This window comes from Humulus lupulus, chromosome 6, assembly GCF_963169125.1.
Source record: "Humulus lupulus chromosome 6, drHumLupu1.1, whole genome shotgun sequence".
In the NCBI taxonomy this organism is placed as follows: Eukaryota; Viridiplantae; Streptophyta; class Magnoliopsida; order Rosales; family Cannabaceae; genus Humulus; species Humulus lupulus.
In genome coordinates, this window is record NC_084798.1 from 211,380,616 (window position 1) to 211,452,704 (window position 72,089).

A 72,089-nucleotide genomic window follows, 5' to 3' on the forward strand; every position below is an offset into this window, starting at 1 on the left:
GAAAAAAAAAAACATTACAAATGAAATAAAAAATTTGATAAATTAATAAAGAAGAAGAAGAAGAGGAGGAGGAATGGAAAAATGGAAAGAAAAAAAAAAAGATAAAGAAAAAAATTGGTAGAAAAATAAATAAATAAGTAAGGAAAAAAGAAGAAAAAAAATAACTGAAAAAATAATTAAAAAAATTGAAAAAAATAAAAAAATAAAATTACTTTCAAAATCAAAGAAAATATAACTATGATAAAAAAAAAGTGACATTTCCATATTTTAGTTAGCTACTAATTGTGTTTCCCATATTTTAATTTTGTTTTTAATAAATTTTCCCATACAAATTAAGAAAAGTATAATTCCCATATTTTTGCACATTGATGGTATAAAAGCCATATTTTTGAAAAATCCCCTAATAAAAACGGTAATATGTTTGGATTAATTTTGTTATTAATTAATTAGGATGTACATTTTTAATTATTTTTGAGGATGCAGACAAATAAAAACACGATTATTCAGAATTTCTTATTACCTTGTACACAAGAATTATTCAACTATGATTGCATCATCTTTAAAATATTATTTCTGCTTACAAAATTTATTTTAAATAATAAAGTGAAAGTAGACTTACTGAGGGAGTTTTTTTTTTCAAGGAGGAAGATACTAAGTGAAAAAAAAAAACGACACAAGCCACACATAATAGAATCCAACATAATAATAAAATGAGTGTTGTTATATGAAACTTAAAGTGCCCAACACTACCTAATATAACAAATTTGGATTGATGCTATTTGATAGAGTCATACATATTCAAATTTAAATCGAATTATATAACACCAAATATTAAATTATACCAATTATAATTTGTGTTCTATGTTAGGGCACCATATGGCACCCCATACTAATATTCTAAAAAAACACTGTTGAATATTTTCTTTTTAGAATTATTTTATATATATATATATTTTTTAGGGTAGGTAACCATTTGGTATCTTATATTTTTGTAAATTGTTATTTTGGTACCCTGTGTTTACAATAATGTTTATTTGATATTCTATATTTTAAAATCGTACGTAAATAGTATCATATATTTTGAAATCGTACATATTTGTTAATATAAACTCAAATTTAATTAATAAAATTTTACCAATTTAATCAAACTGCTTTAATTATATGAGTTCCAAATTCAAATTTAATTACTTAATTACATATAACTTATGATAGTTTGATCATATTGATAAAATTTTATTTATGAATTCTGAATCTAGGGTATCAAATATGGATGAAATTAAAATACAAGGTGCTTTAGAAGTATTATTGAAAAAAGAAAATAAAAAAACAATACTTTGCAAAAATACAAAATGAGTAAATTCCCTTCTTTTTAAAAAATATGACTTGTGTTTCAAAAATGCTGTGAACTAAATATACCTCAAATTTACCTAATATACATTCAACATCTATTACACATATATTCTACAACATATACCCCATATACCAACTATTGGGGCTATAACAATGGTCAAGGAGTTTTGTAACAAGGGCCCAAAGCCTAGCCTAAATGCCAAAACTAGACCAAAGGCCCAAAGCCCAGTTCCGAAGCCCAAAAGATGTTGGTCGATGAGTTTGAAAGCAAGCCCAATTCAAGATAGGGCATGAAGGGTTAAATATTTATAAGAGATATAGAGGAAACTAATAGACGCTACCACGAACTCGACCTATGTATGCCTCAACACCACTTGAATAATGATAAAAGAACACATTTTACCTCTATAAATACAACAATTCAAGACTATTAATGGTTAGAAACTCTAGGTTGTATTCGAGAGTATTTACTTATTGTAAGAATCACATAATTAATATACTGACCAAAGTGGACAAACGTCATTAGTGGCCGAACCATTATAATTTATTCCTATCCTTTACATTTATTAAAAAAAATATTATCTCTAAGGTTTATGTAAAAAAATACAAACCTTCTAACTAATTAAGTTGTCCAAAAATTGAGTCAACATGTTTGGCTCGACCTAACATAAAGTAAACAACAATGCAATGCATATATGCTCTATTTATTAGAAAATAAAGACTACTAGTCCATGACATCAAGCATGTTATTCACAAATTCACTATGTCAAATTAATTTTTTTTAGCAAAATCCATTTGTAATTAAATTGATGAGCATAATCAATTGCATAAATAATTGTAAATGATTCAACTTTAAAAGCAAAAATTTGACCAACAAAAGTTAGATAACATCCATTTTGAATTTTGAAATGAATATAACAACAAACTATTTACAGTTCACCATGAAATCACAAATTGGAAGAAAAAAGAGAACAAGTAATTGGGGTCACAAGAATTCTAAGCATAAAGATACCACAATTGTTTATGATGCCAAAACAAGTTTCTTGCACTTATAAATGCCAATCAACCATATACTTTCACTTTTGAGCACAACATAGTAATCACGAGTCTTTAATCAAAAGCCACATAAAATAAAAAAGAAAAAATGTATATACATTTTTGGACCCTGAGATTTGTCTCATTATCTGTTTGGACCCTGTGTTTTGACAAATTATTTTTTGGACCCTGTGTTTTGTAAAATGGTTAAAAAAGAAGCCTAAACTCAATTTTGATAAAAAAAAAAATTGAATATAACAACACAGTTTTTAAACAGAATGCTTTTATTTTTGTTTTGAGTTGTTAGTTTGGTAAATTATTTGTGATTTTAGCTGAGAAAACATTGACCAAAATCGAGCTTATGGTTCTATTTTAACTATTTTACAAAACATAGGGTCCAAAAAGTAATTTATCAAAACACAGGGTTCAAACAGGTAATGAGATAAAACACAAGGTCCAAAAATATATATATATATATAAAAAAAAAAGAGTTGGATCAAGACCATAAATTTTTATGTGAGTTTTTTCAACATTACATCATAAAGAGACAACAAAAATTCAACTCAAAGCCTTTGCTAACAAACATTATGAATAAAATTTGACTGTTCTCAAAACTTTCCATTTGATTTCTTTTTAAGCAATATCATACTACTATAAATATATATATATATATATATCAATTACTTTAAAACAAAATAGTATTATGGAACACACATAGTGTTTTTACGTGAGTTCCACATCTGTATTAATTATGGTGATTTACACGTATGATGTTCTTTATGTTTTTTTTTTCTTTTTGGAAAAAAAAGAATAAAGAGGAAAGAAGAAAAAAAAAAAGAGGATGATTTTTTTTATTAATCTAATTAAATTAATTAATGTAGAGAGAGTGAAAAGTTCCAATATAATATATCATATCATATACGATTGCATTTTTCTACCAAGTTTATTATGTTGTTGTCATGACTCATGTATGTGAATATTTAAATGATCCTTTTTTAAACAATTAATTAACCAAAATAATTGAGTTTCAAAGTCTTCACTGCCAAATGGCTTTACACTCACTGTTTTGCTGTTTTAGGGTGGATGGCTCTATTTTATCATACATTCATTTTTGTATAATCTTCTAGTTTTCAGATTCTGTGTTTTGTCTTATTATTTGTTTGGACTTTATGTTTTGACAAATTATTTTTTAGACATTGTCTTTTGTAAAATGATTCAAATAGACATTTAAATCTGATTTTGATGAATAAAAATTAAATATAACGATATAGTTCTTAGGTAGAATGGTTGTATTTTTGTTTTGGGTTGTTTGTTTGATAAGTTATTTATGATTTTAGTTCAAAATTTTTTTGATCAAAATCGAATTTAAGAGTTTATTTGAACTATTTTACAAAACACATGGTCCAAAAAAATATAAACCCTTCAAATTATAATAATAATTATTATAGTTAAATTAAGAGTGAAAAAAAATCCTCGAAAAATACAAAGAGATTTTTTCCACTTCCATTTCAGATTTTTTCGAATTTCGGGTTTCCATCAATTAATTTTTGAATCTAGAATTGCTTCGTTTGTAGTGTACTGTAACAACGATATTGTTATGGCTTTCTGTGTTTTTTGCATATTGTGATATTGATAGTGATATTCTTGAAAATGTAATATTTTTGTGAAAGTTATTATGTTGTTTTAAAGGCCCAATAAGTGCCCGAATATTTTCAAATGGGTTTTGATACATGTTCTTGCAACCCGAACTTGACAGGAATATTTTCCGGTCACCTGATCGTTTGGACTCAAGAGTGGTACAATCATGACCTATTCTTCAAAGTGGTCATGTTGATATACCAATTTCCGATATACCAATATTGACGTGGCACAATATATATGCAAATTAGTTTTTTAAATATATTTTTGGAATAAATTTACATTATACGTACATTATGTGCGCCCTACTTTTGCTATGCAAAGTTAACAAGAGTAAAATTGGCATTTCATATATATATATTTAAAATTTAAAATTTGAATATGATAAACACACGTAATCACGGCTGCTTATTCTCTAAGTTAATGTTTGGTTACCATTAATGAGCATAGGAATGGAATTGCTATTCCTAAACATGACTGATTCAAGTATTTGGTTTGCATTTTATTATTGGAATGACTTTTCCAATAGGAATTCTAATTCCATGAAACTAGGTATTTGAGTTTACTAAATTAAAGTCATTCCATTCCATCATAATTTTTGTTATTCCATATATGCCATATATATATATATATAAATGGTCATGGAAGAGTTTTGATAAAAAATAATAATATTATAATATATATTTATATCATATGTATGAGAAAGAAAAAAAATATATAAACACTAGACAATTAACATTTTTTATTGTTCTTTTTTGTGTAATGATTATTTGCTATTTTATTATATTAAGAAGGTGTAATTTTATTATTTTATTTTTTAATAATAAAAATATAATAAAATTCAATAAATTTATAACATATTTATATTAATAAAAGAAATCCATTCAATTAAGCACATTTTTTAAAGTAATAATATCTTTCTATAAAAATTTTGTATATTGAGTATTAATAATTAGAATTTTATTATTATTTATTTTCTTAATTTGTATGTAAGGGTAATTTAGTAAAATAAAAATTAAATTCAATTACAAAATAGTATTTTGGTATATAATAAAAACTAAAATTACAAAATAATAGCAGTTTGATAAAAAAAATTATTCATTATAAGAGTAAGGATAATTTGGTCAAAATGTTAATTCCATTCCATTCCATTCTATTCCATAGTATATCAAACATAGTAATCATTATTCAGCCACTCATTCCAAAATCTCTACCAAACAAAAGAAAGAAAATTTCATTCCATTCAATTCCTATTCCTATTCATATTACCATTACCATTAGGGGTGTTCGTGGTGTGGTTTTTCTCTAATTTTTTGGACCGCACCACATATGCGGTTTAAACAATTTTTCAACCCGCACCGCATAGATCTCAAACTGCATAAACTGCACTGCAAAAATGCGGTGCGGTGCGGTGCGGTTTTGGCAGTTTATACCTATCACCAAATAATTTAACAATTAAATATTATAATTAAGAAAGATTCATAATAAATCTCATAACTATAGAGTGTTTAACAAAATAATTAAATGTACAACAAGCTAATAAACTTTAAGCAAAACAATAAAAATATAACAAACTAATAACAAATAAAAAATGTAATATAAACGTAAATATTATTTTAATTAAGGAGGAATATTTTTAGATTGAAGTATAATATGTGCTAGCATTCTATGAAACATTATATCTCTTTCTAGATATTGTGTATATTATATTATACTATATAAATATTTATGCATTAACTTTAAATATAGTAAAATTGAAAAAAATAATATAAAAAAGTTAATATATATAATGATGCGGTGCGGTGTGGTTTGAACCGCATTTATAAAATTTAAAACCACAAACCACACCGCATCGCGCGGTTTGGTAAAAATACAAACTGCAATCGCACCGCGAAGGATTCTAAACCGCAAATTGCGGTGCGGTGTGGGCGGTTTTATGAACACCCCTAATTACCATTACCGTTCAATTTTTATTTTGTAACCAAACGCCACATAAAATCTTTATGGGCTTTTTTTTTATAAAAAAATAAAGTCTTAGAGTAAAAAAAAGAAATATTCTAAAAAAATAATTTGCAAAATCTAAATCATTTGTGTCACTAGTTTTTTTTTAAGGTATAATATATTTCTATATTTATGAACAATTAATTATCGTCAAGGAAGTCACAATTAACTTATTATAATTAATTATATAGTGTGCAAATTGATAGTATTGTAGTTCTTAAATTTAAGTGGGCATTAGAGTTTATCATTAGTTTATTTCTTTTTCCATATTAACATTTGATTATTACACAAAACTTAAAAATTTGGATACTTCATCCTATATGATTTAGACATGTCAATCTTTCCATATATAATTTAAATTGTATCTTGTTTAGTTATCCAACTCCTCAATTATATTATAAAACCAAATCTGTCATTGTTTAATAGTTGGAATTTTAATTTAAGTATACTAAATATCAAATTAATTAAAATAGATAAGATCACGATATATCAAGAGTATATACAATGTACAAGCAAACTAAAATTTATCTACAAGCTACATATGTGCGTTTACTTAATTTATTTATAGAATTTATTAAATTTATATCATTGTTACATAAATTTCAAATAAGTAAATAATATTATGTATAAAAAAATGACATAAACATATATTAAATTAAAATATTGTTTATAATTTTTTTGAAATATATATAATATGATACTATTTTTAAACATAAATGATAATTTTTTCAATAATAATTAAGATTATGTATTATATATTATTATGATATTTTATAATATTTAAATTTATATTAATACAAATATTAAATATCTTGTATTACATATTATTATAATATTTGAATTCATATTAATGTAATTAGTACAAAATTAGGATTATATATTATTATCATACTAATATTTTATAACATTTAAATTTATATTAATATAATTATTAAAAATCTTGTCTTGTATTATATATTATTATAATAATAATATTTTATAACATTTGAATTTGAATTTATATTCATATAATTATTATATATGTAGTTTTATATTATTATAATAATAATATTTTATAATATTTAAATTTATATTAATATACTTAATAAATATCTATTTTTAGTTAGTTTTAAAAGTATATTTCGTTAAATATTTAAAATATTATATTAAAATTAATAAAATAAAATGTTAATTAATATTAAAAAAATAATATAATTTAATTAATATTCAATGAGAATTGGAGATATTTGTTCTCATAATAATATAATTATTTTTCAGTGTGCATTTATTCTTATCAATATGTTGTAGATATTTGTTCTTTTCATAGTACCTTCCAATATATATAACACAACACACATTTGGTTACTCTTATATATTTTGTATAAAATATAAATTTATACTTCCACATGAAACATTAAATATATATAGAAAGATTTGATTTCTTTCTTTAATTATAAACTATATATACTTATTAATTATTAAGAAAAAGAAGAAGGTTGACTGTCTTTTACATATGATAACAAGTTTAATAATTCAAGACAAAATAATTAAATATCCAAAGACTTTGTAACGTTGAATAAAACGGCCTCCATTAACTAGGGCAATGACCTTATAATATAGCACCACTAATTAGAGCCACCAAAATTAATTAAAAACAAAAAATAAAAAAACATTGTAGTAATATTTAATAATAAAAGAAAGAAAAAGTACCTTGTATTTAATATATCTTTGTCTTTTTAAATAAAAAACCGTTGAACTCGTCTTCAATATGTGACGTTCGACGTGAAAGCATGCATTATTACTATCTCTATTAAATAGTTATATATTTATTTATGTTAGAAAATATTTAATGGGATTTGAGCAACTTCAACATTGGTCTTAATATACTAATAATGGAGTTGGAAAAAAGAATGTATTATATATCTATATATATTTATTAATTTTCAAGTTGAAGACTTGGTAAACCGCATGCATATATGAAAATTAATGCCTAGCACTAACTTATTATGGCTAATTATACTCCTTAATTAAGTTGGATCTTAATTAATGGTGTGTGTAGGGTAAAATTAAAAATGAGTATCCATAATCTTTTAGGTTAATTAATCAATTTAATCTATATATACATGGGGCTTTTACGATAGGATTGGCCTTTTTCTTGGCACTACTCGTAGGAATTTTTTCTAGTTTTGGTACGCATATACACGTGCGTACAACAAATTATTTAAATTATAATTTTGACATGTTAAATTATTTAGAATTTTTTAAAAAATTCTTATACCTGTAATGCTGTTATATAAAATAATAAAAAATTAAGATTATAATTTATCCATGTTAGTGAAAATATGTCCAAAATAGAGTTAATGCCGCTTTATATATAAATATATATAATAGCGTTAAAATATTTGATACCATAATATAGGACATTTTCACATAAAAGACAACATATATTTGGTATGAAATAGTTCAACATGAATATTTTGGTGTTATCTAAGGCCTTTTCTTTAACTTTTTTTTAAAAAAAAAATAATATATAAGACAAATTTAAGAATTGGAGCAAATTTCTTTATCACATACAAGTTGTTTATATTGTTATATTATTTTATAATATGATATGTAGATTAAATAATGTGACAATGAGTGTTATATATTGTACTATATAAAAGAGAGTTATAAATTTGTAATCTCTAAATATTACCAAATAATGTGTAGATTTGATATTACATATTTTGATTTGAATTTGTCAAAGCCATAAGAGATATGACTATGATTCTAAACCCCATAATGTGTTTGGAGGTTACAAAGTCATGTGGGAAGAGTATAGAGCTTTTGGACAAATATTGTAAATCTTGTTCAAGTTGGTGACCTCCAATGCTCTTCAATATAGTTATGTGAGTGAGAGTATTTGTTATTGTTCTTGTTCTTCTTTTTTTCTACTACTTTTTATTATCATATCTTTATTTATCTGTTTACATATTTAGTTGTATCTTTATGCTATAAAATTGTACTTCCATCTATATCTCATGTTCTTCATCATTTAGTTTATTTATATCATTTTGTTATAGAGTTGTATTTTCTATTTCTCTTCATCTACATCTTTATATATATATTTATATGTAACTTTTGCGACAGAGTTGTAACTTATTTAATCAATCACTCTGTCATAAAAGTTACATGTAAATATAGAAATATGTAAATGAAAAGAGCAATAGAAAATACAACTCTATAATAAAATGATACAAATAAACTAAAAGACGAAGAACATGAGATATAATAACTTATTTAAACAATCACTTTGTTCACTTTGTCCTTTATTATATTTTTTAGAGTTATAATAGTTTTACTATTTTACATTTACTCAATATAATTATCTCAAACATATATTAGGTTATGCTTTCATGCACATATATACGTACTCATGCATATTCCATTTTCAGAAAGTACAAAATGAAGTTACTCACAAATTAAGATTAATCATTAAAGATAATTTTAATTATTATATATATATATTACTTTTTTATTAATAAAGAAACCCTAAAAGGTAGATGGGAGCTTTTTTATGATAACAATGACAAGTCATTTTTTGAGATGGGTAAAGTGAGTACAACAAAGCAAAGAAGACCCAATTGAGCACAAGGCTTGAAGTTACAGTAAAATATGACTATTTTGTGAAATATTGAGATATTTTTTTTTTTATATATAAAAAATTTATTGGTGAGGAAAAGTCACCTTTATTTATTTATTTATATATATATATATTCCCCAAATTCTCACGTTAAAGAGTGAAAACAAACAAAACTTTAACTACCAACTAACAACAGCTTTATCTAAATAACCTCTTCTATTGTTCATCTTTACCGGTCAAATAACATAAACAATAATAATAATAAATAATTAAGCTAATTTAAACTTAAATCATCTTCACTTCCAACTAATTACACTTGTCTCCACTTCATTTTTTCTCTTTTATTTTTTTAGCTGCCGGAAATTTTTATAAATAAAGAATATGCCTTTGGTTGTTGCTGTTTTTTCAAAATTTTCTATTACTAACAAATTTATAAAGTTAGTGTTGATTTTATTTATTAATTAATTTATTTGTAATTGCATTAGTGGGGTGATTAAAAATAAGTTGACCATCGACAACAAAACAAGGTTGAAATTCAATGGTTTTATTTGTTGGCCTGCCACACAATTTGTTACCACGTCCACGTGTAATTGGTGTGAAATAGCTGCTAACAAATTAATATTAAATAGAAATTATATATATAAGTAGAGTAATTATTACTAATTAGTTATAATAGATATTTTCAACCTTATTTTGCAAAATGATAATTTTTTTAATAAAAAAGTAACCTTACAATATAACTAATTTTAAATATGAAGTATGTCAAAAAAAGTTATTTTATATAACAAAAATTAAAAAATTATTTTACATAATTGACATAAAAAAATATGGATAGCTTCATTTGCTCCTTTTTTTTCTAAAATAATAAATACCCATTTTGCATAGATTTTTTTTATTAATAAAAAAATAAAAAATACTTTGATATGTACACTTCTCAATAATTTTGTAAAAAAACTCACAAAATTTAATTTTTATTATCTTAAATACAAAATAAGAGTAAGTAAATATAAATATCACTAAAATAAAAAAAACCCATCTCATAAAAAAAAAATATTTATATATATATGTCTATGCAGGGGCAGACTGAATGTGGAACGAGTGGGGTGGACTTTTATAAATTACATGTACATATGTTAATATTTTTGTAATATTTTAAATATTTTAATAATTAAATGTATTGACCCCACTAAAATATTTATATTTTCTTTTTTCTTTTTTAAGATTTTATAGTTCTGTTTGTTTATTTCAAACTTTACCACATGTACTTTGCTTTTAATTCATGAGAATATTATTCATATGTATTTTTGTTAATGGATTTTTTTTTTTTTTTGAATTTTTTTTTTGACCCCAGTAAAACTATATTCTAAGTCTGTCCCGTGTCTATGATTGTAAGCATCAAAATATGTAGGAAAGAAAAATAATTCTTAATACTGATATGATATGGATTTATATGTAAATTATTTACATAGAAAATGTATTATGCTAATTAATCACTAAGTTTATTCTTATGTATAGATCTTTCTTTGTGTTTATTCTTCTAGAATTAATAGAGATATACCCTTTCTTATATCACTTTATTTTCTTTCGTTCTAGAAGCCATCGACAACGAAAGAAAATACAATCATACCTCTCTCTCTCGCTCATTTCTCTACACAAAAATATAATCAAATAATTTTTAAATAAATAAATAAAATCATTTTCTTTTGGGTATTTATTTATATATATAAACTATCCAAACAAAATTCCAATACATTCTCTCCATAACACTTCTCTCTCTGTATATATATATATATACATAGCTCGAAACTATCTCTGTCTCTTGTTAAACCACAAAAAGAACCAAACTTTCTCTTCTCTCTTCACAACTTTTTCATATTTGATATTAATGGAAGACAATATATTTAAGTTCAACATTGATCTTGATCATCTTCATCCTCAAGATCTCGATGAAGAAGTAGAAGAAGAAACAGAGGAAGCAGATGAAGCTCTTTCTCTCTCCGAACTTCCTCTGAGCTCCAACCAAAACGATCAAAACTACGGCCAAGAATCCTTCAAGAACACCACTCTTAGTCGCCGCTCCTCGTCGGAGCCTCCGGAGTTCTTTGAGTTTTTCAGCGATGTAAGCTCCGGCGAGAACATGTGTTCCGCCGAGGACATTATCTTTTGTGGGAGATTGATACCCTTTAAGGAGCAGTACTCCGATAACCATAGCGATAAGATGTCTTTGAAGAATGTTATTAGTTTTCCCGAAGATTTTATCAAGAAACAAACAGGTTTACGGCGGCGATCGGAGTCTTTGTCCGAGTTGCAGAGCAGCTCTGTTTCTCGGTCGAGTAGTACGAAAGCCATGGCGATGAGGAACAGCCGTTCTTTGGATTATCAGAAGCTCCGGAGGTCTTCAAATTACTCGATGGTGTCGCCGGGGCCGCCCGATATCGATCGGAATTCGTCTGTGAAGAGCTCCGGGAAATCAGACTCGCCGCCGAAGAAACCATTCCGACCGCGGTGGTCGTCGTTTCTGATGTTTGGGATGGCGAGGTTTCCGACGGAGATGGATCTCAGCGATATCAAAAGCCGGCAGGTTAGACGGAGCCCATCGACGCTTTTTCCGACTCTGGATTCCGGCGGTGGGAATTTCCCGGTAAGCCGGAACTCCAGCTCCGGCAAGGCTTCCTGGAAGCTGCTCAAGGCGTTGAGCTGTAAAGACCATGCGAGTGTGGCTGTAACGGCGTCGCTTTGTGTGTCGCACGTGTGAGATACTTACCAGTCACGTGCATGGCACGTGGTACAAAAACGACAACGACACAAACAAACCCGTTTCGCTACTAATGTTTGTTGGACTATTCTATCCATGAGTTGTGGTTTCAATTTTGAACTTTTCAGTTTATCGTGGAAGGGTAGAATGGTCAGAAGAAAATTATAGCATTCCTTTTGCTTGGATTGTTTGGACAATGATATATTGATATATTTTAATTATTATTATTATTATTATTTTTGTGTAATTATGTTAATACTTTACGTAGAAGTTAAGATTGGGTACAGTGTGAGGAGGAGTGTCATATATTAATTTTTTTTTTGGTGATGATGATAAATATATTTTCTCATTTATTTATTTTTGTTAGGTGGCTAAAATTAAATGAAAATCACGAGATTTGTGAGAGGGACATAATTTTTATGTTTTTCAAAATTAAATTGTTTACTTATATTTAGTTTTTGATCTTATCAAAGATATACATTCATTTCCACATTTATTATATGCATCTAACTTTGAAAAAAAATAATCGAAATTAAAATAAGTATACTACTAAAGAAGAAGAAGAAAAATAAGTCTAAATTTTCTTTGAAAAAAAGAAGTCTAAATTGTAATAAATTATTTTCTCATAAAAATGAGACTCGGTTCAATACATGTTTTTACTTTACATTTAATATTTATTGAGATTGATAATATACTGTATAAAATAATTTTTATATATTGAATTAAATATCAAGTATCTATAATCAAATCTAATTAATCACTCTTGATAATAATATGGAATTGTTATAGTTTGAATAATATAACTATTTAGATTCTTTGAGACTTTTAGTTGTAGTATAAATAAATTTAATGAAATTAATTATTATTATAAAATATTTATATGCACCAAAAACATTATTTTCTGTCATAGTAATAATATATATATATAGAGAGCAACTACAACATATCTATTTTTTTTTGTAACATCGGTGCATCATTTTTCTGTTTCGGCACCTAGATAATTATAATCCCAAATTTTTTTATATGATAGTCTACATTATAGCTATCTAGAACATCCTACAAATTTTCAAGAAATTTTGAATAAATTATGGTACTGAAACAGGGTCTAAACTGTTTGTTGTACGTGTGTCTATTTTTTGTGTACGCGTGTAAAATTTGATAGTTTGAACTCTGTTTTCGGCTTCATAAACTATTCAGAATTTCTTAAAAATTTGCAGGATATTCTAAATACCTACAATGTACACCGTCATATAAAAAAATTTGGGATTATATCTATCCCGGTGCCGAAACAGAAAAATGATGCACCGGTGTTGAAAAAAAAAAATGCATTGTAGTCGCTCCCTATGTATATATCTATTAGAAAAAATATATATTTATATAAATTATTATCTCACTTGCATGAAGCTATATATAAGCAAAGTTTTTATTATTATATTATTATTTGTAATTTTTTTTTAAAAAAAAATGGTTGAGATAGTTTCAATGGATATCTACTCTAATATTATTGGATTTTAGTGTTTGGCAATGGGAATAAGGTGAGTGATCTCTATGGTCACTAAATAATAATTAAGTTGAAAACTAAAACCAAGTTGATACGGTATTACCTAAGTTATATCATGATCCATATAATGCCATATTTTTTTTATTGTACTAATTCATTTTATTAATTATAACCTAATGTGTCACTAATAATCATTTATTAATTAAATTGACGGTTGCGTGTGAGATCTTTTGATTGTCCATTTTTATTTTTAGTTCGAGAATTGAGAATGAATTAATATATTTATAGTTATATATAATCATTTTACATTTTAAACACCAAATGATCAATTAGGTTGTTTTATAAAAATATATAATAAATTAATTTTGTTTACAAGTCTACATGTATTTAACGCAACTTGAATTACAACGTAATTTGAATATTAGAAACAAATTAATTTTTGGCTGAGAATTTTCTTCTAATTATTTATTTTTTAAGAAATAGAAGAATATATATAAATTTATATAATTTAAGGGTAATAAAAGTTATATCAGATTCACACAAAAATAAATATTAATATTAATCATCTAATAAAATTTAATATAATAAAATTCATTTATATAATATTTTGTGTTTCTCAATAAATAAAACATCCATATTTAATTTTTATTTATATAAATATTTTTTGATAATATTTTTGGACCAGGGCACTGGCAGACACAACATATGACTAGAGGCAGCAGCCCCTTGACTTGTTTTTTTTTTTTTTTTCAATTCATTTTATAAATTTTTTATTATCATGCTACTATTTTTTATATTTTGACATTTATTTATATATTTCAATAAATACATATATTTTGTATATTTGTTACAATTATTTAATTTTTGCTTTTCATGATTTTTTTGTCTGATATTTTATACTAGAGAAACCCTATATAAATATATAATATCAGCTCAAGAACACATACATAGCAAGATTTTAGTGATTAATACCAATTTGAATAAATTTTAGATATTAACCTAATATTTAGACGGTGAAAGCAATGCCCTAAAAAATGAAAGTTTTCTTTCTTAATTATCAGACAAAAATTAAATGATTGTAGAGAAGAAAAGTTAAACAACATTTTCCCATGCTAATTAAGCACAAATACCATCATTATTAATCTCTAATTTGTATTTTTAAATTTTCTTTTATGGAGGACAATAGAGGAGTAATTTTGTGGTCACCTCTCTCAACTAGTCATGATCATGAGTTAAGAAAACTTGTACTATTCTTTTGTCTCAGCCAATTTTTTTGTGTTAAGAAAGCAAAGTCTAGCTTAATTAGTATAATTATTAATTATACTTTGTAATTGATGTTTTGACAATAATTAATTACTGATTCAATTGTAATTTCTAAGCAAGAACTTCTCAAGTCAATCCCTAAAAAATGTATATTACAAAGTAAATAAAGAGGACCCATTAAGCAATCAAAGCTCTTTTAGTATAATTTGTAATAATTATAACATGAAAAAGATACCAAAAAAAAGTATGATAATTTTATGACTTAAATTATAAGTTTTTATGTTCATTGACTTAGATCATATTTTATACAGCATGCGAAGCAAATGAATGTTAATTAGTAAGAGAACCTATATATATTTATTTATTTATTTATATATATTTACTAAATCATTACAAAGTATTATACTGTCATGTGTTAACAATGATAATGTTGGTAAACTTATATTAATATTTGAAAATATTTTTTTATATATATATATATTATAGTGAATGTGAATAGTAATTTTTGATGAAACTTTCTTTTCTTTTTCTTTTTTCTCTACAAATTCTTGCACTTGAATCAATAAGAAAAATCTTTGAGAAAAAGAAAAAAGAAAAATAAAAATCAAGGCAATGGATGAAAGCAATTTGCAGAGACACTAGAGATCCATATTTGTCTCATTTATTGGGTGGGAATAATGAAATTGATTGATATGAGTTGTACTTATTTATTAAAAATTGGGACCAAATTTTGATCCATAAATTTTAATGATGGACCTTTTAGGACATATATATTTAGTCAATTTTGCTTTGGTGTTGTTACTTTTAATTTTATAGTGTTTTTATAAAGGACTCTATTGCTGATCTCTTGAATTGTCTTAATCAAGTATTAAATAATTTTTTTTAAAATAATCAATTCATTGGTGGGCAAATTAGAGCCCATTGTTTCTAATTATCCAATGAAAACAACAAAACAAAATACAAAAAATTATTACGAATTAATTAAGTCATTTTCTTCCTTGTTTTCTTGTTTATATAATTAACTATTTTTTTTTAAAAAAATAAAAAAATCTCTAATTACTTTAAAATTATTATTTAATAAGTCACAATTGGTAATGTAAAGCTCTCACATGGGACACAATTGATCAGTCAGCCTCAGCCAAAGCATATAGTAGACAATCCTTATTATGTAATATCTCTTTCTTCATCATCATTTTCCTTCTTCCTACTCTTTTTTTTTAATAAAAAAATAATAATAATTAAAAAAGTAATTACTCTTTTAGATTGTGATGAAAGAGTCAGCTATACTAAAGAAGAAATTTGTTACTTTTGACTGAAGTAAGTAACCCTACTTGTTGAGCAAGTCTAGTGATGAAAATGATTCTGAGGAGCCTTGAGAAAATAATGATAGTTTATTGGAGCCAATTGACTCCAATGACAGTACAATAAAATGCATTCTTAAAATGTAAATTTGATTATTGGATTTGATAATTATAAAGTTTTGTACAAAATAAAAGTCTAAGGTAAACATTAAGCAATTAGTAGTGTGCTTCCTTGTGCTGAATTATAGTGGAAATTTGAAAGCAAGGCTAATCTACTTCAAGAGTGAGGTAATTGTTAATCATTGGTCAATATGTTTAATCCCACACAAAAAAAAAAAATCAACTTAGTTTATGTTTGAGTAAGGATATTTTTTAGAAACACGAGGACGAGTAGCAACATGAGGACATACATGTCATTTGAACAACCATGACATACCTCATATCCTAAATGAAATTCAATTGAGACTAAAAGTATTTTTATTTATGTTTAGTAAGGAAATAGAAAAAAAAATTGAGAATATAAAATATGGAGGATTATGAATCTAAAAATATATTTGCATTATATTTGATTACTATATAGGAATAAAATTAAATAAACTTATTATTTAATTTGTAAATTATTACTTTGTTGTGTGCAAAAAGGTTAACTCTTTAAATTTAATAAAGTTTTGGTATATATCTCAATTTTAAGAAAAGAAAAAGTGACACACAAGTCCCTCTATAATAATAATAGTAAGCTCCTTTCAATTTTTTTTCCATTCACTTAACTCAAACCCTCCTATTTTCTCAGCAACCAAACAACTTTCTTCTAGGTATACATATAAAAATTATTAGGTACTGAGGTAATTCTAGTATTTTCAGTGTATAGATTAGAAGTAATTCTACTTTTTTTACATAACAGTGCATACTCTAATAGGGAGCTTTTTACAAATTTTCAAAAAATTCCAAATAATTTAAGATATTAAAATCATGATCGAAACAACTTGTTGCACGTATGTGTTTTTTTTCAATTTTTGTATCAACGTACAACAGACTATTTGAATTCTAATTCCTACATCATAAATTATCCGAAGTTTTTTTTAAAAAGAATTGAAAAGTCTCTTGTAACTACATAATACATCGTCGTCATGTAAAAAAAATAAAATTACAATTTATTAATGTATCAAAAATACTAAAAGTACCTATAATTATTGATTAAAAACAATCGCTACTATAACGATATATATATAAATATAGTTTCCTTTTCTTTCTTCTATTATATATCCTACTTACGTACCAATAATGGCCTAAGAAAAGGACATGAAACATAAATAATATTTTATGAAAATGTGATGTACCAAAGATGAAGAAATCTCTGGTTATGGAAAGACCGACACTAATAAAGAAAGTAGCACTAGTAGATATAGTGGTATGATTGGTCCCATTTGATTTACACCTAAAAATCTCTTATCAATTATTATTGGGAATTTAATTCACAAATGTTTCTGAGCATATCTTGTTTAGCACCTGATGAGGTCCCAAATTTTATCTTATTATGTCATTAAAGTTTCAAATTATTATTTTGTTGCTTTCAATTTTATCTTTAAATTTGTGAATACGTTAATTATTGGATTAGTTTTTTTCATTCGAAAGGCCTTTAAAGCTACATGAGATGAGATGCCCATTTGAAAGACATTGATTTAAACTAATAAGAGTGTTAGTATACAATACTTTAAAATACCTAGCACTACTACATACACTACTATGTGATACTTATGTATAATTGATGGTAACTAACACAACTTGTTAAATTAAAAAAAATGAGTTTAGATCTTTTTGGATCCTGTATTTTGTCTAATTACCTGTTTGGACTATGTATTTTGACAAATTACTTTTTGGACATTGCATTTTATAAAATGGTTCAAATAGAACCCTAAATCCGATTTTGGTCAAAGTTTTCTCAATTGAAATCACAAATAATTCATCAAACTAACAATTCATAACAAATATAAAATCATTCTGCTTATAAACTATATTGTTATATTCAATTTTTTCTTCATCAAAATTGAGTTTGGAGATCTATTTGAACCCTTTTACAAAATATAGGATCCAAAAATGAATTTTTTAAAACACAAAGTCCAAACAGGTAATCAGAAAAAATACAGAGTCCAAAAATGTATAAACCCTTAAAAAATATTATTCATCATATTTGAATAAATATTATGAACTCTGTTAGTATAAAATAATTGGTTATAAATTGAGAGGTTCTAATTGGTCGTTAGAAAAAAAAAACACTAAGCTCAATAAAAATTAAACACTTGCATTGTGTTGCTGATCGTCCCGAGGATGAACAGCACTTCTTAATTAAATTAAAATAACTAGGACACAATTTTAAATTCAACTACACATTAAGTGATTCCTCATACGGTGCTGGACATCAATTTTCGATAAAAGTACCCCACAACAACACTATCATTAAGATCGATAATATTTTTTTTAATCATCATTTAACTCAACACAATCTCCTTTGTACAACAAATTTACTACTCAATATACTCTCATCAATTGGTAAGTTTGGTATAGGTTGCTTTACAACAGAGGTATTTAGTTGGATTATGCAATTAAAATTTTATGGTTTAAAAAAGTTCTTTGGAAATTAAAATTATATATAAAATAAAGAGAATATAGAGAAAGAAAACAATAAAATATTGTTTTGAAGAAGGATTGAGTTAATTTTATTTAAAATAAATTTTAATTTTTTTTTCTTCAAACAGATAACCAATCAATATTTTTTTAAACGAATCTCACCATGAATTTTGTCGAAACCAGGGGATGAGCTCGATCAAAAGAATGCGATCAGGCTCGGAAGAAATCTGAGCTATTGAAAGAATCGAGCATCGAACATGTATTTGACGTAACAGGGGAAAAGTTGATTTATTTTTTAGAATATCGGATTTTTAGGAAAAAAGTTGGCAGTTACTCAAAAAGATGATATTTTTGGGAAACGTGCAATTTAAAAACCCTAATTCCATGCCCCATTTCTTGGTCTACACAATATGTTATCCAAAATTTAAAAAACACAGTAAAAGAGCCATATTTGCATCTTTTATGCAAAATATGGGTTTGGAAACCCATAATATCATTTGAGCCTAAGAACTACATGGTATCGGGTAAAACATTCTAATACTAAACTAGTAAATGTGCCTACAATGCAACAACAATACAAATGTGCATGGAAAAACAGAATATATATATGTACGTATGGGTCAAGAACAAATACTTACACAATGGAGCTGGAGGATACAGAGAGATTGATGACCGAAGAAGTGGTTGCAAGAACGATCTCACGGTGTCGAACAAGTCAACGTTGTTTCGTTTTCTCAGTTTGGAAAACATGCAAGAACAGAGCGAATTTCGGTTCTAGTTTTTCTTCTTTTTCCTCTGAAAACTCAAGGCGTGAAAATGAAATGAAGAAGATGATGGGGATGTATTTATAGGTCCCAAGGGATGTCAAAGGTCGGGTTAATCTGAGCCGTTAGCCAGATTCCATATCTGATCTGACAGTCAGGAACAATGGAAGTGATGGCGGCATAAAGTTGGCAGACGGACGGACGTGCGCATGGTGCAAAAGACACTCAAGTACTTTGACCATTCAATCCCTGGCTGATGCATGTTCACACTCGAGTACAATTGATGATACAGTTCCCAAGGAGGACAGTTCAAAAGTTTCCTTCTCATAGGATTCGAACTAATACTTTTGATAGGGAAAAATGTTACACCCAAATTTCGAGCGTGAGATTGTGATCCTGAAATCTAGGCTCGTGTGTGTAATCTCAAAATAGACACGGTCACCGTGCGTCCTTTCAGTTAAACTGTTTCTATAAACAGTGACCTCGGAGGTGCGAAGGTGTGTGTAGCCTCGAAAATGCTCTGAGCTCGCAAATAGCATGGTGTGACACTTGGACATATCCTTGAACCATCCCTTACTTTCCAAACTAGTTCGAGCTCGGAATGTGTGAGTTCAAATGTAGCGACATCGTCAATGTCTACCTGTTCCGAGCTTAGACACAGTTAGGCGACGAGCTCGTCATCGACTCCTAGTCTCGGAGATTTGATGAATCTCGTATTTGAGTTAATCAGTTATATGTGAACGTACTTATTGTTGTGCAATCCCAATGTTTAAGGAATATTATTTAATCTGTTATCCGATCCCACATTTTATGGGACGTTTCCGTGTATGTAGGAAATAATGCATTAAAAAACATTATATTAATTGATTCACAGAATATCTTCTCGAAATATGTGGGAATGAATTCTGTAACATTCTCTATAAATAGAGAAGGAAGCACTATTTGTAAATGACCGAAAAACTGGTTTCTTGAGAGAAAACACTGGGCAACTATTCTCTGAAAAGTTTCTAGAAAACTCTCAAGTGCTAATAACATAGACTCGTGGACTAGACATATTTAACTGCTGAACCACGTAAAAAACCTCTTGTGTTCATCTTTGTTCATTTCCTCTGATATTTTCTTGTTTAATTGCTCTCCTATTTAAGTTGACGAAAAACGTCGTCAACAAATTTAAATTTATAAAATTATTTTGAAGTCTTAAAACTTCCTTATTACTATTATGGACAAGGTTGACTATCTCATTACCTAATTTATCATATGTAATTCTTATATGTCCAACCTAATTTATCATATGTAATTCTTATATGTCCATTGTCTAGCTAGTGTCATCTGACATTTTTTACATTTTTTTTAATCAAAAGAAAATGTAGGAAAAGGATAACCCACAACTTAGAGATAATATCTAAATCCAATAAATGATAAATGATGAAATAAGCAACTTGATCATTTAATTAAGGGTTTATACCTTTTTAGACATGTGTCTTTTCCTATTACTTGTTTGGACCCTGTATTTTGACAAATTATTTTTTGGACCCTATGTTTTGTAAAATTGTTAAAATAGAACCCTAAACTCAATTTTGATGAAGAAAAAATTGAATATAACAATACAATTTTTAAGCAGAATGATTTTATTTTTGTTCTGAATTGTTAGTTTGCTAAATTATTTGTGATTTTAGTTGAGAAAATATTGACTAAAATCGGGTTTAGGGTTCTATTTTAACTATTTTACAAAATATAGGATTCAAAAAGTAATTTGTCAAAACACAAAGTCCAAACAGGTAATGGAAAAAAACACAAGGTCCAAAAAAGTATAAACTCTCTAATTAAACTATTAATACAATATGTTCATAAAAGTCCACACCATGGCGGTATTTGAATTGATCTGAATAAAAATTCTGTATTCAGTTTAAAATTAATTATATGAGAGTATTTTTTGTAATATTTTAAAACAAAGAATATATATATATATATATATATATACATAAAAAGAGTAGAGAATTTGTAGACGAACTAGACACTGAATATTATTTCTTTGACCATCATCTCATCAATGAAGAGAACCCTAGATTTTCTTCCAAAGTTTTGTTATGTTTTGTTTGTTTAGAACAAGGAGAAGAAGATATGAGCATATGCATTTAATTCTTGTGTATGACCAATAACGGAAATATTGTTGCACTCTTTGAATATAAGGTACTTTAAATTATTTAGAATTTTTTAAAAAGTTGCAGAATATTTTAAATAACTATAATATACACTATAATATACACTGTCATAAAAAATCGCACCAAATTTTTTTTACAGATCGAGAACACACAAAAACACCCCATCAGAGGAGCTCTTTTTGAAGCACCTTCAACAGAATCCCCCAAACATATATAATATTTATTGTTTGGCAAAATTTGATAAAAATCTATATTTTATGTAAAAATTGTTGCTAAATTAAATTTAACACAACTTGTAATATATGTATTCAATTTGACACAATTTTAAAATTGCATTGGAAGAAATTTGAGAATGCATTATAGATGCTCTAAAAACATTTTCAATGGAGATTTAAATGTGTTAAAATATTATATTTTAGTATATTGAATTAAGGAAACAAAAAACCATTTTCTAATACAATACTAGAAGTTGTACTAAACACTTTAACGCAAAATTAGTATGTGTAAAATTTAACACAATAATGAAAAAAAACATTTTTTAATTATTATATGCCATTAAAATATATTTTTTAATATCTAAATTATTAATTTATTTAAAATTTGAACTTTAATAAATATTTAATTAACTATTAATAATATTTTATCTTTATTTTTTATTTATTTTAAATGACATTAACATTATACATTGAAATACAAATGAAAAATATTATCTCAAATTTAATACTTTATTGAACTTTCAACACAAATATTTAAGGGTAAATAAGATATTTTTCCCGAAAAATTTTTCTCGTGACAAAAATAACCCTGAACTATAGCAACTATTATATATGTACTCTTTATATTACATTTCGATCATTTTTTTTTAAAAAGTGATGCTGCGTTAATGTGATAGAATTCAACAATCCTATCAAACAAATACATATGTATATAGTGATATAATGACAAATTTTAAAAATATGTATGTACATTTTAAAATTAAATTTTGTATATATAGCGTCAATAAACTTGATTTCGACTAATTTTAATTAATCAAATAGACCCTCCTACTGTAACTATACATGTGACATGTGTCTACATAACAAAGTGCTTAAAAAATGAACAGAATGTAACAAAATGAACATGTTTACAATAATTTCCATAAATCAGGGGCAAAATTGTGCAAGGCTATAGTTCAAGAGGAGAAATAGCTATTTGTCATTTTAATTATTTATCTTAGTCCAAGGTTTGTCATTTAAATTTCAAGTTTGAGAGAAATCATCGAGGGTTTCTTTCAACAACAGAATCTATATATACTCATGGTTCCATTTCCCAAAGTCCAAAAATAGAAAGAAAACGAACAAATGTATATAACAATATATGCTTATACCATACTTGAAGGGCCTCACATAATCTGTGGCATCAGTAATACTTATTGGAGTCAAAACTGTGACTTAACACTAAGCTAAGCTTCATAATCTACTGCTTTTGAATGAGCTTTCAGTTGTCTTAACTAGGCTCCCAGCTAATATAGTATATTTGGAGATTAGAAAACTATAGCAGTTACTATGCAAGTACCTAAGGGTTCGGACCTTAGAATCATTTGAACTATCTATTTGGGAGAAGGGTCAGCTGTCATTTTATTACAGTGACAAACTTATATGTTATGCAATTCCTTTGGTTTTATTAGTGTTCTTTCTTTTGATTGATAATCATACGCCCTAAGATGTTGCTGTAATAGATGATTACGTATCAGAGATAAACGAGTGATAGTGGATAAGAACAATACAAATTTCAACTATGAAAACATCAAAACTCAAATTTGAATTACCACCAATATTATCCTGAAATCATTGAGAGAAGCAAGGAAATAATAATGCAGAGTAGAGCTAGATTATGAGTAAGATACGAGCTAAGCATAACCTCTATAACTAGGAGCTATAATCTTCATCAACAAGAACTGTATGATAGACCCCAAGTAGAGCGAACAAACTGATAGAACATAATAGAGCCACAGAGCAGAGAGGTATTCGAGAGATCTCAGCTCTCCCTAGTGAGGTATTTCCATCATTGTATTGAGCTTTCAATTCAATTACCCTTTCTGATTGCGTGTGTTATAATAATATATATAAACATAGGAAGTGAAAATAGACACGAGACAGACGTATATAAAGGAAAAAGAATATGTAGAAGAAGAATTCGTACAAACAAAAATCAAAGAGAATGCAACAAATCATATCGCAAAATTCCCTTAATGAAAAGAAAAACAAACATGAAAAATCTACAATGAAAGAAACAATCATATTTCATAATGGATCAATTGCACATATACACACCACTTTCAAACCTGTGACTAACCTCATAGAAGTCAGTCTTCCCCTCGGTGGCAGGTCGTAGACAAAGCCCGGACAGTGATTGCGTTCCTTGTACAGCGAATTTCACATAAACAACGATTTCCATCTCTTCGTCACCATCATTTAAATCCACAGGCATCCTTGCCCTCAACCTACCAGGAGAGCCCTTTTGTGGAATCTCCGGAACATGCCATTTCAATTCTTTCTCAGACCTATTCAGCATTGCTTTAGGAGAAACCTTTAATAATGAAGGGTCTATTGGTAGTTTCAAAACAAAAGTCACATCATTCAATGGCATCGGCAAGTCAGGATTCGATACATACTGAATCATCAGAGAGAGTAAGGTTCCACTATAACGTTTTATAAGACGAACCCTTAAAGGCAATGGTGCTGATCTTGGAAGCAAACTATACTTCAAAACCGGCAAAGGTTCATCTGAAGCTGCAGTCCTAACGTGGAACATTCCATTGCCTAAACTACTAACACGGGAGCTCTGCATAACAAATCTCTTAACTGGGCTTGTGCCCTCAACTCGGAATGAGAATTCAGTTTCTTTATCACCAGAGGTTTTGGTAGGCAAAGTTTTCAAATAGACAGTACCCATTAATCCAACTCTGGCAAGTAATGATTCTCTAAACTCAACATTAATCTGTTCAGATATATACATCTCTGGGCCTTTCATTTCAGTAGACTTAACAAGTTCATCAAGCGGCGTACCTGTAGCCCCGGTGGCTGCAGTGGCGGCATCCACTTTAGGAGCATTATCCGGCCCAGTCTGAAGCAATTCGAGCCCTCCAAGACCTTGTGTCTTTGGACCTTTTGTCGGCCCGATGAACTCCGATGGATCCAATCCTCCACCCCACGCGGCACTGAGCCCTTCAAAAGTTTCTCCAAGAGAAGCTTGTTCATTCCCAAACTCAATTCCACCATACTCACCTTCAAACCCTTCAACAGCAATATGGGTCGACTGGGTCGCCTCCGCAGGAGGCAACGTTGTGACCTCGAGCCCAGCTAAAGCTTTAGTCAAATCCGTAGCAGAGGGGTCTCTGTTCTTCTTGAACCCACCCACAAGGTCCTGCGGCTGGTTAATCTTATCACTCGCAGCAAAGGGATCCTTTTCAGCTTCAGTCTCCTCCGGTTCCTCCTTCTGATCTTGCAGCTGCTCAGTCGGCAACGCCGGAGCGATAGTGGCTGCGACCTCGTCCCCGGCAGCAATCGCCTCGGGCGGCATTTCAAATGAAGCATGGGAAAAAACTTCAACGTTCGCCAAGTGTTCGACGGAATTCACCTCCACACTGCTCCAACTATCAGCACCGCGGATCTTGTTCTCGGTGTCGAGCGCCGAGTGGACCATCTTGGCAATGCTATCGCCGTGCAACGAAGCAAGCATAGCGGCGAGTCGGATATTGCTAACTCCCCTGAGGACAATGTCCAAGGCCATGTAGATCTCAGCGTACTTCCGGCCCAGCTTCTCGGGCGTGACGTCGACGCCGCGGCAGGCAGTGACAATTACGCTCACAGCCTGGTTCACCACGTGGATGCACTCGAAGACGTTGATGGAGTTGTCGTGATCGGCTGTAGTGATCCCGAGAACATAGATGCTGTTGACGAGTCGGTACACGACTCGGTACCGGCTCTCGACTCCAACGATGAGCTGGCCACTGGAAGCTGCGAGTGGATCGTCACCTATGGAGTCGACGGAGGCATCAGAATCGGAGAAATGAGATTGGTTGTTGCTGTGCTTGCCGGTGGCGAAAGCGAATCGAGTCTGGCGAAAGGCGGAGAGTGCGACGAGGGCTCGGGCCGGAGGGAACCACTCTCGGGTCTGGAGGAGGATGTCGGAGCCATTGGCGGGTTGGAGAGAGAGGGCTAAGCACGACATTGAGTTTTCAAATTCAGATCAAGCTTGGGATCTGAATCTGATATCTAATCGATTTTAGGGTTTCGAAAACTCGATTTTCAGGGAATTGGGGATCTGAATGATTCGGAGGAAGAATTGATTTAGTTCTAGAGAGAGAGAATTCTGAACATTTTCCAGTTTTAGAGAGGGAAGGAAAATGAAATGAGGAAAGTGATGGGTTTCGTCGGGAACTCGCTTGACTCGGGCGTGTCGACTCTCACAGGGCTGTGCAAATGCAAAAGAGAGGAGAGAGAGTTTTGGGCCGAGTTTGGTTTAAAAGGCCCATGAGCCCAAAATCAGATCTTGCCCGCTGAAGATGGGGCTTTTACCATTTTCTTAAAACATTTGTTATAAATACGAAAGTTCACCGAATACATGCAAATTTCAAAAAACAATTAAATTGTAAGCATATATGGAAATTTCTGAAAACAAAAAGTAAAATTTAGTTGTGTTTTTTTTCTGAGTTATTTTCAATCAAATTCTTATTATAGCAGTCTTCCCTAGTTTTTGAGCTATTTAATTGAACACAATTTTATCTAATTTACTATTACTATCATGTATCTTATTCATCACTTTTTATGAATAAAATAACATAAAAATTGCCTGAGCTTTACAAGGAATGTAATTAAAATATTACTAAATGAAAAAATAAAACAGTAGAAATAAAATATCAAAGTAATTTAAAGCTAATAGAAAAATAAGAAATGCTGCAAAATTTTAAATAAAACCAAGGGAATGACATTTCAGCTAAATAATCATTTTCTAGTGAAAATGGGCCATTCTCGTAGGCCCAAACTTATAGAAATCAATATATATCTTAGATTATACAAATAACATATTAAAATTATATAAAAAATATAATATATATATTTTAAAATATATAACTTTTCTAACACTTTTTATACATTTTTTTTTTCATAAATATATGTTTTTTTATTTTATAATTTTATAATTGTGGTCATATATATAAAAAAAAAATTTCTTTCAAAAATATATTTGTTCGTAAAAATTGATGTTGTTAATGTTTAGCTTTTCTAGTAAAGAGTTGATGTACATTAGTTGATATGAATGATGTCACTTTTTCCAATAAGATTTTAGAATTGATGTGGTTGATGATCGAAACATGTTACCTTCAACTTCCAGCTGTGTTAGTTCAACCTAGTTGGAGCTAGGGGTGAATATTTGACTCGAAAAACCCGCAAATCTGACCAAATTTGAATTTTTGTAAACCCGTGAAATTCGGTCCGAACTCGATATGGTTTGGGTCGGGTTCTGATTTTGAAATTAAGAGCACACAGGTTCGGGTGTAACCTGACCCCGAACATAATTAAAAAAACAATAATTTAAAAAAAAATTACCAAGACCTAATTTGTAAAAAATCAACATCACCAAACTAACAAAAAAGTTTAAAAAAAAACATGTGAAAAGTAAAAAAAATTCAAAATGTGTCAAAAAAATAGTATTTTTGAATTTCTTTCACCAATGCCCATTTTTGAACCAATCCCACCTGAAACCTGACCAAACCCGAAATCACCCCAAAACCCAAAAAATTCGGACCTAATTCGGTACCACTTTCCTCCACCCGAAACCTGCAAAACCCGAACCCGATGCACCCGAAATCTGAAAACCCTGCCCGTGTGCACCCCTAGTTGGAGCCTCGCGTAAACTAGAGGAAAAATTCATCCATAAAACCTCATTTTATCATCTACCAACCCACGAACATTTTAAACACAACTTCTTAAGGGATTTCATCATTTCTTTGGATTAATAAACCTCTTAAAACAAAATTTTAATTTTTTAAAATGTTGCCAATATTCCTACACACACCTAACCAATTTTAATTTCACACAACCATGCCTTGGTAAACAGTACCACTGCTACTTAGATACATTAGATACATGTAATTGTGGTCTTATTTTTGCATTTCTTTATAGTCATTTATGTAATTGGCATGTAAAATACACCTTATAAAAAAAGGGAATAACCTTCTTTGCAAGAGCTTGGGATTCATATTTTCTAAAGTAATACACAAGCATTTCTCCAACTATTTCTTTTTCTTTTGCTTCGTTCTTTCTTACTATTGAGAATTATTTTATGACATGTTTACTTAATGGGAATGAAAATAATTTGTGTAATAATGATTCTCATTCATATGCTTATTAAACTAAAAATATAAAAAAAGTTGGTTGGGTAGAAAAGAAAAGAATTAATGAGACCATTTTTCGCCCCAAACACCTAAAGAATTGCATTACCCTCAATGACTTTTATTTCTTTTGATTTTATTTTTTAAAAATTAAAAAATCAAAAGATAATTTTCTCCTTTAAAAAGCCATCTCACCAAAATAATACTTTAATTTCTTTTAATAAAAAATAAGGTTTATACATTTTCAGACTATGTGTTTTGCCTCATTACTTGTTTGGACCCTGTGTTTTGACAAATTATTTTTTGGACCCTGAATTTTATAAAATTGTTCGAATAGGCCCCTAAACCTGATTTTAACATTTCGATTTCGTTTTTTGATTATGTAAACAAAATAAATGATTTTGATTTCCTTTGAAGTTAAGTTTAGTAATCGATTCTTTTATATTTTGTTATCATTCATTTCTCTCTTATTTTATTCATATTATAATTTAGTGATAACTCTACAAAATAAAGTTATTTTACCACTTTTTATGTGCTAATTGTTGTTTAATTCTTGAGTTTTTAATTGATTTATTAAGTTTTTAAGTAATTTTGAATTTATTAGTCTTATTTTGATTTTATATATTTTTGTGTGTTTTTATAGTTATTTTGTTGTAATATATTGTAGTTTAATTATTTGAATTATTGTTGTGTTTAGTGGTAAAAAAATGTTGTATTATTGAACTTAAATGTGAAATATAAATTAAGTTATAATTAATATTTTCAAAGAATTAAATTGATTTATTTTATAGTTGAAAATATTTTATTATGATTTATTTTATATTTATTTTGTAGGGAAATTTATGACACTTTTGCTCTTGAAAAGAAAGAAAAATAAAGGAAAGGTAGCATTTTTAAAGTAAAGAAAGAAAGAAAAAATTGCATTCTTGAAATGCCATAAACAAGGCCCAACCTTCAGCCCATGAAGATGTCCTAGGCCCACGAAGCAAGCCCAAGTCCTCTTCAGCTTCCTGCCCAGCCGTGCATCACATATGCACATCAACAAACCAACTTGCTATCACATATACCCAAGCCTCTCCTCTTCAGCAAGTAGCCACCCTTCACGTGTTGCACCAACAATCCAAAGCAGCCCAAATGCCAAGGCCCAAGTCAATCTTGCCAAACAGCCACAAAAAGATCAAAATGCTAAAAATTATATTTTTCACTCAAATATTAATTCACTCTTCCCTATTTTTCTTACCTAAATAAACATTCCTAATTTATTTTTTTACCCTAGCTTTTCACTAATTTTTTACCCAACCAAACATTTCATCTTTCCAATACTCTTACACTTACTCTATTTATCCTACCACTTCCCAACACAATTAAATTAATCAATTTATTTATTTTAATTTGATTAATTTAATCTCCATATTTTGCCTATAAATAGAGTCTTGTAAGACCATTTGGAGAACTCTTCTTCTTCATCTTTTCAACATCTTCTACACATATTTTTCTCTCTTCTTTTCATTATTTTCTCTACTATTTTCATCTTTTGAAGAGCATGTCAAGTATGTTATTTTGTAATTTTTATTTCAATCTAGTTATGAGCTTCTAATCTTTTTCAAAGGTTATTAAGATGATGATGAAGCAAAATGTAACTAGACAGTATTTTTTTGTTGTATGTTGATTTCCCATTTGTACAACATTGTTTATGGATTTTTCTATCAAAGATATGCATTTTTCATCTAGTGTTGATTATTAACGCATATTACACTTAGTTCCTCATTATGCAAAAATATGATATTCTTTGATTAAATGTTTTTCATTAAATTGTTCACATCTAATTCTTAGAGCATAAGTATCATATTTTGCCTAAATATAATCTCTTTGATTTTTTGTAGTTTCATTAGGTTGTAACACAACTAATGCTTAGAAATTATATCTTATATAAGTGAAGAAAAATCCTACATTTTTGAAAGAGTAATTTGTACTTGAATAAAAAATATATTTGAAAATATATATAGTGTGATTTATTTCAACTATATCAAAACTTGGGAATCAATATACTTATAAATACTATTGAACTTGCATTTTGTGGATTCTAACATCTTAATAATCTTATTTTACTTATCTCATTTGAAAACCATTTTTTTATTTAATCATTAATTTTTTTATTACTTGTCTTTTATTTTTCTAAAACAAAATCTCATCAAATATTTGGAACTAGATTAGAATATTCTTGCTTTGTTTGAAATAGTTTCTTTTGATGTTAGTCAACTCCCATGGGTTTGACCTCGTACTTACATGAACATTATATTCCGAAACGATTTGTGCACTTGCGAGTTTAAATATTAAAACAGCCTCTTTTGGGATCAACATTTAGTAAACCTACCATAAAGTTATTTGATAAACATCTAATTAATGAGAATCAACATATTTAAATATAAAATAATTTCCTTTTTTAACATTCCAATCATAACTATTCCCATTATTACGAGTAGAATTTTTTACCATAATAATTCAAACAGGTGGATCTTTGATGGTGGAGGAACCAAGTCTACCACCAAGGTTTTAAGGAGATGTTGTTTGTCAGAATGATGAAAAGTGTGCCGGAGTTTGAAGCTTCAAGATACAATTCATCATTAATGATAATATATTTTTTAGGTACTTTTAGATAACATTTTGTTCCTAATAACCAGAGTTTTTTTAGATTATTATGGATTTTAATTTTTGGTATCTTTAATTCAATATTGTTTTGGTTTGTATACACCAACTATTTAAGGAGTCATTTGTTATAAGCTTTGGGTATCATGGAGATGTGTGGCAAGAGATCATTTATGGGGTAATCTAAAACTTACAATTTCAAAAGTATTCATTACCCACTAAAAATCTATGGGACTCACCATATTCTCACCTAAAAAATGGCATCAAACATGAGGTATACTTCTGTTGTCCGTGTTTTCTCCAAGTGACACGTGACAATCATTGGTGAGTAATTAAGCTCCGCAGATGTCGGTTAAGCCTTTGTGAGCTCACCTTGAGTTCCCAAGAAGGGAAGCCTTACCCATTAGTAATTGTTCACCACCTCCGGAGAGTATGTCCTCGAGAGAGGCTACGTCTCGAGGACTACAGTTATGATGTCCTTCAGGTCTCTCCATTCAAGTCCTCTAGGCCTCCGAGGACCATCCTCCGGGCCTGTAGTAGAGTGCCAGGCGTCAAGCGCAGCAACCCTGGACCACAAACAGTCGTCTGGCATTTCACTGTTATCCAAGTCGTGGTGTCGAGTTCGTACAAGAGACAAGCAAGATGTCTCACGACACTGTCTGGCATGGGAAAACGTGCAACTACCCCCTGACACTGTCAGGAACGTGCTACCCCAAAAAGTGGTGGGTTGAAATCTTGTAATTGGGCCTACTGTGATACGCCTAGGCCCACCAACACCTTAACTAATGGAATGATACCTTATTTTGGGAGAATATTTGTAATAAATCCCCATTAAGGAGTGAATTTCCCTCAACCATCTATAAATAGGACTAGGACACACATTGTAAATGATCCTAGGCTTTTTGTGTTCGGAGCATTACTAAAACGCTGCTTGAAACTCCATAGAAGCTTGAACACCCAAGCTTATCAAATCCTAATACAAGTGACTCGTAAACTAGGGTTAATTAATAATCTGAACTACGTAAATTCCCGTGTTATTTACTACATTTCTTTAAGCTTTTATTTAATTAGTTGTTAGCGAAAAATTAGTCGACAACTTCAAATACCCACCCATTCCAATCCCAACACTTTCTCATTCAACAAAGATCCTTAAGGATTTTATTGATTTGTTTTGTCCGAAACCATGAGTTGTTTAGTTTGCGTGTATGTATATATTTTTAGTATTATTTGAAATAATGTTAGTTTTGATATTTGATTTGTGTTTTGTCTCGTGTTCTTTTGATATTGTTTGTTGGATATGTTGTTATTTTGAAATTTTTAATTTTAATTTTTTTTGCATATGGTTACAATTTTGTTACTTCATTATATAATATGTTATTTTTATAACTATGTATATTTTTTAAGAATATTTTTATAATTATGTTGGTTTACTTTTTAGCTATGCGTTTGTAGTAGGTATACATTTAATAATTTTATAATTTTTAATATTTCTTATGATTGATGATTGGTTAACCATTGGTATTTTTAGTAACACTTTGATTTATTTTTATGATCGGTGAGAATTATTTTTATGGTATTCATTTTATATAAAGAAGGATTTGGAATAAAGGTCTAGGAATATTCTTTGAATTTTCAATTCTCTAATACAACATTTTGAGAAAGTTGCCCATTTAATATTTCTATTATTACACACTTAAAATCATATATATATAGTTATAAGCAATGTACAATCCTTTGTTTAGTATTATTTGGAAAATTTATTAATTTATTTTTAATATATTTTTTTTATTCTCATATAAATTTTGAATAAATAAATAATAGTATATATTATAAAAGAATGACATAAACCTATTAAAAAAAAATTAGATACACACTTTTATATATAAAGACTAGATACAAATAACGTGCAATATGCACGTTTGCTTAGTTTTATTTATAGAATTTATAAATTATTTTATTAAATTTATATTAATGTCATATAAATTTCAAATAAATATCTTATTTTAATTAACTAATTTATTTATTTTTGTTTAAGTTTATGTTTGTTCTAGTTTTTGAATTTGGGAATGACAACAATAGATTTTATATTATATGTTTTAAAAAAGTAATTTGTTACTAATTGACAGTAGATTATATTATATGTTTAATATGATATTATTCTAATAAGTGAGTTTAAGTTTAATTACATTTTATTTAAGTTATAAAACGTAAAATTTTATTATTTTTAAATAATTATCATTGTAAAATATCTTATTTTAATTTGTTTAATTATTTATTATTTTTAAATAATTATCATTATAAAATATCTAAAAAATATCATACTTTAATTTATTTAATTATTTATTATTTTTAAATAATTATCATTGTAAAATATCTCAAAAATATTTTATTTTAATTTGTTTAATTATTTATTTTATTTTATGTAAGTTTAAGTGTTTATAAACTACCGTTAAATATAAGAATATTCTGTTAAATATAGAAATATTCTATTAAAGTTAACATCAAAAAAATAAAAAACCGTTAAAACCAAGAATTTCCGTTATCTACACACTTATTATATAGAAGAGATATAGTACATTTTAATTTTAAAATTAAATACTTATTTTCTAATTTTCTTTTAGAAAAAATATCTACGAATTTCAAATAAAATATTAAAAGATTCTAAATTAAAACTATAAATTTTAAAAATTTATTAATCAAATTTTAATTATTTAATTTAAATCTTTTTAAAGACATGAAAAAGTTATATATAAATATACCTATTATTTAATTAATGGTTAGAGTAATTAAAATATGAAATTTCTCATTAAAAAATTAAATGACAAAATAAAAATATGTATATTTATGTCTTCAGTATTACATATATATTTGGATAAACAAAATATGTTAGATAATAAAATAAATAATTAATAAAATAAAAATAAATAAATAAATTTAAGCACACAAATATTTTACAGTTATAATTTTGAAAACATAATTGATAGATTTATTTAAATACTTTAATAAAATTTTAAAATATGTGATGGAAAATTATTATGAATGATTTATTTATCATCATTTTATTTTTTAATTTATTTAAATAATTTGATTATTTTTTATTTTTTAATATATTTATCATAACTGGTGTTGTTAGAAAATAAAAATAAAAACGTATTAATTTCGTAAAACAACAATTTTTATTAAAATCATATTTATAATATATAAAGAAAATGAACTCATTTTCCTTAAGTAATTATTTTTTATTTTTAGATATAAAGTTTAATAGTTCATAATTATGTAATATTATTTTGTAATTATTATAAATATATTCAAAGATCCTGGGATAGTCAAAAGAAAACACACTGTTTCAGGTTCGCTCTATCTTCAAACCTTTGCTTCTTTCTTGGTCGTCAATGGCTGTGACTGTGAGTATCTTCTTATACCTTTACTCTTTCTCACGCTAACATGCTCGTTTTGGAGTTTCTCGTAATATATCTCTTCAAATCTCTCTTTATTTTTATGCCATTTTTGTAACTTTAGATCTGTCAACAGATTACAGAGATACCATTTTGCTTTTCTTTTTTCTTATTTTCGTACTGTATTTTGATTCGTTCAGACCACGTATAGATAACCCAGAATTTTTCTTCAACAATTTGCTTATCATTTTTATTTTCAAGGCTTGAATTTTCCGATTCAGAGGTTCTTCTGGCAACCCGTAGCTGTGGGATCACCTGTTTCCCATCACCTAAAATCAACCTGTTTCTCTCTACTGAAAACCCTAGAAACTCCAAGAACCAAAACTCGTTTCAGAATGGAGAATTCAGCTGGACCCGTTTCTGCTAGAGGACTCATCACTCACGTAATCTTTGATATGGACGGTCTCTTACTTGGTAATTTCATCGAACACCTTTTCTGCTTTGTGTTCTTTTAAAATGTGATCTTAATAAATGAAGTTGTCTAGATTAAGATGAAAGGAGGGTGCTTTTTTCATGAATGTGCTATGGAATTCTAATCAAACGAGAGCTTACTTGTCAGTTGGGTCAACCTCTTATTTGTTTCGAATACCTTCATGTTCATGTACAATTGATCTTGGTTTAAGCAGAAAACGTGTTCTACATTTTGATAATATATGATGTTTTGGGATAAGTTGACATTTTCATTAAAGAACATACGATTTTCTTTCCTAGGGAATCAATGTGTTTTTTCTTTGTCATTGGTGAAGAATATTTTGGAGATAAATGACTTTTGTCAAATGTTTTGTAATTTCAATTTGAATATTGCTCTGCTGAAAATTTTGATGATAAGAAGTAAACTGAAGAATTGATGACCTTTTTGGTGTTGCAGACACAGAGAAGTTTTATACCGAGGTGCAAGAAATTATACTAGCTAGATTTAATAAGACTTTTGATTGGTCTCTGAAGGCCAAAATGATGGGAAAGAAATCAATAGAATCTGCTAAGATCTTTGTTGAAGAGACGGGAATTAGTGACTCTCTTACAGCAGAGGATTTTCTTCTAGAAAGAGAGTCAATGTTGCAGACATTGTTTCCAACAAGCGAGCTCATGCCAGGTTTCATTTACTTCATAATAAAATGATGTACTTGATTGCATACACAATCTTGCACATGCTTTAATATTAGGTCTTCTACCCTTCTTTCTCTCATAGTGAAGATAATTGTTGATCTAAAGGATATTTCATGTTCTACCTTATTGAATGTGGTAGGTTTTCTCTCTAAATGTTAAGAGCGTACGAAGGAGTCTTTAACAATGTCTTTGACATAATGTTTCTCACTTAGAATAAATAACATTTTTAATAACACTCTTACACAAGTTAATTTTTACAGGAAAAAAAAATTTGTTAAGTACAATTAAAGGGTTCTAGTTTTCTATCAATATTCTTATTTGTTTCCTCTCAACTTTGAATAATGCAAGTTCATTTTGCTATTTTTCTACTATTTTTGTAACTTGGGAATCAGGGAATCAAATTTAAAAGCCTTGATGGATTATTTGAGTGGTCATGAGAAAGGTGTTTCTTTGCTGTAATCTGGTTTGTGGTTCAACCCCTTAGGGCCATTGTACTTGATCAATAGTCATGAGTTTCAAACTTTCAAAAGGTTCAAGACATGGCAAAGTTAGTTTAATTTTTGAGGTTATGTCTCTGTGTTCTTGTCTTATGTACGTTGATGATGTGTTCCCCTTTTTCTCTTCCTTTCCCGATTTATTTTTTATTCTTGTTTCTCCTATATGCCACAAGTGTTGCAGATTGAGGTATCTTTTATTTGAGCTAGATAATTGCCAGTAATAAGTAAAAAACTTGGTTTATACTTTTTTTTTTTGGGTTTATCAAAATATGACCTCTAACAGGACAAATAATTGCCTTCTATCACCTGAATACCTAAGGTGTTTTGAGTTGTTTATGAAGTTTACCATTTCTTGTAATAAAATTGTGCCTAATGATTTTGTTATGTTCTTTTCTTAGAAATGATAAATAAGTTGTTATTAATATTATGTTCTCAACCTAAGGGGCCAGCCGCTTGATCAGACATCTTCATGCAAAGGGAATACCGATTTGCGTGGCTACAGGGTATTTTTTTTTTCCTTCTCCCTTTCGTAAAGATTACTTAGCAGAAAAGGATTTTCTTTTGGTAGTGTGTTGGGTGTAGTCTGGTTATAAAACCTCTTTTTGAGGTAGAAGAAGTAGATAAAAAAAGATGAGGTTATGATGTTTTATGCCAAAAAAAATAATATATGACTCTTATATAAAGTTACACTTTACAGTTCACACAAGCGGCATTTTGCACTGAAAACACAACAACATGGTGAACTTTTCTCCTTGATGCATCATGTTGTTCTTGGTGATGATCCAGAAGTCAAAAAAGGCAAACCGTCACCAGATGTATTTCTTGCTGCGGCTAAGAGATTTGAGGTTGTCACTTAATCAAGTTAGTTTATGTTGAATTATATATGCTTTATTGTATCCTATATCTGGTTCTGTTATCCCTCTTTTATTTTTTTTTTGAAAAATAAAAAATATGGTTGCAATTTTTCATCACAAGTTTTTCGATCAACAGGGAGGCCCGATAAATCCAGATAAGATTATCGTGTTTGAAGATGCTCCAGCAGGAGTTCAAGGAGCAAAGAATGCTGGGATGTAAGTGCATAAGTTTGACCATTTATTTCTTAAGCAAATCATCTACTGTTACTTATGTCAGGTCTAGATATACTTTAACTTTCCACCATATGTTTTCTAGTGTGATAAATCTACTTATTCAAATGGTTGTTTGTCAGGTTTGTCTTGATCTATCTGTAAAGTTGATGTTTTGCTGGAAATAATTGATAACTATTTGATCATTATATGTGAGCCTTGTACTTCTAAATTGGATTGTACATGCTACAAAAGAAAATTATTATTTCGATTACATTCGTATAACTCGAGAAATGAAAAGATTACACCACTGAAAAAGAAAAAGAGAAACTATGGAAATATCTGGTGTAGGTTTCAAAGGAATTTAGATGCTAGCTCAACATCCCTTAGAATGCATGCTTCACTTTCCTACAGTATTACATATGCGGTCGTATTATGACAAATGCAGTTGTGATCAACAGACTAATCTTTAATCTTTTTGCTTCTTCACTAGCTGAAGAGCCCCAATAGAATAAAACTTAAAGACTAAGAATTATATGAACTAATTTAAGAATGAACGAACAAAAAAACTTATCAAGAAAAAAATTGTCCATTAGATGGAAAGTTGGAATGCTATAACTCAATAGCTTGCTTTGGTATTTGCAGGAACATATCTGTAGAGCTTTCTCTCAAGTTGTGTCTAAATTTGGATTATAAAACTCATTTGTCACCACATATTACCCCCCTTAAAATTTGTGTTTCGACCTTCTGTGCTCATCTTTTATGGTAGTTTTATTTTGTTTCCCATCCACATTACTAGTTAAATAGATACCAAGCATTTTTTCTAAACATTTCTTTCTTGTTGCCCTTTGTTTTCTACTCGAACGAATCTCGCCTTTGATCATAGCATACACTATGTTCATCTTTTACTAGTTCTTAACTCTTTTTCCCATGGTATTACTATTATGTCTATTAAATCTATCTACATCCATTTTAAGCTAGTCTCTTAACTTTGATGACAGCTAAAATATGAATCAAAGTAGGGAACTGTGTTACTTTACTATCTTTATTTTCTTAATCATCTTGGTTGCTGATCTTAATTTTATATTCCGGTAATAGGTTCGCGGTCATGGTTCCGGATGCAAGGCTGGATAGCTCACTCTATGGTCCTGCAGATCAAATTCTAAACTCATTGCTGGATTTCAATCCAAGTGAGTGGGGTTTACCACCATTTGATGATGAAACAAGCTAGACTTTCACTCCCCATTTGAATGGTTCATAGGTTGCCATAAAGAGACATTTTCATTGAATCATTGATGAGAATTAAAAAAAAAAAAAACTGGTTTCAAACTAGACAGTTACTCTTAATCTATTGATTAACCACTTAACAAGTGGTATTTGATTTTCTTTTAATCAAGGTTCCCCCATTTGCATTGTGAAATCATGATCTGAATAGTGTAAGTTTTCATTAGAGATTTGATTATGGCATCAGATACATGAGAGTTGAGACCCTTTTTAGCTCTTTGATGATTGCACATGAAGAATCTTATTTAGATCATTTTAACAATGTGAGCACTCTAACCTTATCTGTTAACATGCACATGTGCTGAATTGTTTTTCATAATAATTAACAAAAAAAAGTAAAGAAATAATTGTTTTTCATATATTATAATCCATAAAAAACCGAATCTATCCACTTGAATTTAATTAGTTATTGTTTTATATTTAATTATTATTGTACATTCTAATTGAATTAGAATCAAGAATCTAAATATAATTTAATTTATATGTTAAATTTAATATAAAATAATAAAAATATGTAGATTGTGATTGTTGAAATTTATATTTAAGAACAATTAATCATTTTATCCTCACATTTGCTAGTAGTATGCATTTTCTCATTCACTTTATATTCCATAAATGGCAAAATTAATATTCTTTTACCCCTGACTATTTTTCTTAATATGAATTTACTCCCTAAATTTTTTTTCTATCATTTTTACCCTTAAATTTGACTTTTTTTTTTTTTTTTTTATGAATTTAAATTTTCATTCATGATTTATTATATTCAAGTATTATCTAAATTTTAAGATTTTTTATTTTTCTACCCTTAACAAATATGCTATTAGAAAATATTTACTCGAATATCTATTGAGTTATGTTACAATATATGACTAAGTAAAATTGTTTAAAAATATGAAACATATTAAACTAATTATAATTTTATTAACTATCATAAAAGTAAATAATTTAACTTAGAAAATTAAATTAATAAATAACCAAATAAATAATATAAAATTTTGTAAATTGCTTAAGTTTTTATTTTTGAATTTTTATTTTTATCAATTATTTACTAATAATTAATGTATACATTTGTTTTGGAAAAAAATATTTTAACAAACTTTCATTTAGTTTTATTATTAAAAAATAAACAAATAACACAAAACCATAACAAAACTATATAGTTTTGATATAAATTATAGGTAAAAAATAAATAATTTTTTGTTTTTGTTTTAATTTATATAACAATTGAATAAAAATAAAATCAATTTATGGTCAAATTTACAAAAAAAAAAATTAAGGGTAAATTTGAAATAATTTTATCATGTATGTGTTATTTAATGAATGACAAAAAGTTTGAAGGTAAATTCATATTAAGAAAAGTAATTAGGAGGTAAAATAAGACTAATTTTGTTATTTAAGGGACATTTGAAGACAATAACAAAAATGAGGGGACAAATGTATAATACTAGCAAAAGTGGGGGAACAAAATAATTATTTTTATTATCAATAAATATTATGTCAAAATGATTCAGTATTTTATTTTTATTCTTATATTTCTTTTAATTTCTTTGAAATTGATATGAACTATCAAAACCTGGTTAGAAAATTGGCCCAATCTAATTGAATGAGAATTTTCAAAATCTACATTATAATTAGATTAGACAGATTATGAATATATATTTGATTTTTTTTTGTCAGGTATATATATGTTTGAATTAAATTAGATAAACACCCTTATTTATTATATGGCCATATATTTGTTGTATACAACTCCACAGTTGGCCATTAAAAAGATGAAGATAAATGGTTCAAAATAGGCCCCTTTTAATGAAGAAATTTAAGGCTAGGGATGACCCAGCAATTCAGGTAATTAGATAAGACATTTCAATTGGAAGTTGTCAAAACATATTCTATTTATTCTTATTATTATCACATAGTAATGATACGTATACTTAAAATATACACTTAAATATTATACACAGTATCACATTTATTAAAATTAAGACTCATTATTTTAAAAAATAATAACACGTCATTGTGTATAATATTTTAGTACATATTTTGAATGCACATATCATTACTCTATGATCAAATTGCTTCTCCTCTCCTCTCCACCCACCAAAACTCACTTACTTTATCACTAGTTATTATTATTATTATTATGGCTTCTCTTTTAATCAAATTTGGATGTCATTTTAAAAAAATTAATTTATGTATTTTTTTTCATTTATTTAATTGACTTGTATTAGAGGATATCTCATTAAGTATCAGTTACACTAATTTTTTTGTCTTTTAAGTGACAATAACTTGCTAAAGTTTTTATTAATAAAAATAGATAACTGCCATGTGACAATGTGGGGTTGAGTTGGGTCACATGATTAATATTGCTCTTGGTTAATTAATATTTGCCACATGATTTCATATATAGGAAAAATGATTGGAGTTGGTTACAAAACACCACTAATTATTCAACCAGTGAAAATTTACTAAGTACAACTATATGGGTTTTCACATTAAATCCTAATTGAATTACTATGTGAATGCGATTGTTTGAAAGTGATTGGTCATAACATTTAAGGTTGATACATATCATTGCATTTTCATTAAGTAGAGGAAATTAAAGGATGCCATACTTTTAGTAATTTTTTGTTGGTGAGAAATTAGTATTTTTTTTTAAGTGTTTTTGTACTCTGATCTACTTTAATAGATTTTTACAAAATGACATTTGTCTAAGAATTTGATTATTTGTCTAAATATTTCGACCAACCATATAAAATTTTCAATTGACTGTGTAAAATTTTCGACTAACTATCTAAATTGTCAGAGACCATATTGCAAAAAATTATCAAAACTACATTAGAGTGCAAAATGACTTTAAAAAGTAGGTCATTTTGTCAAATACCTATAAATTAATTTGGTGTTAATTAGTATTGGGACTTACTCGTTGGCTGTCACTTAACAGCTCAGCTGAGTTGTGTTAGTAGTCTCTTAGTGGTTAGCTTAGTTGTTAATAGCTAACTAATTCTGTTATTAGTTGTAGTCGAACTCAGTGGCAGTCCTTTCAAGACTCCAACTGTTTTGTAACAAACTCTCATTCTTTGTCTATAAAATGTCAATGTCTCAGTCATTACAAGCTGAGCCATTATTCATCCATTTTTCAATTCTTGCATATTATCTCAATATTCAGTAAATCATCACATGGTACCAGAGCACATGGCGCATTCCGATCCTTCTTCTTCGTCCATTCCATCGACCAGCGTTCAACCTCCACCACCGCCTCCGCCTCAACCAGTTGATCCAGTTCAATTGCCAAACAATCATCTTCTACCTCTGCAGATTCGTCTCGATCGAACGAACTATTCATTCTGGCGTGCCTTAGTTCTTGCTGCTGTACGTGCCTACGATCTAGAAGGCTATCTTCTTGGCACGCTTCCACCCCCTCCCTCCCGTCTTCCAGGTAACATCGTTAACCCAGTTTATGCTCACTGGCAACGATTTGATCAATTTCTTCACCATTGGCTCCTCAATTCGATCACCGAGTCCATGATTGGTCATGTTCTTCATTGCCATTCCGCTGCTGAGATCTCGGAGGTTCTTGCTCGTATTTTTGCCAGTAAGTCAAAAGCGCGATTGCTTCAAGTAAAAGGCTTGTTACAATCCACCAAGAAGGGTTCAGATTCGATCGATGACTATATCTTGAAGATGAAAGGCTTTGCTGATTCGCTGTCCGCAGCTGGTGAACAGATCTCTGAAGAAAGCCTCTGTTTGTATATCTTGGGTGGCCTCGGACCTGAGTTTGAAGCTACAATTGTCACATTGACAAATCGATCGGAGCCTCTGAACGTGCAAGATGTTCAGTTTAGCTTGCATAATCAGGAGATGCGCTTGCAGCAACAGTCTTCATCGTCTCTTGATCTTGTCCAAGCTAACTTTGCAGGTTTATCATTCCGTGGCAATCAAAGACCTCCATACCGTGGTGGACGCTCTAGTAATCGTGGTAACCGTGGCTTGTATTCTGGACGTTTCAATCGCTCAAATAGGCCTACTTGTCAATTGTGTGGACGCATTGGGCACGTAGTTCAGAAGTGTTATCACCGCTTCGACGTCCACTTCACAGGACCCTCTCCCTCGACAAATTCTTCTTCTGGCTCGAATCCTGATCAGGCTCAAGCATTTCTCACGGAGTCTCATGTTGGAGATGATGCTTCTCAGTCTTGGTTTCTTGATACAGGGGCCACGAATCATATCACACCAGATCTCACCAATTTGTCTTCCAAAGGTGATTATAAAGGGAAATCCAAAGTAATGGTTGGGAACGGTAATACTATGCCTATATTTCACATTGGTTCTAATTCATTCTCTGCATCTCATTTAAATCAAGCTTTTGCATTACGTGATATATTACATGTGCCACATGCAACTAAAAACTTGTTGAGCATTTCACAGTTCACTAAAGATAACAATATTGTGCTTGAGTTTGACTCTGTCTGTTGCCTTATTAAGGACAAGAACACGAATCAGGTGCTGTTGAGGGGCACTCTTACTGATGGACTATACAAGCTCTCGATTCGTCCTCTCCCACCTAAAGAGTCCAAGTTGAAGCCTACATCTCACTCTTCCTCAGATCAACCTACAATAACAGCACTCAATAGTACTACTACCTCAAATCCAGTCCACCCAAGGTCTCAAACATCTCAGGTGTGGCATTGTCGTCTCGGCCATCCATCACATAAAGTCCTACGTCGTGTTTTGTCCATTGTAAATCCTAGTATTACATGTAACGAGTCTAGTTTCTGTGAAGCTTGTCAAGTTGGCAAACTTCATCAATTTGTTTTCAAACCATCAATAAATAAAAGTTCAAAAGCTTTTGATTTGGTATACTCTGACGTTTGGGGCCCCTCATTCTATCCATCCCTTGATGGCTATCGATATTATCTTAGTTTTGTAGATGACTTCACTCGTTATACTTGGATTTTTCCAATGCATGTGAAATCTGAAGTTACTACAATATTTTCTAGGTTCAATGCCTATGTTGAGCGTACTTTCCAAACAAAAATAAAATGTCTTCAAACTGATATGGGAACCGAGTACAAGCCTATGTATAGTCTGTTAGCTGACCTCGGTATTCAACGTAGGCATTCCTGCCCTCACACTCACCAGCAACAAGGTCGAGTGGAGCGTAAACATAGACATGTTGTGGATATAGGACTCACCTTACTTGCTCAAGCACGAATGCCCCTCAAATTCTGGTGGGAAGCCTTTGCTTCGGCCACCTATCTCATAAATCGTCTGCCTACTCATACACTTGATCATATTTCCCCATTTCAATGTCTGTTCCATAAGTCTCCTGATTACAACCTGCTTAAGACTTTTGGGTGCTCCTGTTTCCCATTGCTTCGCCCGTATCAGCCTCACAAACTCTCGTTTAGATCATCCAAATGTCTCTTTCTAGGCTATAGTCAGCTGCATAAAGGATATCGCTGCATGAGCTCTTCGGGTCGAATATATGTTGCACGTAGTGTTCAGTTTAATGAACTTGATTTCCCATACTCTTCTCTTTTCCCTAGTGCGTCTCCCCAGTTGTCAACTCCCACTACAACATATATTAGTGATTATCAAATACCCCAGGTGCCCCCTCCAGTAGCTCAGTCGCCTCTCATTTCTGGTTCATCAGAGTCTCCCATAGTGTCCGAGTCCGTCTCACCCTCTTTATCTCAGTCAAGATCCTCTAGTTCGTCCCCTGTGTCTGCTCAGTCCTCCTCACCTCATTCTCCACCATATATTCCAATTTCAGATATTCAAATGGATCTACCAATACCACCAGTTTCTCAAAATACACATTCTATGCTCACAAGATCTAAACTTGGCATTTTTAAACCAAAAGCATTTATGTCATTTGCATTGCATGAATTAGAACCAACTACCTTTAAGCATGCTATTACTAACCCCCATTGGCAGGAAGCAATGCAGACAGAATATCAGGCTCTTCATGCCAACAATACATGGACGTTGGTTCCTTATAAAGAAGGCATGCCTCTGGTTTCTTCCAAATGGGTGTACAAGACGAAATATCACTCTGATGGCAGCATAGAGAGACACAAAGCCCGTTTAGTAGCTCGGGGCTTTCAGCAGACTCCAGGGTTGGACTACACAGAAACATATAGCCCAGTCATAAATCCATGTACCATTCGTCTTGTCTTTACACTTGCTGTTCATTTTGGGTGGGATGTGCAGCAAATTGATATCAATAATGCATTTTTGCATGGTCAGTTGCAAGAAACGGTGTATATGAACCAGCCTCAAGGGTTTGAAGACAAAAATTTTCCTAATCACGTATGCAAGCTCAACAAGGCGATCTATGGTCTTCGTCAGGCACCCAGAGCGTGGTTTGATCGCCTACGTACGTCATTACTTCGGTATGGTTTCTCTAACTCAAAAGCAGATACGAGTCTTTTCTTTACACGAAAGCATGGCAAGCTTCTCATGGTCTTAGTTTATGTCGATGATATACTCCTCACGAGAGACGATCCTGCTCTTGTTCATCAACTAATCAAGGATTTACATTTCGAGTTTGCATTGAAGACATTGGGCTCTGTTAGTTACTTTCTGGGGTTTGAAGTTTTTCGTGACTCAACGGGTCTTTATCTGCATCAACATAAATATGTTATGGATTTACTTCAGAAAACACATATGGTTGATTCAAAACCTCAGGATACACCGATGTGTCCTAGTGTGAAGTTGTCTCTCGACTCTGGTGTGTCTCTTGATGACCCTACACCATATCGTCAAGTAGTTGGTGCATTGCAATATCTGACCATGACACGCCCAGACATCTCCTTCGCCGTAAACAAGCTCAGTCAATATCTAAAGGCTCCTACAACTCAACATTGGTCCGCTTGCAAAAGGGTGTTACGGTATTTAGTTGGAACACCTTCACTTGGACTTCACTTCAAACCTGGATTTCCCTTGCATCTTGAGACATTTGCTGATGCCGGCTGGGCTGGTAATATTGATGATAGGAGATCAACGTCTGGTTATTTGGTGTTCTATGGTGGTAATCTTGTGAGTTGGTCCTCTAAGAAGCAACAAGTCGTGGCTCGGTCGAGTACGGAGTCCGAATATAGATCTCTTGCTCTCGCAACCTCAGAAATTATGTGGATTCAATCATTGTTAACTGAACTCCAGCTGCCTTTGCCTCAGTCTCCAGTTGTTTGGTGTGACAACTTAGGAGCCAGCTCCCTTGCTTCGAATCCGGTCTTCCATGCCCGTACGAAACATATTGAGATCGACATACATTTCGTACGCGATCGGGTTCTATCTAATCAACTTGATGTTCGCTATGTTGAATCTTCGAACCAAGCGGCTGACCTTCTTACTAAGCCATTGCCAATACAGTTGTTCACTCGTTTATGTTCCAAGCTGCAACTTCGACGACCTCCGTGCACCTTGAGGGGGGGTATTAGGACTTACTCGTTGGCTGTCACTTAACAGTTCAGCTGAGCTGTGTTAGTAGTCTCTTAGTGGTTAGCTTAGTTGTTAATAGCTAACTAATTCTGTTATTAGTTGTAGTCGAACTCAGTGGCAGTCCTTTCAAGACTCCAACTGTTTTGTAACAAACTCTCATTCTTTGTCTATAAAATGTCAATTTCTCAGTCATTACAAGCTGAGCCATTATTCATCCATTTTTCAATTCTTGCATATTATCTCAATATTCAGTAAATCATCACAATTAGATTTTGCAACATATCTAAATCTGTGATAGAGTGTCATACATGCAAATAGATTTGATTTTGAGTACTTTATTATCTTAAAGTGATATTCTTGAGATTTGAATATCTGAGCACTTACTTAAAAATCTTAGAGAATACATATTAGTAATTATCGATTTCATTTATTCATATTCTAATGACATTTCGTTTGAATTTTGGAGTGCATTAGGTAGATAAATATAAACCGATGGATCTATCGTTTTGTAGAGTGTCTTTTCAACATATTTTAGATGATAAGAAAACTAGAATGGAATAGAGTAATTTCATTCTATGGATTGGATCTATCAATAAATTATTTAGGGTAAATAAAAATATGACAACAATAAATTATTTAAGAATAGTTTTGTTGGGACCAAACTAATTTTATTATAATTAAGAGGTTATAATAATTGAATAGAGTTATTGGTACAAAAAAATTTCAAAAACAAAAAAGTATAAACTTTAACAACAATAACAATAAAACTTCATAATAACTATTTCATATTTAAAACTAACTTAAATAATTTAAATGTAAAATAAATTCTTGATTTTCTCATTTATATACAAATAAATGACATAATATATATATATATATATTTATTTGACTATATATATAATTATTATTATATAAAAATATACTTTGGACTTAAAAAATATATAACATTTTAGATGTTATTTTTATTTATAACTGACTTAAATTGAAATTAATTTTTTTATAATAAAATAGAAATTATATTTATATAGAAGTTTTACTGTATATGAATCTACATATTATATCAAGACTTCACATCAACATTATCAAAGATCTTATATTTGATTTTATAGAAATTCGTGTAGGTCGAACAGAAATGATAAATAAAACCAAAAAAATCAACAAAGATCTAATTAAGACTACCGTGCATGTACCATAAAATATCCATATATAGATTTGGATGTGTGACAATAATATACACTTTCGAAGTATATGAGAATAGAAAACAAACAAAAAGAAAGAGTTCGTTGAAGTTTCGTTCATACACAATTAGCATTTTTTAAGGTTTTAAAGAAGTAGAACAAAAAAGCACACTTAAAATTCATTAATATTTTTCATATAAATTGATTAAGTATTAAATTTTAAATATAATAAAAACCCAAAGTAAAAAAAGAAAACTATATTTTTCTTTAGTTTTTGGATTTTATTTAATTAATTTTATTGATATTTTACAAAATATTATAAATATATTAATGCATGTCAAATGTATATTTTTAATTGTTTTCATTTAGATTTTTTTTTAAATATATTGATAATCAATTATATTTATAAATAAAAATATATATTAGTATATTTTAAACGAGGACATTTTTGTTTTTATCAAGAAGGTTTTGACCAAAAACAAAATAGGCATAAGGGGCCTTTTTTTTTTAATACTTAAGAAACAAAGGTTATTTTTAGTTTTTTTTTTTTTTACAAATTAGCAGAGTTAAACTTGGGAATCTTTCAATTGAGGGGCCAAAATGTTAATTTCCCAATATATATATAATTTGAGGTGGTAAATTATATAGAGAATAATATATATTATTAATATTATTTGAACATTAAAAAGTTAAAACAATGATAAAACATGTGCCTATTATTCAATCACATGTTAATGTCTCCTTCTAAATAATTAGCAGCCAAAGAAGAAGTGGAACACAAATACATTAATTTATATAGTTGTACTTAATTAATCGATTATTGGTAAATATCTCTTTTTTTCATCTCTCTTTTCTTGTCAAATGTGATTTATTAAGTTAGGCACAGACCTATATATTTTTAGTGCCAAAGCTTTTGGGATTAGATTTATTAATGGAAATTAATGCTTAATTAATTCATAGTTAGAGCACCTATATAAGATAGCATATTTATTAATACATTTATCACAAAAAAAATTATTAGTCGAACTATTATATACTATATTATTAGAGTAGATTAATTTAGACATGTATGATGGGGAAAAAATAGTACTAATAAATTTGTTAATTACCTGCTTTTGATGATCAAGTATTGAGAAATTAAATATTAAAAGTGATTAATTTGATAATTATCTTATATGACATGCTTCAATAAAATTCAATTCTTATATATTCAAATATAAATATATATCTAGTTATAATAACAAAGAAAACATATCACAATTTAAATATATAAATATTAATATTAATATTTACATATAAATAAATCCAACTAGTTTTGTTTTAATAAAAGAAACACTTTTATTGGTTTGCAACTCTTGCATGTAAGTATGATAAGAAATTGTATTTAACATGTTGTAAATTAGAAAAAAATTATAATCATATTATATAATGACAAGTATGACATAAGAAAAATAATAGTGAGTCTTTCTATAATGATTTTTGAGATTTTATTTTTTATTTTTTGAGAGGTAGTTAATTATTAGCTTCAAATGTTTAGGGCGGCTTGACTCAAGAGTACTAAGTTTGATGTTAGCTAGGCCAGCATAATTAAAATTAGAGCCAAATAATTAGAAGAAAATAGTTAGGCCATCTTGAGGCCAGGGTCAACCAAATGTTTAGGTAGAAATTAAGTACTCTACCTGGATAATTATTAATAGGGTTTATACTTTTTTTGATCCTGTATTTTTTCTCATTATTTGTTTGGACCCTGTGTTTTGACAAATTACTTTTTGAACCCTATATTTTGTAAAATGGTTAAAATAGCCTAAACCCGATTTTGGTCAATGTTTTCTCAACTAAAATTACAAATAATTTACCAAACTAACAATTCAGAACAAAAATAAAATCATTCTGCTTAAAAACTGTATTGTTATATTTAATTTTTTCTTTATCAAAATTGAGTTTAGGGTTCTATATTTTAACTATTTTACAAAACATAGGGTCCAAAAAATAATTTGTTAAAATACAGGGTTCAAACAGGTAATGAGACAAAACACATGGTTAAAAAAAGTATAAACCCTTATTAATATCTCAATTAAACTAATAGATAAATTAAAAATCATAATCTATAGATCTTTGATGAGTTTATATTATTTTGGACTTTGTGTTTTGTTCTATTACTTTTGTTAAACCCAGATTTCGAGCCATAGTAAATATGATCTCGAAAGCTGAGTTCGCATTAAATGGTCTCGTGAGGGTTAGGGTATGCTCTACGATTGTAAATCGAAGCCTGCAAAGTACGATACATGACCTCGAATGTACTGACCTCGAAATGATCTCGATCTCGAAAGATAGCTCTGAGAGCCCCTCATCTTCAGGAACAACTTCGGAGCAGGGATATCGAGCTCGATGTACTATCTCGAAAGCAATGTTAGCTCGGGAGATGTCAGTGGCTCGCACAATGACGTGAAACCTGAGATGCTGAAGCCTTGGGATACGCTATGACCACCTTAAATATCTACAAGTATTGTAGATATGAGATATAATCCTCATTTATTGATGTAAATCCCCAAGAATCGTGGGATATTATTTAGTCAGTTATGCATTTCCTGATCTTTGGGGAACGTTTCCTTTTATATCTGATTATTGGCATTTAAAGCCATTTATTTTTATTCACAAAAGAGTAACTACCCAAAATATGTGGGATAGTATTCTGCATCCTTCTCTATAAATAGAGAAGTCATGCACCGTTGTAAAGGACCGAAATTCTGATCCTTGAGAGAAAACTCTGGAGAATTCATGCTAAAGAATTGTTCAGAGATAATCTTGAGATTAATAACAGAGACTCGTGGACTAGGCAGATTTAACTGCTGAACCACGTAAAAAACCGTGTTTGATTCGTTTGTTTATTTTTGGCCATTGTCTTAAATTGTTTACGTGCTCTCTTCTTTTATCTGTTGACGAAAAACGGCGTCAACAACTTTTTGCATTTGTGTTTTGTAAAATGGTTCAAATAGACTTCTAAATTCAATTTTGATCTAAGTTTTTTTGAACTAAAATCACAAATAATTTACCAAACTAATAACTCATAACAAAAACACAACTCTTCTGCCTAACAACTGTGTTGTTGTATTAAATTTTTTTATTTATCGAAATCAGGTTTAGGGGTCTATTTGAACCATTATTTTACATGATTTAAAAAATAATTTGTTAAAACACAGGATCCAAATAAATAATGAGATAAAATACAAAGTTAAAAAATATATATACTCATCTTTGATAAATATATATTTATGGAAGACTTCTCAATAGTTACTACCCATAGATGGGTACTAACAATTATGATGATGTGGCAACATAGTGACTTGGTATTGCAAGTCACCAACAGGTAAATATTTTTTTTCTACATTAATTTCAAATTTAGTTAATTTTTTTTGCCATAATTAATATCATTTCTAACCAATGAGAGACACTAACTGTATTTAGAAATTGACATGCATTTGAAAAATAAAAAGTTTACAATATTATATTTTCATAATAAATACACATTTTTCATCAGGTAACACTTCCAAAAATTTAAAAAAATCAAAATTTATTTTTAGAAATATTAATTAACAACTATAAATATGGACCATTGATTTTAATCCAATAATTAATATTAAAGTAACTATCCATAGATAGTAACCATTAAAAGTGCACACATATATTTATATATTTACATACAAGATAATATGTTACTTAAGTTGACATGCAAATCAAGCACATTATTATAACTAGGAAAATCTACCCCTATCTCTCTCTTGTTTTTATTTTTTCATATGTGTTGATTTTTTTCTTTAAAAAAAAATTAATATTATATAAAATAAAATAGGGGTTGAGACTTGATATATAGTATAGCCCCATAAATTGGTATGGAGAAGAATTTGTTGGGTGTTAGGACCTACCCTAGCAGATCAGCCACCTTCTTGAAATAAATAATAATGTCTATGGTAGTTGATATATAGATTTAGAGATAACTTTAATGTTATATATATATATATGGTTCATTTTTGTAGAACAATTAAGGACAGTAATAAAAACAAACAAATGGGTTTTAATTAATTATTTCTTATCCAAAGAAAATAAAAATGAAAGAAAGAGTTCATATTATTGTATTGGAGGGAGTGTTGGTTAGGTTGTCATTATTAGAGTATTTAAGGATAACATTTGTCAAAGTTGTGGGGTGCAAAATTAAATCCATTATTGCAATGACTTTTTGGCCACTAAAACAGTACAAGTTAAAAATAAAAATTAATATGTTGCCGTCAATATGTTTCAGATCTCAATTTCTTATTTTCACACACACACACATATATATATATGTTTCAGATCTCAATTTCTTATTTTCACACACACACATATATATATATATATATAAATGTCAATCAGGGTTTCAGTTTAAATTTTATCGGTGAGACTCTTAGGATTTTCGACTTGTGAATAGTTTTTTGTGAGATTTTTTTTATAACCGTGTATATTGTAACTATTTAAAGCATCAATGCGATTTTCAAAAAATTCTAAATAATTTACAATACCGAAAACTAGGTCTATACATATTATTGTACACGTGACTAATTTTTTTTATGCATGTAGAAAACATCATATTTGAACTTAATTTTCGGTACTGTAAACTATTTGAAATTTTCTGAAAATTTGCAGAATGCTCTAAATAACTACAATATATACGGTCATAAAAAAATCACACCGAAAACTGTTTACAGGTCGAAAACACTAAAAAACCTGACCAATAAAGCTTAAAAGTGAAAACCCTATATACAAATTCCCTATATAAATTAACTATCAAATTTATACACAACAATAATAATAATATATATGATATACTTTTTTTACCGAACCATAATTATTTAAAGTGAGATCCACTATATGTCATGTCAAATTTGATGCTATTTGTCCATAGACTAGTTTTTATGATTAAATTTAATAATGTGACAAGAATGAGAAGATTATTTTTTTTTTGGTAATTTGTTATTAAATCTCAAGAGCTTTAATTTGGTTGTGTAGATTAAAGTATTAATTATGCAAGTTATATATAGCAAACTTTCTTCCAAGTATTTTTAATTATAAGTGATTTGAGTTTTTTATTTTTTATTTTTTTATATACTTTAATTTCTTGTAATTAATTGATGTATTAATAAATCAACTATATGAGGCTAGGGCTAGCTATCAGCCGACCAACAATATTGTACATGTAGCATTACCTACTATTTGGGATAGGGCTTCTTAATGATTAGAAATTAAAGCAATTTAAGAATAAACATATATATATATATATTTATATAATATCTCTTCTATATAAGAATTTGGTAGATAACATAAATTTTTAATTTTAAGGTTTTTTTTGTTAAATATTTAACAAAATATACTTTTAAAACCAATTAAAAATAAATATTTATTAATTTTTTTTTTGGTCAATCAGATAAGTATATTTCACTATCAAACTTTACAACTCAGCAGCACCAATTATCATAGGCTTGCTAATTTACAATTGCTCAAACCATGCTAAATCATGTTTTGCCACTTTTTTGGGCATAATACTTGTGATTCTACTCTTTACATCATATTTTATTCTTTTTACAACTACAGTAATTGTATAAGTTTTCATGCTCCAAGGAGCTTCATTTCTACACCACCATATGTGATATATTGTTGCCGCAAGTGTCGTTGAAAAAACTTGGCGCCTGAACCTGTTGAGTTTTGCTCTAGAAATCCATCGCAACAAACCAGGGACGCTAACCATAGTAGTAGTCCAATGCAGCCACTGTTTAATTTCAGCCAACACCTGAAAACTCAACTGACAGATAAAAAATAAATGCTCTCCTGTCTCCTTGCTCAGTCCACAAATTGGACAATCCTCATCTGGACAAATATTATATGTGAACAATCTAGTTTTGAGTCTCAATCTATCTAAAACCACAAGCCATAAAATAAATCTATGCTTTGGTATAGACAGTCTATTCCACACTTGTCCTTGCCAATTAATCACTGGAAATTCAGGACAAAGGCTAGCATATCCCTCTTTGATCAAGTATGAACCTGTTGCAGAGCTTGGGAAGACATTCAGCCCCATCAATTTGTTCTTCACTCTTACAATCTGCTTCCAATACCAGCTGCTGGAAGGAGGAGCCTCATAGGTCCTCCAATCTTCTTCTCCTATATACATTGCATTCACCCATTTCACCCATAATGTGTCCTTTTTAGATTCAATAGCCCAAAACATATTTGCCTATCGCTGCCTCATTCCATTCTTTGGTTCTTCTGAACCCCAACCCACCTTCTTTTTTGGTCTTACACAAGTCCTCCCAAGCTACTAATCCCGGACCGCTTGAATCCACCCCTTTCCAAAGAAAACTTCTACAAACAGAGTTGACTTTTTGTAGAACTTTCAAAGGAAGAATCATTAGTTGTGACCAATAAGTATGAATAGCAATGAGCACAGAGTTTACCAATGTTACCCGACCTGCATAAGACAAGTTCCTTGAACTCCACACTTTGATTCTTTGCACCATCTTCTCTATCAAAATGTCACATTCAGCAATAGGCAATTTTTTGGCACAAATCGGAATGCCCAAGTAACGAAATGGCAGCTGGCTCCTTCCAAATCCTGAGGCCTCCACCACTCTTTGAACTTCACTTTCAGCCATGTTGCAACAATAAAGTTCAGATTTGGCCTCACTTGGTTGTAGACCCGAAGTTTGAGAAAAAAGCTTGAGACCTTGAAGCATACGGTAAATCGATTTAAAGTCACCATGACAGAAAAGCAAGACATCACCCGTAAAGCAAAGATGATTCAATTTTAGTTGTTCACATCGATCATGGAACTTAAAATCTTCTTTCTCTCCAACCTTCATCATCACTCTTGATAAATATTCCATGCCCAAGACAAAAAGAAGAGGAGACACCGGGTCTCCTTGATGAAGGCCCCTCTTGGCTTCAAAAAACCCATGCAAACTCCCATTAAACATAAGACTAAAATGAGGAGTTCTTACACACATCATAACTAGATCCACAAACTTTTTCGAAAACTTGAAAGCATTCAGCATCTCTTCAATGAAGTCTCATTCAATTGTATCATATGCTTTCCTTATATCTAATTATTTATTTTATAATTAATAAATATTTATTAATTATATTAATATAAATTCAAATATTATAAAATATCATTAAATATTATAAATTCAAATGTTATAAAATATTATTATTATAATAATATATAACATATAATATTTAATCCTAATTTTTATAAAATTTTGCTAGAATAAATATTTAGTAATTATATTAATATAAATTCAAATATTATAAAATATTATTATAATAATATTTAATACAAAACTAGATATTTAATAATTATATTAATATAAATTCACATGTTATAAAATATTATTATTATAACAATGTATAATACATATAATAAATACATTATATATAAGTGTTGTTTGCGTATAAATAATATGACTGTGTAACTAAATAAGAAATTAGAATACCATTTATCTTATATCAATAATAAATAAATTTCTTTTCTAATTATTGATGTGTGATTTGAATATATCATGAATGTTTTGTACCTTAAATATGGTAGTTTGAGATTAAAAAATTATTGTATTATTTAAAAAAAAACAATAAACAATATTTTGGTTTAGTTTTTTTTAATATTTTTATGTCATTCTTTTATATATAATTTTATTTATTTATTTAAAATTTATATAGCAATCATAAAAAATTAATAAAAATAATTTATAATTTTTTACATAAAATTAAACAAATGTCCATTCCACGTTACTTGTACTTAGTACCTAGTACTTATATAAATATGTTATCAAAACACAACACACACACTAAAGTGGTTCATGTGATTCACAAGAGCAATAAACCTGGTGATGAAATATATAAAAAAACATTAATGGCATTTAATTTAATTAATATTACTCAAGTGTGATATAATTAGCACTAAGGGATTTTTGGTACTAATATAAAGTGGTCTCATGTGATTGTAATTGTAAGAAAAATTTGAATAGTTATATATTTGATTGTGTCAATATTTGTGTATGATACTTTTGAACATGAAATTTAACGTTCGGTTATATGAAAAGATATATGTCTTAGTGGTTCAAGCACGAGTTCATTTTGAACTAAGTGATATTTTAGTACACATGACGTAATTATAAAAAAATCATTTGATTCGAAATGGATTTGTCTTTGGACTAGATAGCAAAATATAAATTTTGTAAGACAAAGTTACTATTATACAAAATACTTCACTTCACTCTATTATGGTAGAAAGTGTAATCACATTTTGGAAAATGGTGGAAAGTGTGAGGCAATGCACCTCCACTTTCTCGGTGCGATTATGTCTTCTGACATTCCAAATTGTCACTATAGCACGGAACCGATAACTACTCTTTCCATGCAATCATCAAGCTGTCAGTAGTAGATAGGCATGCGTGCTATATGGTCAAGTCGTGATCCTCGCATCCTTGTTTTGTCTTTATTCCTCGGGTTATGACCTACTAATACCCATGTAGCTAGTCTCATTGAGGAATTCGGGGTCTAATTACTTAGGCAAATATCTTAGATGCAAGTTGCTGGCATAGGACCCGAGGAGTTCATCGGACTCCATTCTGATTGGATCACGAGTAGTGTTAGTTGTCTTCTCGAGAACCTAGACAACCACGCGACAGGCCACTCGTTGAGGTTCAAATCATTTATTCCAAAGGTGAGAAGTTTTGAAAAACAAGAGTGACACCAAGTTTTATGTGAAAGGTAATGTTAATTTAGTAACTTTGGTGATAATATTGTTCATATACGAATTACATGAAAAATGTTATTTTTGGAAAAAAGAAAAACCTTTGTAGTGTGTTATTTATGTGCTAATAATACTAATCAACACCTAATGATTTATACTCTAATCACATATATATTGTCACGATATAATATAAAATTTTACACATTTACATGGTTAATTAATGATAATAAATATTTTAATTAAGTTGAATAAGTAAATCAACATTTTTTTTTTATTTCGCTTGAGACATCATCACGAATTGAACAAATACAAAATATTTTTTGGTCGTTAAGATAGATTTAGGCATGTCAGAAAATTGCATTACAACACCCAATAACAATAAAACAAATAGATCGTAAAATTAGTGTCAAGAGAATTGAGAAAAAAAAGTGTAAATAAACATTAATTTATATATAGAAAACATGATAATTAATATGATTCAATTTGACTATAGAGTCATTCTCTTAATTATAATTATATTGATGACAAGTCACCAATAGCTGTCACAAGGTTTCTTGTGGAAGCCACATCATGAAAAACTAATAAAAATGTCCTTGTGATATTAACACTAATATTGGGCTTTATTTTTTTATATATTTTTTTTCTTGTTTTCGAAAAGAATTAATTTTCATTTTTTCTATTATTAATTCCAATATATTATGTTACTTGTTTTCCACAACGAATAATGAGTACATCAAAGGCGTGTTGTTCCACCTCTTCTTGCTTCCAAATTGATTGATCAAACTAGTACTCTATTACCAAATTTAATATTATCAATGAGTGGTATATATATATATATATGTATATATATATATATATGTATGTATGGATCTTTTTAGTGCTTAATCTATAATTGTATTTAGGTCAACTCCAATGGGACTGCAAAACATCAAATTGATCCTACACCATATATCACCCCAATGAGATTCTAAAAGGAACTGGAAAATTGTGTACATAAACAGTGCCACGACATTATTGATGTGGCACTGTTCACCACGACAATTTTTTTTTTTGGTTTTTGTGTTTTATATTAATATTTTTTATATATATAAATATGTGTATATTATTTAATTTGTGAGATAAAATAATATAATAATATAATGTGTACATTGTGGAGAATATAATAATGTTGAATATAATTTTTGGTGTAATTTTTAGTATTAGGGTTGGATTGGAAAAAAAATATGGTGTTAAAATTATCAAAATTTGATGTTGGTTTAAAATCTTAGGACCATAAAATTAAATAGACATACAGAGATATGGTAGACAAAGTTAAGTATATAATAAAATAATAATCTAATAATATAAATGTTGATATAATGGGTGTACAACTGAAATTAAATACAATGGTCCATATTGGTCCTCCTAATAAGGACCTCAACCCTATTTGCAATTAATATCATTTATTTATTATTTCTCTATTTTGTAATGAGCACCAAAAGAAAAGAAATGTCTCAAAGTCACATTTAAGTTAATGATGTTTGTGAAATACTTTATCCAATATGAGTGCCAAGAAAGACAGCATATATATACTAGGTGTAATAAACATCCAACACACATTTGTTTAGTTTTATTTAAAAATAATTATTGAATATATTTATTAAATTTTTATAATTGTTATATAAATTTTAAATAAATAAACAATATTATATATATACACAGGGCCAGCCCTGGGCATAGGCGGGCTAGGCCCGTGCCTAGGGCCCACCCCTACCCAGGACCCAAAAATATCATGTAATGAATTATTGGTTTGGAATGTATTTATATTACTAAATATTAGTTTAATTTTATTTAAAATTACATATACAAAATGGCCCATTTTTTTCAAATTTATTAAAACCGTCTTAGGCCCACTTTTTTTCAGGGCCGGCCCTGTATATACATATAAGAATGACATAAACATATTATTAAAATAAAAATAAAACTTAAACATTGTAATATTCATGATATTATTCAAATCACACACTTATAATTGGAGAAGAAACTTGTGTATTCTTGATAGAAGATAAATATTATTCTATTTTCGGATGTAGTTACACAATTATACTATTTGTACACACACGATACCAGTATATTTAATATGAATATATATTTAGTTAATTAAAAAAAACATATTTTCTTTATAAATATAAATAATAAAAAATTTAATAAAAAATAAAATGATGTATTATATATTATTATAATAATATTTTATGATATTTGAATTTATATTAATATAATTATTAAATATTTAGTGTTGTATTAAATATTATTATAGTAATGATATTTTATAATATTTAAATTTATATTAATATAATTAATAAATATCTATTTTCAATAACTTTAAATGATATATTCTATTAAATATTTGTAATATTCTGATAAGGTTAATAAAAAAAAAAGTTAAAACGTCTACATATTTTTTTTATATAAAAGATATATGTATATATGCAATAAAGTGACATATATATATTATGATATAAATATATAGAAGGCTCATTTCTTCTTTAGAAGTATAATACGTACGTTACATATATGTGTGAACAAAAGTCACTCTCATTAACCACCATTCCAAATCTAATTTATTATCAAGGAAAATAAATGGAGTGCTGAAAATAAAATAAAAAAAACCATCAAATTCTATATTTCATGATATTACTATTAAAAAAGAAAAAAAAAAGTATATGGTTAGGATGAAAGCACATACTAATTAAAAATAATAAAATTTTAATTAGAAAAAAATCAAGTTGTTTCAAATTATGTTTATTTTTAACATTTAAATAATAAATCAAATGATATTCAGTTTAAATATCAAAAGATAATTAAGAGGATATAATGTAAAAAAAAAAGTAAGGTCTTTTTTTTTTTTTTTTTTTTTTTTAATGTTAACAGTATTTGACATGTTTATTTTATTCCCTTTCTGTTGGAATCTATTATTTGTTCAATGATAATTAGTTTTATTTAAATCCATATGTCTATATAGAGACCTGTGTTGTAACAAAATATTGGCAATATTATTAAATTTTTTTTTTTTTTAACATAAATAGCTCTATATACTAGATCCAAACAATATGCAATACACATGTACTTAATTTTATTTATAAAATTTATTAATTATTTTTATTAAATTTATATTGTTATCATATAAATTTCAGTATATGCCTTAACTAACATCACCTAGAAAGGTCCATAACTATATACATATACATATTTATAAATATATATTATTAATAGAATTAATTAATTAAGGGGTCCAAAACCAAACAGTACAATTAGTACTTTTCCCAATAATGGCAGCTTATAATAAATTATTTATTCTATTTTGTAAACGAAATAAAGATGAGAAAGTTTCATTGTCCAAAATATAGGGAAAGCTAATTAGAACTAGTGGTTTTTGATCTTTTAAAATTGATTCAAATTCCTTTTTTTATTTATTTTTTCATTAAAGCCTAGCTAGGGTATATTTATTTTTTTAGTGCTAACGAAAATTATTAATCTTTAAAAAAACTACTGACATAAAAAAAACTCATTTCAAATAATGCGTGTTAAATGCATGATATAAAATTATTGTACATATGTATATTAAAAAGAAATAGTTATAGCTAGATAATTAGTTATACTAACTAGTATACCTTAAAGTCTACATCTAGTTTTTTTTAAAATACACCTAATTTATTTAAACTCAAGAGTTTTTAACAATTACGTCTTCATGGAGATTGTATTTTAAAAAAAATTAAAGATTACATTGGAAATAAATTATATTATTGTTAATTTTAAATATAAAATTGTCATAAGTATTAATTTTTTTGGAAGGAGAATACTTTCATTAATGAAAATCAACTATTACAGGAAAACTAAGAAATCGATGATAAGATTCAATCCAAACGAACTTTCTTATAGAGCTAGTAACAGAAGTTGTCAATGCATGAGCCACACCATTCGCAGAGCGCGAAATAACACTACAACATCTAATAACTGAATCTCATTAAACTTTGAGATACAAGTTACCACAACAATAGAGTCACTCTCATCTATCTAAAAACCCAGGCGAGACGCCACCTGTAAGCCATAACGAATAGCTAGTAACTCAGCCACATCAACAAAAAAATTATTAATTATTTTTCTAAAATTACCAAATTAATCAATTGTTGAAAAAAGATCTACCACTTGTTGAATAAAGATCTACCACTCAACATTTATATAACCTTAATAGATAAATATTGATTTTAAATAAAGAAAGATTTCATTTAATATATTTTTTTTCTTGGCTAAAATTGAAATATTTTAAAAATATTAGTTTAATATATAGGTGGATGTAACGAAATGGATCAAAGTTGTGAATCCAGCAAACAAGCAGGTTCAATTCCCGTCATTCGACCATAACCATTGAATTTTTTTTATAAGTCTTTAACTCAATTGTCAATATACATAATAAAATAGAGCATTGATATTAGACACATTAATGTGTCCAACACCATATGAGGTGGTGCTTTATATAAGTAGTTAGTAGTTTCTTATTTTACTTATTAAATTGAAATATGTGAGATCTAATATTGAATTGTACCAATAACAGTATATGTCATCATCATGTGATGTTGGGCACCATTGGTGTCGTTTAGCTATAAATATATATAATTGAGTTAGTCATATAGTAGCTATCTTGGATGGACTAGTTTTACATCCAAAATAAATTTCAAATACCATATCTTTGAGAGATTTTCTAAGATTAGAGAAGTCATTTTTATACATATTACCATGAAAACGTTACTAATAACTTAGACATAATTTCAACAATATCATTAATGCAAGAAACTATCATATCATGAAAACCAATCCAAAGAAAATTATATATGTAAAAAAATATTGAGTATCTATGTTATTAGAAAGTACAATTATTGCAAAGTATAGATCGTTTTGAAAAGTTAATTTTTTTAATGGAATATCTATATGCAATTTTAAAAATATATAATAAATAGTCAAAAATTCAAGTGCGCTATCATCACCACACTACTACTACACTCCTATATATTTGACCATGTAAATATATTGTTTTTGTAAATATTTTTTAACCTTTGCCTTTCCACTACGTAATTTATAATTATAATTCTATTTAAATTTTTTGTCCATGTTTTATGTATATTATTCTATTCTTATTTTTAATGGAGATGTAATTCGAATAAATTTCAATTAGTTGTAGCTTCTAAATTTTATTAATGGCCAAAGAAAAAAAAGCATGGTGATTTACATATCTAAAAATGGGAAGTGTTACACCCAAAATTCGAGAATGAAAATTTTGATCTCAAAGTCAGGCTCGTAAAGTGTAAGCTCGGAATAAGCATGTTCGTTATAATCAGCTTTAATGAAAATATCAAGAATAGTCTCGCTGAGCAGTAAGTGCGACAACATCGGAATTGACGAACTCGAAAACTATATGGTCTTGGAGGTGTTCCGATATTATAAGTCAAGCTCAAAGCTACAATGATAAATGGTTCAACACTTGTATAAATCTTCCGATTTATTTTCTACCATCAAACAAAACGGTTCGAGCTCGAGGATTGTGAGCTCGAAAATGATGATCTCGACAACATTATTTGTGGAGAACATAGGCGAATCGAGATATCGAGCTCGTGATGGGTGACCAGTCTCGATGGCATATGAGTCTAGTGTTCAAGCTCGTAAACCGTGTGTGAACATGTTTATTGTTATAAAATCCATATGTTTAAAGGATCAGATGTAATCTGTTATTAAATCTCAAATATAATGGGATTTATACGCATACATAATAACCATACGCGTTTATTTGCATTAATTTAATTTATTTGTATTATAACTCTCCGAAATCTGTGGGGAGGTATTCAGTAAACCACTCTATAAATAGAGTAGGACAATTCAGTTGTAAGGGGTGAGAAATTTGTATTGGGAAGACTCTGCATAATTGTTTCCAGAAAGCTTTGAGAGAATTCCAAAAAGTGAATAATACAGACTCGGGGACTAGGCAGATTTAATTGTTGAACTACGTAAAAAATTGTGTCTATATTGTTTGTTTCCACTGGTATTTTTGTTTAATTGCTCTTCATTTCCAAGTTGACGAAAAACAACGTCAACAGAAAGGTACTCATATGTATATAATATATATTATATAATTATCAATGAAAAAATGAAAAATAATTAGTTTCAACTAAATATAAATTCAATAATATTCATATATAGAGACTACCCCGTTTTTCTTTTGAAGTTGAAGAAACTATAATAACACTATAAAAATATTTGTTTTAGAAAAAAAAAAAATAACCATATATACATGTTATAAATTAGGGAATATACTTATTTGGTACCCTATGTTTTTGCAAAATATCATTTTGGTACTCTCTGTTTTCAATAATGCTCATATGGTACCCTGTATTTTAAAATCATACATATTTGGTACCCTAAACTCAGATTTGATAGATAAAATTTTGTCAATATGATCAAACTGCCATCAGTTATATGTAATTATGTAATTAAATTTAAATTTGTAACTTACATAATTGACAGCAGTTTGATTAAATTGACAAAATTTTATCTATTAAATCTAAGTTTAAGGTACCAAATATGTACGATTTTAAAATATAGGGTACCATATGAGCATTATTGAAAACAGAGGGTACCAAATGATACTTTGCAAAAACATAGGATACCAAATGAGTATATTTCTTATAAATTATATCTTGAACATGACTATAAATATGAAAATAAATAAATAAGGCACATTTGCGTCATGTAGTAGTATTTTTTTTAAATGTCTTTTTGTAAAATATTATTTTATATATAAAAGATATATATTTTTTTGGATAAAGTGTTGGTGTCGATATAATGAGTTATTAAGATTGATTTAACTGATAAAGGTTTAAATTAAAACCAAGGGTAGTTATACTTTTAATAATTTTGTCATATTTGTTATTAAGTTTGACATGATTTATTAACTATAATGGAAAATGACAATAAATTTTAGTAGTTCTGCATGTAGGAAAATTATGTGTACATAATTAAATTTTAGGAACACGATGGAAGACACTAATTATTTGATACTAATTTTCGTATAATATACAGAACTATATATACTATCTGTAAAATTTTAGTATGATAAATATAGTAGTTATTTTTCAATGATAAAATGCTTATTTTGTTTTTTACAATAACTCAACTGGTTATTCAATTGATATTATAATATATATATATATATATTAATCCATATTAGGGTTATGAGATTCTTGAGATCAGATAATTAAAGGAAAAATATTATTTTGGTTCTATATTTTTCCTAAATATGTGATCGGCCCTGTATTTTGTTAAATGATAATTCAGATCACGTGTTTTACAAAATAGATCAAAATAGTACCTTATCTCAATTTTGGTCAAAAAAATTTCAAATATAATCTCTCATTCTCAACTCCTCAATCACTTTCTCTACTTCTCTAAACTCATCACATCGCTGACGACTTGAGAATTGATCTGATTATTGAAAATATTTGGACCAAAATCAAGTCTAGGGTACCATTTTGATTCATCTTGTAAAAGAGATTGTTCGAATTGTCATTTAACAAAACACAGAGATCGATCGCGTATTTGGGAAAAATATAAAGGCCAAAATTATATTTTCTTATAATTAAATTACATGGTTTTCTAGAAATAACAAAGAGTATTGAACTAGAAAAAATATACATTAATTTCTCAAAAAAAAAAAAGAATGAAAAATTATATATTAAGAACAATAAGGCATATTTTGTACACATTGATTTAATTAACAATACAATATATATATATATATAAATATAATATCAAAATGAATTAGAGGTATGGAAATTAATTAAGGAGTACAAATATATAATTAATTGGTTTAAATTAGGACTCTTTCTAGAGAGCTAGGTAGCTTAATTAATTTTGAGTACAAATATTCCAATATTGAAATTAATAATAATTAATCAGCTCCCAAATAATTTCCAATAACCATAGTCAAGTTTTCTCATGTTTACAACTAAGTTTGTAATAGGTATATGTAGTTAAGAAGTTATTACTTGACTTTCCTTGCCAAAATTATCCACATAATATAATTAATATAGCAATATACTAATCAACATTAATTATGAGTTTAATTAATTAATTAATTAATCCCTAGAGCTACTCCTCTTCTCTTCTCTTCTCTTGGTTGAATTTGACTTTGCTGGCAGTATCCGGATTCTCTTTGCTACGCGTACAAAATCCCTGTCACACGCATGCACGCACTAATATTATATACATACATACACACACATATATATAGAGAGAGAGATCTAGAGAGAGAAAGATATCTACATACACTACAATATAGAAAGGTCAAACAAAATTATTACAAGAGACTTCACATATCTTTGCATATACATACAAGAAATATATATATATCTTTGCATATACATACAAGAAATATATATATATATAGATATAGAGAAGAGCTGAGATTAGTGATCATGATTGAATATATATAAAAAAAAAAAAAAAGAGCAAACAATATTACAATATTTTAGGAAATGGATATTGGAAAATTTTACAATGAAGGCATGTGTTTTGTCTTTTGTCTTCACCGGCACGGGGGATTATGTTTTAAGTGTGTGAATAAATAATAATAATTTTTTTATACGACGGTGTACAATGTAGTTATAGTAAGTATCCTATTAATCTTTAAGAAATTCTGAATAATTTATGGTACCGAAAAAGATTTCAAATTAATTTGATTCACACGAATATAAAACAGGCTTAATAACAATATATTTTCATGTTTTCAGTATATGGTTAGATTACAATTAAAGCTTTTTTTATATAACGGTGTATAACGTAGTTATTTAGAATCCTTACAAATTTTTGGTAATTTCTAAATAATTTACAGGGTTGAAAATCAGAAATAAGTTACTTTGAAACTTGTTTTATAAGGGTGTGAAACACGTTATTTTGAAGATTTTTTTGGGTATCGTAAATTATTTAAAAAATTTTAAAAATTGATGAAGATCCTAAAAAAACTATAATGTACACCGTCATTGAAAAAAAATTGCGATACGAGCGAAAGTCTCCACTGGAGTTCTCCCCTATACACAGCAAAGACTTTCAAGTGGTTTTAATCAGAAACATAGCTTTTGATTTGGCTATATCCTTCATCAAAAGGAAAATTAATTAAAGATAAAAGAAAGGAAAATTAATTGAAGATAAAAAAAGGGAAAATTCAAATTCAAATTCAAATTCAAATTAGATCTTGATCTCTCTTATTTTGATTCTAATAAAATAACCTATAATTAAGTTTATTTGTCATCAAAACCATTTAGATTAATAAATAATATATATAATTATAATAACCCAAAGTACATACATATATATAAGGGGAAAATGTCTGTGTGTATGTATATATATATATGTATATAATTAATGAAGTATATATATATATATATACTTACTTCCAATTAAGATCACCGGCAAGAAGAAGATCATTCTCCATATCTTCATAAGCAATTAGATGACCAGGGACAGCATTGGAGAGATCAAGATCTTTATCATCATTCTCACCGCCACAGCCGCCGCCACCTCCGCCGCCGTCGCCGAACATTTGGCGGATGGCCTTGGCAAGGCTTTGGTAGCTTGAATGTTTATGGAGGCTAATGCGGTGGCAGATGGAACGGCCTTCAAGAACCACCGTCACAGCCGGCACCACCGCCGCCGAGACCAGATCGTCATGGCGATGACCCAGCAGCTGCCCCGCCGCCGGAAAGCCCGTACTGCCTTGGAGATAGCAATTAATTTTATTACTGTTATGGTTAGGGTTAGCAGTAGTAGTTATTCCGGTGAAGGAAAGTCCACCGGAAGAAGGGGGAGTTGCACCATTATTAACCATTAACTGTTGTTGCCATCTCCTTTTCAATGAGTACTGATCTTGCCTCATCATCTGGGAATGATCAAAGCTACTATTCATCTTTTCCTTCTTCTTCTTCTTCCTCTCTATATATATATATATGTATATGTATATATATATATATATATATATATGGATAAGAAGCTTGATGATGAAAAGTTTGGATGAGTTAAAATGGTGGGATTTGGCCAAAAGGAAAGAATACAAAATTAGAGGTCTCTCTCCCAAGGCAGTACAGTATATATAGAGAAGAGAGAGAGTGAGAGAGAGAAGTATAAGTGTTTGAGATGGATGTGAGTATATATATATAGACTAGTATAGCTAGTGTTTGGTTAAGTGTGTGTATATATATATATATAATTATATATAAATATAAAAAAAAAAAGAGAGAGAAAAATGGAGAAGAGAGAGATCGAGCACAAATGTCGGGCGGGGTCAGGTAGGTGTGTATGAGTATGTGTTGTGTGTATTAGGAGAAATGCTCTTTTATTTTTCAAAGCCATTAAATGACCTTTTCCCTACGTACTTTAATTACCCACTTTACTTAAACACTCTAATATATATAGGTAGGGTATTTCGGTACCAATTTTATTAGGTTAATCTACATTTCAATTATTTAAGATATTTTTTAATTTTTTAAAATAATTCGATTAGTTTTACCGTGACATAAAATAAGATTGTTGTACGTGTGTTTAATTTTTTGTATACATTTGTAAAATTCAACTATTTGAATATTTTTTTTAGTATTATAAATTATTCGAAATTTATTAAAAATTTGTAAGAAGTCTTAAATGACTACAAATATACACATCATAAAAAAAAATTGAAAAAAATTATTTAACACCTTTGGATGCACCAAAATGGTGCCCATATATATATATATATTAGTAATTATGTACATTAAATCTGGAGCCAAGTATTTTTACACAAATTTTTATATTTAGATCTGATGTCTTTTGAAATAATTTTTTTAAAATAAAGAACTATTTTCTTACTTCGTTGCTTTATATAAATATAAATATTGACGCTAAAAGTCTTATTCCGCGCATTTGTGCCGGTGTTCAAAACTTACTATAATGTGGTAGGGTTTTTTTTTGTCTTTGACTTAGGTCATTTTTTCAAGGTTGTTTTTAATGTGGTTTAGATAAGTGTTAATTTCTACATATATGTATTTTATCATTTGTAATAAAATTACGGCAGCTTAATTCAACAATATCTTTAATTAATTAACTTCTCTATAAATAAAGATTAAAAAAAAAACATTGAGTAATTTCTTCTAACTAATAAACCGCATTCATATTATGTTTTTGATGACTTAATTGTATATCTAAAAACATGTGTTATGTTAGCAAAGTTAACTCACTCATGTTTCCATCAAAACAAACACATCATGTGTGTGGACACATAGAGAGTAGGGCTGCTAAAAAAATTGCTAATTCAAATCGTCCACACATCAATCCAACCGCACACCACCACACGATTTTAAACCCTTTGTAATGCGGTGTGAATTGTACTTTTCGCAAGCTACGCGGTGCAAATTGAATTGCAGTTTATGATTTTGAAATTGCGATTCAAATTGCACCGCATCTTAATAATGAATATATTAATTTTTATTTATTTTAATTTTCAAATTTTAATTTGTGCTTTAATTTACTCATGTTGTTTACACTTATATTGTATTGTTAAAATTTGAAATATTAGTTGTATTATTCAGTTAAGAGTTAAACTATTTATGTTTAACTCAATGATTAATTATAAAAGTGTGCAGTTTGAGATCATATGCACCTCAATTTGAGCCATACTTTTTTTTGTTATGACTAATAATCTAATCCAGACTAAGCTAGCTTTTATATTTGGGTCCAATTCAATCGTACTATATACTTGTAAATCAATCTAATCTAATTAAATGCTGATTAAATTGATTATTTTCAACAGTTTTTTTTTTTATATGTTATATTATTTAATAATATTAATAATTTATCAATAAACTTCATACTTTTATTAATAAATCAATCAAATATTAAAATAAAATATCCATTTTAAATTTGATTAAACAAACCTAAATTTCATAATAAGTCATAAGCTATAAACAATAACAATATTAACAAGCTCCAAAACTTATAAATAACTCATAAGCCATAAATAACAAAGCATTATATTTTCATTTCAAATGTTGCTTTTTTTCTAAAATTAATAAATATATAAAAATAAATGTGGATTAAATTGGATTGGGCTGTTATTTTTCTTATTGAAATAAAGTGTATATCCGATCAACACATATAAAGATTGAATTGGATTGAATCATAATTCAAATTATATTTGGATTGGATAAATTTTGAACCACCGAGGTATATATGATCTTCTGTATAAAAAATATGTAGATAAGGGAAATTCTTGGTTTTAACGGTTTGTTTTGTTAATTTTAACAGAATATTATAAATATTTAACAGAATATACCTTTAAAACTAACTTAAAAATAGATATTTATATCAACAATTTCTACATATATGACATCTAAACAAAATGTTGATATAGATATATATTTACATGGCTACATGACATATGTTTAAAATATAATAATATTTAAAAAGAAATTAATAATAAAAATAAAATAAGAATAGAAAAAGTCATAGTGTAGATAGTAGTATGTATACATCAACTATTTTTAATTTCTAATGTATCTCGCAATGTTTTTTATTGAATTTGATGAAGAAAAAGAATTACAATCACTTGATAAAAAACAAACTATAACACAAATTTATAAGATAAAAAAAATGATACGTATGTCTTTATTATTTTTAAATAAATATTATTTAATTATTTAAATTATCATAAAATATCTTTAAAATATCCTATATATTTTAATTAATTAATTTTTGTTTAAGTTTATATTTGTTATAGTTTTTAAATTTGGCAGTGACAACAAAAGATTCTATATTATATGTTTAATATAATATTAAGTTTAAGTTTAATTAAATTTTATTTAAGTTAAAAAAATAAAATGTATGATTAATTATTTTTTAAATAATTATCATTGTAAAATATCTTAAAATATCCTATTTGAATTTTTTTAATTATTTATTTATTTAAGTTTAAGTCATATTTACAATCTACGATTAAATATAAAAAAATCTAATTAAAGTTAGCAAAAAATAAAAATAAAAATCATTAAAATTAAGAATTTTTCTTATCTACACATTTTTTATACAGAAGAGATATTACCTCAAATCATGAAGAGTTAAATTAATTAGAATAATAATTATGAAAACTAAAATATCGTGGCTGGCTGCGTCCAAAATATCATAAAGAGAGAGGCTAGGGTAGGACAAGCAATGCAAGTGGGTTTTAATATATATAACTGTAGATATAGCTAGAGTGGGGTATGTTTGCTTGTGATTGCAAAAGATGATACCTTATAACTATTTAATGTCTAATTTAATTATGTTATGTTATCTTATCTTTTTTCTCACTTTTAATATTTTATTATATATATATTTCGTGTACAATTTATTTACCTCATAACATATAATATAATATTGTTTTACAATATATTTTTATTTTGGGTGCATGTGTGCATATTGCGTAAGGTAGGTATTGTCATGGAAAAAATAATAATTATTTAAAAAAAATGTGACATTACGGGGGATGATGGATGATGATATAAAATGCGTGAGGAAAAAGCAAAGTATTAATTTATATAATATTTATGTATATGTTTATGTATAATCTAAATTAAAGTACGTAATATATAGTTAGTTATATATATAATAAAAGAGCCTTGTAAATTGGAGCAGTGCATGGGGCTGTGGTGACGACCGCGTTGCGGTCGCCGAACGGCTCGGTAGTTTGACTGTGAGATGGTCGGAAGGGCACGTACGATACGACGTCGTTTTCTCCAATAAAATACAAACAATTACTATACTCCATCTTCCACATGCATATACATATACATATACTCCCTAACCGTATATATATATACATATAATAAATATCACCAATGTATAATTAAGTACAATTTTGTCCCTACCATGAGACCATATACAAATAAAATTGTGTCACTGTCATTCATTTTCGTATGTATATTAGTATATACATAAATCATTGTGTGTTAGGGATGGAGACTTTGGATAATGTTCTGATTTTATTAAAAAAAATAGAATTTATTTATCTCTTATTCCAGGTACAATTTTAGTGCATGTTTTCCATATTGATTATAGACTAGTTAAATTTGCATTTACGACTGAGTTAATCTGATAGATTATATCATGACGTGTATTTTGACTAATGTATTTAATAATTTTTATCAATGAGAGGGTCATTTTGTAAAAAAAAAAGGGTCTTTATATATAATAAATGATTTCGTTTTATGTTAATATGAATATTGTTTTTTTTATGTTAAATATACATGTACTAATTTACGTTTGTTTAGAGATTTATAATAGATTGCCAAAAAGCTGTTGAAATGTTATATTTTTATAACAGTGTTATAAAAAGTGTGCCAAATTTGACAGAAAATAACATGAGCTAAATTTAGCATATCAATAAATGCTATTTTTTTATTTATTATATTGTCACTAATTATTATAATTGAGTAGTTGATAATTAATGACTTACCATATATCATTTTTTATTTATTTATTTTACTGCAAAATTTTTTGGAGAACATAATTTGGATAATAAAAAAAATTAATTTTTGTATGTTCTCAATGAATATTAAAAGAATTATTGAATTTTTTGTGTTAATTTGCATCTTGTTCCTAATATAGCATTAACTCATTTTTGTGCTAAATTTAGCATAATATTTACGAAAAAAAATCACTGGTCCCCAAATTTCCTGTCTCCTCCATGTCCCACCAATTATTTAAAGACACCTCATTTATTTATTTAATATATATTTAAATTATTTACAACTTTTTTTTTCCCAACTATACATAAATATGGTGTCTTAAAATAATTTGTGGGACATGAAGGGGACAGAAAATTGGAGACATGTGATTTTTTTTCAATATTTACATCTTGCATTAGAGATGGTCTTAGTACAAAATTTTTCATTTTATGCATGACAAGATAATATGCTTTCAATAAAGAAATTTTATGTGAAATGTACTGACCCAACACATATCACTACTATAATTAATTGCCAAATAATGAAAATTATAAGAAGCATTTATGTTAGAAACTCTTATAAATAAGTATTTTTAAGATATTGCAAAAAACTAGCAGTTGTTAAATTATTTTCAGAACTGAATTATTGTAAGAATTTGAAGAGAAAGGGTTGGTTTGCTTTTTATGTCCTTGCATGCATTAACTTATATTTATTTATCGATCCTGTTAAGGCCCGAAACAAGAGAAAAAAAAAAGGAAAAGGAGGAGAGATTAATTACGGGAAATTTAAGGCAGGGTTTTAATGTCTAAAAATAGATAATTAAATAAATAACGAAAGGTTTGAGAGAGTTAATTGTATTCTCTCATTTGTTTTAATAGTACATAAATCATAAAATTCCAACTACTCTTTACAACTTTTACTTTTATTATGAATTCGATCCATTATATTATAGTTAACTAATGGGTAAATAATCATTTAGTATTATGCGTTTTATCGAAGTACAGACTTAGTGATCTATGTTTTTAATAATGTTTATCAAGTAACTTGTAATTTAAATGAGAATTTCACAAAAATACTTAAGCTTTAAAAAAAATACTAAAAATATGAATTCTGGAAAAAAATTACAAAATTACGGAGAGGCAAAATTGTAAATACAGAGTTTTTTTTTTTTTTTTTTGTAAGCAAAGTTTACAAATTTGCAACAATATAATTTTTTTGTAACCAAAGTTTACAAACTTGTAACTAAAGATTACAAAATCGTAACAAATTTGTAACAATATGTTACAATTTTGTAAACAATATTTATAGACTAAATAGAAAATTGTAACATACAGTTACAAAATTATTATCCGTATTTTTTATTTTTTTGTAAAATTCAGTATTTTTCATTTTTTTTTAAAAATTTACAGTGCTATGTATAAATTTTTCAATTTAAAATTGTACATATTTGATATCTTGGACTCAAATTTGATCAATAAAAGTTTATCATCAACATGACCGAACCATCTTCAATTATATGTAATTAAGTAATTAAATTTGAATTTAAAACTCATATAATTGAGAATAGTTTGGTCATATTGATCAAATTTGAGTACAATGTACGATTTTAAATTACAAAGTACCAAATGAACATTATTGAAAACATAAGGTACCAAGTCTGTATTTCGATAAAATACATACCATATGAGTGTTTACCTTAACTAATTTTCTAATAACATTATTATAGTAAAAAA

At 28.3% G+C, this 72,089-nt stretch overlaps 5 protein-coding genes across 6 annotated transcripts; 2 read left to right on the plus strand and 3 right to left on the minus strand.

The window, feature by feature from the left end:
- Positions 1-11,372: 11,372 nt before the first annotated feature.
- On the plus strand, positions 11,373-12,737 carry LOC133783138 (uncharacterized). Its single transcript, XM_062222678.1, has one exon. The coding sequence runs from the start codon at positions 11,511-11,513 to the stop codon at positions 12,378-12,380; it is 870 nt and encodes a 289-aa protein (XP_062078662.1). The 5' UTR covers positions 11,373-11,510; the 3' UTR covers positions 12,381-12,737.
- An 11,404-nt stretch (positions 12,738-24,141) lies between these two features.
- Positions 24,142-26,429, minus strand: LOC133783140 (uncharacterized). The gene has a single exon (XM_062222679.1). The coding sequence runs from the start codon at positions 26,206-26,208 to the stop codon at positions 24,289-24,291; it is 1,920 nt and encodes a 639-aa protein (XP_062078663.1). The 5' UTR covers positions 26,209-26,429; the 3' UTR covers positions 24,142-24,288.
- Positions 26,430-34,302: 7,873 nt separating this feature from the next.
- LOC133783141 ((DL)-glycerol-3-phosphatase 2) lies at positions 34,303-38,639 on the plus strand. Of its 2 annotated transcripts, none has more exons than XM_062222681.1 (7): positions 34,303-34,419; positions 34,672-34,884; positions 35,339-35,563; positions 36,517-36,577; positions 36,772-36,919; positions 37,065-37,144; positions 38,237-38,639. In XM_062222681.1, exons 2-7 carry the CDS (start codon positions 34,806-34,808, stop codon positions 38,367-38,369), a joined length of 726 nt encoding a protein of 241 aa, XP_062078665.1. In that variant the 5' UTR covers positions 34,303-34,419; positions 34,672-34,805; the 3' UTR covers positions 38,370-38,639. The 2 variants fall into 2 exon arrangements, with proteins under 2 accessions (XP_062078665.1, XP_062078664.1); XM_062222680.1 differs by having other exon boundaries at positions 34,329-34,419; positions 34,692-34,884.
- A 14,272-nt stretch (positions 38,640-52,911) lies between these two features.
- On the minus strand, positions 52,912-54,122 carry LOC133785947 (uncharacterized). The gene is made up of 3 exons (XM_062225161.1): positions 53,354-54,122; positions 53,045-53,232; positions 52,912-52,938 (listed from the first exon to the last, which is right to left on the minus strand). The coding sequence occupies exons 1-3, from the start codon at positions 54,120-54,122 to the stop codon at positions 52,912-52,914; spliced, it is 984 nt and encodes a 327-aa protein (XP_062081145.1).
- Positions 54,123-63,700: 9,578 nt separating this feature from the next.
- On the minus strand, positions 63,701-66,082 carry LOC133783142 (auxin-responsive protein IAA33). Its single transcript, XM_062222683.1, has 2 exons — positions 65,299-66,082; positions 63,701-64,081 (listed from the first exon to the last, which is right to left on the minus strand). The coding sequence occupies exons 1-2, from the start codon at positions 65,808-65,810 to the stop codon at positions 63,985-63,987; spliced, it is 609 nt and encodes a 202-aa protein (XP_062078667.1). The 5' UTR covers positions 65,811-66,082; the 3' UTR covers positions 63,701-63,984.
- Between the last annotated feature and the right edge of the window lie 6,007 nt (positions 66,083-72,089).

Excerpts from the sequence above, each read along its gene's own strand:
- LOC133783140 (XM_062222679.1), bottom strand. The coding sequence starts at position 26,208 with ATGTCGTGCTTAGCCCTCTCTCTCCAACCCGCCAATGGCTCCGACATC.
- LOC133785947 (XM_062225161.1), bottom strand. The coding sequence starts at position 54,122 with ATGCTGAATGCTTTCAAGTTTTCGAAAAAGTTTGTGGATCTAGTTATG. Across the intron at positions 53,233-53,353 it reads GTGTAAGACCAAAAAAGAAG|GAGAAGAAGATTGGAGGACC; the intron begins GTGGGTTGGGGT and ends CAATGTATATAG. Across the intron at positions 52,939-53,044 it reads TGATTAATTGGCAAGGACAA|ATGAGGATTGTCCAATTTGT; the intron begins GTGTGGAATAGA and ends ATATTTGTCCAG.
- LOC133783141 (XM_062222680.1), top strand. Across the intron at positions 34,885-35,338 it reads TATGGACGGTCTCTTACTTG|ACACAGAGAAGTTTTATACC; the intron begins GTAATTTCATCG and ends TTGGTGTTGCAG. Across the intron at positions 37,145-38,236 it reads GGAGCAAAGAATGCTGGGAT|GTTCGCGGTCATGGTTCCGG; the intron begins GTAAGTGCATAA and ends TTCCGGTAATAG.
- LOC133783142 (XM_062222683.1), bottom strand. The coding sequence starts at position 65,810 with ATGAATAGTAGCTTTGATCATTCCCAGATGATGAGGCAAGATCAGTAC. Across the intron at positions 64,082-65,298 it reads GCCGGTGATCTTAATTGGAA|GGATTTTGTACGCGTAGCAA; the intron begins GTAAGTATATAT and ends TGCGTGTGACAG.
- LOC133783138 (XM_062222678.1), top strand. The coding sequence starts at position 11,511 with ATGGAAGACAATATATTTAAGTTCAACATTGATCTTGATCATCTTCAT.